At 44.3% G+C, this 72,089-nt stretch overlaps 1 protein-coding gene and 1 long non-coding RNA gene across 2 annotated transcripts; one reads left to right on the forward strand and one right to left on the reverse strand.

Moving 5' to 3' along the window:
* Positions 1 to 16,459: 16,459 nt before the first annotated feature.
* On the reverse strand, positions 16,460 to 41,945 carry LOC311242157 (uncharacterized protein; the record flags this gene model as incomplete). The annotated part of the gene is made up of 5 exons (XM_084331109.1): positions 16,460 to 16,767; positions 16,903 to 17,107; positions 17,215 to 17,362; positions 29,907 to 30,100; positions 41,856 to 41,945. 5 exons carry the CDS (start codon positions 41,943 to 41,945, stop codon positions 16,460 to 16,462), a joined length of 945 nt encoding a protein of 314 aa, XP_084187235.1.
* Positions 41,946 to 45,348: 3,403 nt separating this feature from the next.
* Positions 45,349 to 47,164, forward strand: LOC311241776. Its single transcript, XR_014620574.1, has 5 exons — positions 45,349 to 45,483; positions 45,981 to 46,203; positions 46,317 to 46,540; positions 46,806 to 46,932; positions 47,015 to 47,164. It is a non-coding gene; the product is annotated as an uncharacterized lncRNA (long non-coding RNA).
* Positions 47,165 to 72,089: the final 24,925 nt, after the last annotated feature.

A 72,089-nucleotide genomic window follows, 5' to 3' on the forward strand; every position in this document is an offset into this window, starting at 1 on the left:
ATTCCAGACTCATGAATCTCACTGTCATGCTATAGATGTGTGTTCCTATATGTAATCTGTTTGCACTATAGGCTAGTAAGGGCAATAATGCCCGGTGTGTGTGTGTGTGTGTGTGTGTGTGTGTGTGTGTGTGTGTGTGTGTGTGTGTGTGTGTGTGCTTGCTTGTTAGAAAAGACAACAACTTATGCCAACTTATGCCAATTCGCCAGTCAAGCCTATATGCTATTCCCCCCTTTCCCCTGTGTAAATCTTGAAACCTCTGAATGCTTTTGACTTCAATTCTATTAATATTTGATAGAATCAAATACATCAAGAATGTCTATTTCATCCAGTCTTTCTTGTTGAGATTTGTCTTTTAACCCACCCTTCCCTAATCACTGCAATGTAACCTGATCTTGAGAACTCCATGAGTTTTCAAGGCATAGACACTGTTAGGTTTAAAAACCACTGCTTCTGAGCCATTGCTCACACCATCAGAACATATAATAATACCTACCCAATTACTCTCTGTTTACACAAGTCATGCAGTTAAGATTATCAAGATTATCAACTAACCTTTTTAATCGACTAAGTTTACTTTGCAGACTAGGATTGTTGGCTGACGCAATTTAGAGACTAATACAGGACTAAGCGAGGCAGATCAATCGCTCGCTCGTAATCTGCTCGTAATTCCAACGCATTCCAGAACAGCAATCCTATTTTTTTGTCTACTAATAAACTCTGGCCAGGGTTCAAGTCCCTGTATTACAGCCAGGCCCTGAGGGTCTTTGGGTTACCGGTTTACACTGACTATGGTCTCCTCCTACCAGGGTTCTAGTCCCTGTATAGAGCCAGGCCTCCGTGAGGTCTTGGGTTACCGGGTTACACTATGGTCTTTTCCTATAGACCTCTGGAGAGATTTCTTAATTGTACTGCTGCAGGCCTTCGACAGGACTTAAAAATAGAAAATAAGAAAACCCGGGGTTGTAATATTGTCTATTCACTCCTTTGCTGATATGTCCATTTTGCTTAAGCCAATTATAGAAATCACCCCACGGACAGGGCCTCTGACCAACACTCGTAGATTATAATGTACAATAGTTAATCTATGCAGATTTTGAGTTTAAACAGGCTCTGGCTCACCGTTTTTATATGGATCCGTTCTACGAGTGTTTGCCAGTTGCCCTTCGTCCGTCCTTAACGTCAAGGTCAATCACGTCGGGGTCACCATCTGATAAGGCATATTCTTTTATTGACCTTGAAAGATGAGGAGAGGGTGTTAGCAATCAAATATTTATTACAGAGTGAATATTCAATATTACAGAGTATTTACACAAACAGCTGAGAGTGGAGAGTTCCAACTTAGCTTTGGTGAAGGCCGAGCAGAAGTCTCCCGATCCGAATCACATTGTCATTTTTATAGTCAGCTGGTTGGTGTTCTGAGCGAATGAGGTGGCTTTCTTCCAAAATAGCATGAAGAAAGGTTCTGGACTTTAAACAATGTCTATATAAGGTAAACAGTTGAAATGACAAGGGTCTAGAATTACATCTGTCTCCTGGTAGTTTCAGACAGCTGGGGTCATGGTGACACATAGGCCTGTTTTAATACCATATCAGAATAACACATTTTAATGGTACACACATTTGTAGATATCTTATGGTTATTATAATTGATAAATGGATTGATTCATAGGTATTATACATTATTCTAGATCCTGACAATGCTCCCTGTCAGTGGTCAGCCAAAACCGTCACCTCATCAGTTCTTGGGCCTCTGGGGCTGTGGGGCTTTTTACCAACAGCTGCAGTGACCCTTCCGGTAACAAATAGATTGTGACACCTCAGTCAGGCCACAGACATGCTCAAATAAATACAGGCTGAGACCTGATAATAGGAAGATATGAATAAATGTATTTAGGGACATAAATAAATTGATTTTACCCCACACAACCCAACACCCAACAGCTAAATCCAAGTAGAAAGTTCCCGATCGGTCAAATAGGACCGATTAGAAATATGAGACTACTGTCATCATATATAAATCCAATCCATTATTATTATTATTGTAAACAACGCCCGACCACCCGTACCTCTGCGGTGCGCTCTGTCCCCTCTTCCTCTGTTTGTGTGAGAGCGTAGTTGTAGAGCCGCCCACAAAGCTTCTCAGGGATTACGTCACACACACAACAGAGTACCGTAGTATTCTGTGCAATGCGCCAGTCAATTTAAGTATATGCAAACGGTCTGTGAAAGCCGGACATTTTCATGAATTTATAAACCCCCCCCCGGACGGCCCGGACAGGGCGTGAAAAGAGGACATGTCCGGGCAAAAGTGGACGTTTGGTCACCCTAGTTTAGCATGATTACCTCGTTTATGATGTGGCTTGGCTGTTGACGGTAGCTTTACAGCTGGAGTCCAGGGCAGGGGCGTTGTTTTGGTATGGCGAGTGCCATACCTTGGCAAATAAATATGTATGTGTATTTGCGATTATACATGTGCAGGATGTGTATTTGCCATGTCTCACCCCTTCATCAATGGAGGCAGACACAGTATTCCAATACCAGTGTTTCCCCTATATGCATTCAGCAGTGGCGCTGCACCGAATTAGGCCTGAATTAGGACCGCCGCTGCTATGAACTAGAGTAACTAGACTATTAAAAAAAAAGTATTAAAAAAAAACTAAAAAAAGTATAATATATATATATATTTTTTTTTATCATTTCATTTGGGCTGTGGGGGGTGCTTAACACATTGAGTGCCAGCAACGTCATATCTCGTTTTATCAGCCCCCCCCCCATTGAGTGCCGACGACGCGAAATGTCGTTTGTTTGCCGTATTTTTTTTATTGGCGATTTGAATTCATATTTCATCAATCGAGCCATGGGTTAGTGCTGCAGAGTCTCTCTGAGCTCAATTGGAAAGATACCGCCCCATATCGTCTCTCCCTGTGTAACTGCACCCCATCAGCTCAGACTGATACAGGGGGGGTGGCCAGTGTCCTCATTTAATTTTTCAAGTGATCGCCGGCCCTCAGAACAGCGACGATTATGTATTTACAGTACCAACACTGTAATCAATAGAATGGCGATCAGGAATTGGAATAATCTTTTTGGATAACATCTGATCTCAGGTAAGGAATCTATTTTACCAGTCTTAGGATAATCAGACCTGTTTTCACGGAGATATCAGCGTTTGCCCTATGTGTGATGTGGCTGTTTGGCTGTGATCGCTGATGAGGAAATAAGGGAATAGATTTTTCAGCTTGCGTCTATAGCGTGCATAAGTACACAAGTACTATCGATAATCTAGCGTTTATTTGAAAACGATTCATAAATAGGCAGACAAATGACAACGTGTCTAGTGTATTAGAGAATATTCCAATAAATGCAGTTTATGGGTGAATCTTTCAATTCAGAAATTTTTCGAGAGAACGATAGCTTTTCGAAATGCTATAAAAAGGATATGAACCGATTAAAAAACAATCCGTTTTGACAATGTTGACTGCAAACGAGTCATTGATAAGCGACGGGCAGATTAGACACATAATTTAACCTGTTAAGATCCCCAATTATCATATCATGGGGTATCATTGGAAAGCCACACTCATTGGCTACAACCCTGTGCAAAGATTTTCGAGATCGCCAAATGATTGACGGAGCTAGAGCCCCGGGAGGTAATGTGTACTTTTGCGTACTTTGGGGCACGCCTCACATATCGGCATGTAACTCGAGAACCGCTGAACGGATTTTGTCACCTGAAAGGGCAATCGACAGGCACCAAATAGGGCTTTAAAAAAGAAATGCACACCCGAGCCACTAGAGGTCGGCAAAGAATCGTCCACATGTGGGCCCTTGGATGTTAAGAGGTCAATGTTTTAAAAAAAATATTGTAGCCAAGAGTAAAGACCATAACCATATCAAAAACAGTAGTCAAAGTGTATATTTTCATTTTTACCGATGTTTTATACGATTTATCGGAAATACAAATTTATCGGAAAATGCTAATTATCGTAAAAACCGCAAGAAATGACTAAATCCAGATTCAACCCTGCCATTGGAAAGAGGAGCAGTTTCCCTATCCATAGATGTATGATTTGGCCATAAGGTCAAGTTCAAGGTCAAATATGAATTTATAATTAAAGTCGATTATCATTCATTACTGTATCTACAAATCCTTCTGTTTAATCATCTTCCCGCGGTTCATTTGCTTAGATTTTTTGTACACATGATCTCAATAAGGTTGTGAATGAGCTCAGTGAGCATTTTCTCCTACCCGTATACATTTTTGATCATCATCAAAATCATAAATCATAATTAATTCATTCATTACAATTGAATAATTACTAGTAACAGACACAATATTTCTGACACTGGAAATACATATCCCCAGGTCCCTAGATACCAAGAACATGCTAATTGACCTTGCAGAAGTGGAGCAATCTTCCATTTACTTAGGCATGTACCTTTAGGCAAAAACGGTCTACAGATTAACAGGTTAAAACATAGATTAGGCGTTTTTAACGCTAACATTGAAGTGGATGATGGCATTCAACGGGGTAAAAATGTAAACAAGGTCGGCACTGAAACTGTTAATGTAAAAGACTGACCTGAGGAAAAGGCTGCAGGGAGAAAGCACTGCAGTCTAGTCGATTTTGTGTTTTGAGCACAAAGTTCATCATAGATCTAGCCTCTTTATTTTGCTCTCAAAGTGCACCAGATTGATGCATTTAACTTTTTTCCTGTGCCTAGAGGCACAGGAATTTTTTTCAGGGGAAACACTGAATACATATCTCCCTGCGCATGTATAATCGCGGGAGGGGGCTGGGGGTCTGATCTTTAGTGTGTAACCTGGACTTGCAATGGATAGGTTTGTTGTCAGAAGCGGTGCCGGTTGGTCGCGATGAAATGGGCTGTGAGGTGGCTATCTCGAGGCAGAGTATTAAATGGCCTTTTTTAACTCGGAGAAGAAGCGCAGATTTTCCTTGCAGACAAAAACAACCCATTGTCAGAGAAATGTGCTGATAATGAGCTGGATTACGAAACTCTGTTAGTGACACTCCAGGTTAATCAGCTGAGATTTTGGGGTAATTCGTCTTTCGTGTGACGAGCTTATTGTGTGCTTTTATTTTGATATTCCTTATTTCCACGTTGAAATTATGCGATACATTAACACTTTAATCGCCGTTGACGCTGAAACACGTCTTTCCCCGCCATGCTTATTCTGCCGATGACGCTGGATAGCGTCTTTGATATCAATATTTCAAAAATCTGTGATCGAAATCATATTTCTCCCCCGGAGACATTATATGTACTGGTGAGCCCCTGTCAACTCTCTAACGGTTCAAGAGCGCCATCTGGTGGCCGATCGGCGGATCGCCCAGGGAAGAAACAGGGAAGTGGAAGCTGGTGCTCATTTCAATTTGGTCCGATCACTCGCTATAGGTCCCGGGACTCGAGCTCGACACAATGGATATCGATCCGTTGCCAATAACTTGATAAACAACATTATTTGGACGTATATACTATTATACAACCTGGAAATGGATTGGGTATTTCTCCATCCCATAATAGAAAAAATTCTGTTCCACGCTCATCTCCCAACGGCGAGAGGAAGCTACGGTGAGTTTCAGCGTTCTTTTTTAATGTCTTCTATACTAACTGCTCTAATGATCATATCACCCACACTAGATGAATGATATAACGTTGCCCACGGAATTATAAGCGACCCCCCGCCCATCCGGTCAACATCAGATCATACGTAGTAACTTCTAGAAGTACGTGCAGTTGACATTTTTTATCTCACACAGATTCCTACCAAACTGTATTTGATTATCAATATAATGCATTTAGGGCTATAAATCAAGTTCTGGAGAAAGCTGCAGAAAACGATAAAAACATACTTATTATTTAGACCGTATTTTAGTATGAATATGTGAATGAAAAAGTATAACGTTGCTACACCCTGAACAATAGATATAGGACTTTGAATGGGCCATGGTAATGTCAATTTAGCAATACAATTTAAAAAGTTATAGCCCTGCAAAGAAGGGGAACTTCTCCATGTTAAATAGGGCTGGCGAGGGATGGTAAATTATGAATTTAACCCCGGCGATCAAAGTGTTAATAACCTACTCAATGTCACCGAGCGGCACTGCAGCTTTACCCCACTCTTGGAATTCTGAAAAGTGCATTACCGGCCAGATCCTCGTTGGGGTGCTGTCTCGATAATGCAGTGTTCTCTGTGGCAGAACGGTGCTTTATTATTTTTTTTGACTTTGAGTGGAGTTTACTGTTAGCTGGAATCTATACGTGTAGCCTGTAGCTTGGAATACCTTTTGCGACGCCGAATTCACTATGCAGTAAAGGCATATATCATCAGCCAATGGACATATCGATCTACCAGATGGCGATCGATAACTGGGAAAACCGTTTGGGGATCCAACCAGCCCACGGTAAGATCTTTTTCACGTAAATGACATGCTGATCAGGCCTTGTTATCATAGCCAACGAGGCGATCAGCGAATGTGGCTACTGAGGCTAATGCCGTTATTGGTAATCAATAATCAGAAACGACGTCCCCCGCCCCCCCCTTTCATGCATTCATGGTGGACCATGAATACCGACAATGTGCATTTTGAGTTTTAGCTCTAGCTTCTGTAGTGCCGAAACGCTGTTCGATTTATTTTTATTCGCTTAGCGCCCTGTATCTCGCCTTCCAGGAAATATACTAGTCCAAATCTCATATAACGCTTATATTCAAGACGCTATAAAATGAGAACGTATTGATGAAAATTATTTCTTTAAGCCATTTTGAAGGGATGGTTTATGGTCTCAATTGACAATGAGAATGGACAGATAGCAATACTATAAAGTATAGATTTAGCTCTACAAACAGCCTCACGCACAATGCAAGTCTGTTTTGAAATGCTGGCCTTAGAGTGAGATTAGACGGCCCCCAATGGCCGGGAATGTGTTAATACATAATACAATATTTCACTAATAATACTTTAACCTATTGGTAAACAAACGTATTGCTGAAAATATACACTATGACTGCTGTTTTGACAGGGTTATGGTCTTTACTCTTGGCTACATGTTAGGGATCGTGTTGGTAGAGGACTCACTAGCAGAACAGAACAGGTGAGCACAGGCAGATAGGCAGATAGGCAGACGAGACGTGGAGCCAGGGGTGAAGTGTAACAAAAAATAGCTTTACTTCAAAAAGGAGGAGTAGCAACAAACAAAGGATTCTCCAAAGGACAAGAACAAACTCAGCAAGGCTGGCAAGAAAAGGATTGCAAAACCTAACTACAAAATAAACACTAACCAAAAAACCGAACTGTAAATGCAAAAACAATGGAAGTAACAAAACAAACACTAACACTGGGAACACTTACTATGAGGCAAAAACTGGATCACGGGAGACAGGGTGAGACAGAGAGCAAAGCAACATCAAACAGCAAACAGGAATCTCAAACAATGAACCCACAAAAAAGGTTAGGGAACACACACCAGATATAGGGCGAACAATTAACACTAGAGACACAGCAGGGCAATTAGCAAAACGAGACGCACATGAGAGGGAAAGCAGAACTAACACACAGGGTTACAGGAAAACACAAGGCCAAACACACTGGGGAAATAAACTAGACCAGAACACAATACAACACAGGGCTAGACAAGAACATATGAATATACTGGGAACACACAGAACAAAATACTGAACACTAGACAGAGTAAACATAACAATCAACAAGGTGATCCTTCTTCTTTCCGATGGGCCTCCAGGCTTCTAGCTGCCATCAACACCGCTAGCGGGAGCTTAGGCGCCGTTTAGTGCGTGTTGCCCGGTTACGCATGCGGGCGCCTTTCGGGCGGTGGTGGGCGGCCCGGCTGGTGTGACGGTGGTACATCTGACGGAACTTGGTGCGGTGACGGCACCATCCGAGACGCCTCGAGCCTGCCATAAACAGGCCCCTTGCAACACCTAGCCCATAATGGCCCGCAATCCGGAGGATGGCGACGGCTCTCCATGGATTATTAAGCCTGTACCACGGCTCATAGTGTCGGTCTAGGCGGACCACAGCCGCCCGAGCCTTTTCCACAGGAAGGAACACTGGCGGAGGCACCACAACACGCTCGACCGACATGTTGTAGATTCTCCTCCGGACTACATTGGCCACCTCCGGAAACCACACCGCAGAAATGATCTTGCGACTCAACAGACGCTGGATACCCACTTCATCCATCCGATACAGCCACAATTTTAAAAGTTATAGCCCTGCAAAGAAGGGGAACTTATCCATGTTAAATAGGGCTGGCGAGGGATGGTAAATTATGAATTTAACCCCGGCGATCAAAGTGTTAAGTGTGGGGTTGCCAAAAAAAATCCTAAATCAAATGGGGTCGTGGTATGAAAAAGTTTGAGAACCCCTGGCTTAGTGATTATAACAGTGCAGTTCAGCATTCAGTAATTTTTGATACTACATTCTGTTGAACACATGAAAAGACAGTTTTTTTTTTCTTTTTATTATTTTTTTTTTATCCACTTTTTCTCCCATTTTCTATATTTTCTCCCATCCCAATTTCGTATCATCCAATTCAACCCTCCACTGTCACAGACGCTGTTTCTTGCCTCCCACAAGCTGGCTGCAATGTGGACTAAGTCATACATAGCACAAGTCCCCTCCGGTACTTGAGGTAACAGCAGTCGGGTCCGTGTACGTTTTGATAGTTCGTTTTTCGTTTCAAAAGGAAAAACGAAAAAACGAAAAAAACGGAAATACGAGGTGTTTCCTATTTCCGTTTGAAACCAAACTCGAAAAAACGGGGAAAAACTGAAATACGGACCTGTTTTTCGTATTTTGGTATCAGAATCAAATGAAAAAAACGAGTCAATAATGGGCCGTGTACGTTTTGATAGTTCGTTTTTCGTTTTTGATGTGAAGAATGGAGAACGGAACCACGTGACAAGTACATTTTTCAATGTAAAAGCCATGCACAATCTAACGTGAACGAATATGTATAACGTTATGAATAAATACATGCATACAGATCTATACCAGGGTAACGTTATGATACATACATTTTTTGTTTTGTGCATTTCATTTAGACATTATATTTATTGTCCGTGTGATTGAAAACTTTATTAACAGATTGCAGAATGGGTACAACAGTACAGCTCAATACACACAATTGTTAAGGGGATGCAGACCACAATAAGCCGTGACATGGTCGACAAATCATATTGATTTGCAGTAGGCAGGCTTTTTATTTGATCAACAGAAAAATAATCGTAACTATACATTATAATCTAGGTATTTTGGCGCATTAGTATAGCCTCCGGTATTTCATCAGTGCAATACATATGCCTAATTTCTATGCGCAATTTGTACACATCCATCGTTACTTCTGTGTATTCTAACGTGCAGTAAAATATTACATGGACTTTGTTAACTGTGTAAATACACGTACACTACAGTAAAGTGTGGAAAAACATACAATCTAAAACTACTTACAGAAACTGACCAGCAGGTGTCGCACTGTCAATTATTATTATTATTATGCCACATAATTATGGCATCACTCACCCAAATGTGCTTTCTTTTTCCTCAGAAATTTCATAATGTAGGCTATTTGGTCTAAAGACTGAGTTTCATACAGATCTATACCAGGGTAACGTTATGATACATACATTTTTTGTGCATTTCATTTAGACATTATATTTATTGTCCGTGTGATTGAAAACTTTATTAACAGATTGCAGAATGGGTACAAACAATACAGTACAGCTCAATACACACAATTGTTAAGGGGATGCAGACCACAATAAGCCGTGACATGGTCGACAAATCATATTGATTTGCAGTAGGCAGGCTTTTTATTTGATCAACAGAAAAATAATCGTAACTATACATTATAATCTAGGTATTTTGGCGCATTAGTATAGCCTCCGGTATTTCATCAGTGCAATACATATGCCTAATTTCTATGCGCAATTTGTACACGTCCATCGTTACTTCTGTGTATTCTAACGTGCAGTAAAATATTACATGGACTTTGTTAACTGTGTAAATACACGTACACTACAGTAAAGTGTGGAAAAACATACAATCTAAAACTATACTTACAGAAACTGACCAGCAGGTGTTGCACTGTCAATTATTATGCCACATAATTATGGCATCACTCACCCAAATGTGCTTTATTTTTCCTCAGAAATTTCATAATGTAGGCTATTTGGTCTAAAGACTGAGTTTCCACTGTGCTGTATGCCTTTGGAAGATACTCTCCCAATTCTAGGGAGATCTCATGTATTTATTCTCCCTAGTAATGAACAATTTATTCAACATTGCACATACTTTCAATAGCAAAAACACCATAACAATAACATGAATTTACATAAATTAACCACCAACGTGTGAGCTTCTGCCGGGAAGCACTGGAGCTGGACTACAAAAATGCACATAGGCTATTGTATATTGTACATTAAAAACACCCCAAACGCACAAATGAGGTAAAATCAATGGAAGCCCACTGGCATATTTATTGACAAGTCAAAAGAACCATATTCTGAAATACATGAAACTACATGCTTGTGTGTTCTACAACAGCGTGGTGAAAAAAGGAACTAATAAATTAACAGTTTTCTTGCACGCACTCAAAAGAATAAAAAGAGGAGCAGGGACGACAGGATCATGACAGTTGTCTATCAACTTCCAGGGCGGCTAAGTGGCGCAGTGAGCAAGGCGCTCGCCACTAACGGGGTGGGAAAGCTGGTGGGTGGGGATCGGACGTTGCCTACAGGTCGGTTGGTGCGCCTGTACAGCAGAATCAGGAAGTAACGGGGGCAGCGTGAGCCTCCCACGCGTTACTCCTCGCCACTGAGAGATCGCGCTGTACAGGTGAAAAGATGCGACAGCTGCCTCCTCATGTACCGGAGGGGACACGTGATGCAAGGCTTGGTCCTCACTGCAGCCGACCAGTGGGAGGCATAGTCTAGCAACGTTCAAGACAGGGGAGGGGAGAATTGAAGGGAGAATTGGCGAGGCGAAATTGGGATGGGAGAAAAATAGAAAAATGAGAAAAAGTGGATAAAAAAAAAATCTATCAGCTTCCGGAGAAGGGTGGTCACATGAGGGTTAATAGAGCTTTGTTTCTTTCCCCTTGAGCCTTTCTCCGGGTTGATGCCCAAGAAGCACCTGTTAATAAGAAAAGATATGTTTCAGTTTTAAATACTCATGTATTGCAGGCAGCATTGATCAAGGTGTTGATCACCTGTATCTTTTCCCACACCACACCAGAATAGAAGAGAATATAAATACTTTAATCATCCAGAGGGAAATTTGGCACTACAAATCGCTCACAGTAAACATTTAGGTAGACAAAACAAATCACGAATAACAAAAAAATGCCTAAGAATAAAGTAAGCTTAAGAATAAAATAATAATAATAAAATACGGTCCAGGATTCACCTTTCCTATGTAATGTATGTACATTCTAATATAAATATACAGTAAAAAGGGGCTGCTTGGGAGTGCTGCAGTATTCACTACTGTACACCAGCAGCAGTGGCACAGGTCTAACAAAGTAACACAATAACATAGATTTAACATTATGAAAGGATGAAGATCGTTCATTGGTCAGAGGTAAATCAGAACATAATAAATGGTCTAATAATAATTACTTGCATTTATATAGTGCTTTTCAAGACACCCAAAGCACTTACAAATGGACGTCCACAGGATGGTTGACCTCTCTGATGACCTAGGAAAAGGAGACCAACAAAAGGAATTTTTCAGTTTGCATGCAGATTATGAACGTAGGCTATTGTACAATCATTCAATCGTATTGAAATGTTAACACTCGAACAGTCACTATCAATTTCTCTTGAGGATGGCACACATTCACAGGGAGACAGGGATATGGGACAAGCGTTACAGTTTGCGTGATTGTGATAGGCGGACATAGCAATAGATAGATGTGGTAAGCAAAAATCTGAATAGAATAGATTTGAAATCTTTATTCCGAACGTTTTACGATGTAAAATAAAAAATCATAACAAATCATTGATCTCTATGAAATGGATTTTTTTTATAATAAACTAAACATAACTCAATTTTTACATGTTCGAAAAGGAATAGGAAGAAGTACACTTATTTAATCCTACCCCTTTTCCACTACTCAAATGAGATATATGTAGTAAGCATATTATGTGAATAGAATAGAAGTACTTAACCCAGCAATGAACTCAATTAACTAAACGTCTAAACCACATTGACAGAAGACGGTATGAAGCTGATCCATGGCCTCGGTGGTGCACATAACCATGTTTGTAGTGGGCGGAGATGGAGCAATAAATACATGTAGTGGGCATATGCATACATGGCGACAGTAGAATCAAAGTATAAGAAAATTGTGAAATTAAGTAATAGATAGAACTACTGCAAGGGACATGTTGAGAGGGCTGTATGCTGGATAACAACCATACTTTCAAACATGTAACCTGACAATTCCACTTGCAGCAGCAACACTGCTCCTAAATTATATGTATACTGCCGGCCTCCATACAGCAAAAAAATAATCATTCTGGCAGGCGTTACAGCAGCCAAGAAATATTGATAGCCATGAGGTGGAAACACACAGGAGTGGAATGAGTTGCCTTTGACCACCAAACAAAGCTTGAACCTGATAGATTGAACATTTTATTAACAGATTGCAGAATGGGTACAATACAGTACAGCTCAATACACACAATTGTTAAGGGGATGCAGACCAGAGAAAGACTTTCGTCTTGTTTACATCAGGGTCCCCCATTTTCAATTAATCATAACATATATGACATAGATAGTAGGGATGGGCATTTTAAAGAAAAATCCAGATCGATTGATCGCATGCTATACTCGAGTGATCGTGTATTACTCGAAAAAACAAAAAAATATAAATTTAATCTTTTCTTTTTTACCTAATTTTGTTCATTCACGTATATGTTTAAGGAAACCAACAAACAGTTATAATCTTACACATACATGTGAAACAAATATATAAAAATATATTTTTTTAATATTTTCTTTTTCCATAAAAATTATTAATTTAAGATCGATTTTTCTCATAGCTACGAGTAATCGATTACTCAAGCCCATCCCTAACATAGACAGTACTGCTACATCTATACATTTATGACATACCAGATTTACAAATACAGTACCGTTTGTGATACAAAAAGAGTTTAAAAAAAGAAAAAAAAGAAGAGTATATACATTTGACGAAGAAACTACATTGGAGGAGGTGGGGTGGGTTGGGTAGGTGGGGTGGGGTAACTGTACATTGGAGGTGGTTGGGCGGGGGGGGGGGGGTAACTGTACATTGGAGGTGGTTGGGCGGGGGGAGGGGGGGTAACTGTACATTGGAGGTGGTTGGGCGGGGGGGGGGTAACTGTACATTGGAGGTGGTTGGGCGGGGGGGTAACTGTACATTGGAGGTGGTTGGGCGGGGGGGGGGGGGTAACTGTACATTGGAGGTGGTTGGGCGGGGGGGGGGGGGTAACTGTACATTGGAGGTGGTTGGGCGGGGGGGGGGGTAACTGTACATTGGAGGTGGTTGGGCGGGGGGGGGGGTAACTGTACATTGGAGGTGGTTGGGCGGGGGGGGGGGGTAACTGTACATTGGAGGTGGTTGGGCGGGGGGGGGGGGTAACTGTACATTGGATTATCGACAACCTTACTTGGTCCAAGAAGAGGGTCTTGTGTATTACTGGGTTAGGACATTTACTGTACATTGGAGGGGGTTGTGTTAGGATATTTACAGGGGCCAGTTTCTAATTCTATACTAACTTGTATAGTTTCACGGTGAACGTTAGGAAATGGCTCCTAGAAAATGTCCCAGAGTAACTAAGGAAGGTTCTAGTTTTAATGTAGTGTAGTTTTAGTGTGTCTGTACATATTTTATTAATAATGTTGTATTTTACTTTTAGCAATATACTGTAGGCTGATGATATTATGTGTAATACATGTTTATGTATGTGCTGCTGAGACCAAGGACCACAGTGGAAATAAGTCTGTGACTTTTTGTGCCATCCTTGAAATAGGCCAGGGGTGGCCAACCCGCGGCTCGCAGCTCTTCCATCCATAAAAAAATTGAAAATAATAATAATTTTTTTTTCACGTCATTCATAAGGACATTGTTCAATTATCTAGCAGTCACTGTCAATGTGTCAACTAGATCTCCCCATTGAAAGGGTGCAGGCGATCAACTGTTTATACCGGACCAAAGGAAACAATTCAGACTCTTGCTTGAACGTTATTTATTTAGGATATCCCATCCAAACGCTCCAATATTCCACTGTCATTGACTAATAGCCACCAGATGGTCAATTCAGGCAGCTCGTAGCTGGTAGCATTAGTCCTTAGTTAGCAGCATTTAGCGTTTAGCAGCTTGGTAGTAGTAGTGGCATTTAGCCAGTTAGTAGTAGCTGTCAGCATTTAGCATCGGTCAGTAGATTATTTACCTATACAAAACAGGAAACAAAACGGCATCCATTAGCCACATGCGCTACATACATAAATGATAGTTATGAACAGAGTCAGTGCATACAAGAGATGATACAATGCAACGTACCGTTAGCCAGTTAGATCGCCCACGGGGCTTTTCTCATTACAGGCATATGGCTACGTGTGTCGCTTAAATAGTGCGTCACAGAGACGCTGAATCGGCCTCACCTGTCCAAATCTCAGTCCCCAGGCATCCTACAGTTGCAGTAAACGCCCACTAGGTGGCACCAGATGATAAATAATACTTGTATAATAAGTGCCCCTATAATAATGATAATAATAATAATATCTCTGTAGGAAAGGCGCTGGATAATTCTCCAGACATAGAATAAACATTTACATTTTTTTTTTTAAATGGTCCATTGGCATGTTCTTGGGATCTGAATCTAGGGACATAATAGATCAGTGTCAGAAATAGTGTGTCTGTTACTAGGCTTGAGTAAATTGTAATGAACCAAAGGAGAATATCAATTCTATTTATTTTTTTTTATCTTTGACTGTGAATAACACCATGCTAAAATTTACCAGACCTGAAAAATCTAAGCAAATGAATAAAGGGAAGATTATTAAACAGAAGGTTTTGTAGATACAGTACTGAATTCTGCCATCTTTTTTATAATGTAAATTTCTCCACCATTTTCATCGTATTGCAACACCGTTTTTTGCAAGACGTTCACAAAAAGGTAGAGAAACTAACTGCGTTCTGTCTTATGGCAATAACGTTCAAGTTTGTGGGAGATAATCCCCAAAAATAAGAGAAATAAAAAAGTAAGCCAGATGATTGACAGGGGCTGGTGTGAGCTGGGTAGGGTAGTTTTTCTAAATTCGAAAGCCCTGAGTCTCTTCCTTCAAAAGACTACACTCACTTTTGGCTGTGCCACTTCTTCCTGTCAATATGCGCCGGTTTCCGACTCAATGCCCTGAGATTTCTATAATCTTATATTTCACTAATAACAGTTAAAATAATTGGTAAACAAACGTCATGCTGAAAATATACACTTTTACTGTATATCTCGGGCTTAAGAGGTTAACCCTGTGAGGCCCAAATTAAAAAGACATTAGCAACTTCAGAGGCCAGAGGGTGGGACATATGAAACACATTTACTATCAAATAGCATTGTGAGGCTGAACAACAGGACCAATTCACTATAGGCCTACATGTGCTTAACATTTTTTAAATAAACACTTTTTTTAAATTTTTATTTTTTTATTTCTCTCTCCAATTTTCTGTTTTTCTCCCCGTCCCAATTTAGTCATGCCAATTCCCCCCCCCCCCCTACCTGGCTGCTGTATGCATGTTCTCCTACGAGTCGGTACAAGGGCGTCCCGAAGCTGACCGCGCGCTTCCTCCGATACGTGTGGCGACTGCCAGTGACGTCTTTTCACTTGGCAGCGAGGACTCTCATTGGTGAAGTGTAACGCGTGGGAGGGCATGCTATCTCCACCAAGTCCTGCCCCGCTGAGCAAGCGCCGATACCTGACATGTAGGCGTCGCTGTCCACAACGCCAGATTCCCACCCACCAGCTTCCCACCCCCTAATACTGCTAATTGTATTAGTATGAACGACCAGCCAAGCTGGTAGCAACGCCGAGAGCTGGGCTCAAACCCAGCATCTCCTGCGTTGGTGACAAGCACAATCTCCGCTACGCCACCTGACCGCCCTATAAACATAATTTTTTTAAATGGCTAAAAGTGATTTTGTAATTTTGCAACCGTGGGTCTCACAGGGTACTTTTAACCCTGTGAGGCCCAAATAAAAAAGACATTAGCAACTTCAGAGGCCAGAGGGTGAGACCTATAAACATGATGAAGGGTGCCGTGACTGAAAAAAAAGGTTGAGAAACGCTGGTATGGTGTGGCTCTTTGTGGTACCACAGTAATTTTTGTGGCTCTTAGTCTCTGACTGGTTGGCCACCCCTGAAATAGGCTCTCAATGCTGAGAATGTCTCCTTGTAATGTCAATCAGGCTTTTGAGCCCAGATTTAAACGGTTCTGGCTGATTGTTTACAGCATTGTCCAACAGTATGGTCACATCAGGGTACTGCAGAGCAAATTCTCTCTGTGCAGCTTCCTGGTCCTGTGAACTCTGAAAAGGGTTGGTGCCGAAGTGAGAAACCTGTGTCAGCGATCCAACCTCTTGCTCATACCAGTCTGCAGCCACTGATGCATCTGGCAAAAGGTCTGTGGACACTCGTTTTGGGCATCCCTCTCCGGCCAAGTACCTGGGGATCCCCTTTCCTAAAATAAGTTGAGCAAAAAATTATCCATTGCTCTAACTATGAAGGTTAAACAACGGTTTTCTTGTTTAAATAAAATGTATCAGAAATCAGACTATATCACACCTTTGCTTGAGAGACAAACTATAACACAAACCTGGAATCCTGTGTGCATTCCATGCTTGAACCACACGATCAACTCCGAGCTTGGCCAACTGGCATGTCAGGTTTGACACGCAGAATTTTGTCAGGCTGGCCTCCATATCCAGCTCCTCCTGATCCACCAGATGGACCAAAGCCACTTTCAATGGGTAGTTAACCCTGTTGTTGATCTCTGGCCAGATCCGTTCAATGGTGTGATTCTGTTATTGTAAAATATAGAAGACATTTTCAGAATCTTTTTCCAGATTAACTATATTATATATATATTGTATTGTAGTATTAAGTCTTGTTCTAATTTCTTACGCACCTTTGTTGATGGTGTTTGCCTATATGGTGGCCTCTCTGTGTTGTGCCGGTGGCTGGCCAACTTCTCCTGCATGTAAAGAGTTAAATAAAACTCTTTCCCATGGTCCACTCTGACCTGGTCCCATATGCCATGCTCCATTACCGCACTTCTGCAAGAAAACAGAATAACATTGGCAAGTTGGAAACAAATTATAGTGGCTCTTGTGTTGTCAGGTAGTGAGGAGATCCGAGTTTTCACTTGCTGTGAAAGGGGACATATTGTAGGAAGGGAGATATCCTTTTTTTGGGTATTATTATAAAGCAGGTCTAGGTAGGTAGTAGGTGGTGCCATATAAATACTGTGAAAGTATCAAAACGCTCAGTCCACAGAGAAATGCACACAGCCAAATTCAGAAACTGTGCCTTTAAACGAGCCGTTTGGCCTTTGTGGATAATTTCCACAAGGTGGACAGAGTTATTCAGACAAGAGTATACTTTGGTGTTTTGGGTACAGGGAGTCAGGGACAAAGGTGTTTTAAACAGGGATGCGTTCTTCATGGGACGGGGTTGCACTCCGTGCACCCAAAGATTTGAGCAAAAGCGCATGCACGGATGTGCACGGCACGTGCATGCACACAGGAATGCGCTGCACTCGCCAACTCGCTATAAGTACCCACCTTGGCTACTTTGCATATCAATAGCGCCGGTCGTCAGGTGTGTTAAATACGTTCTCAGATACATTCACACTAGGGATGCTCGATGTTGGCTTTTTTACCGATACCGATATACCGATATTGTCCAACTCTTAATTTCCGATACCGATATCAACCGATACCGATATATGCAGAAGGTGGTCCTTGAGGGTACCCAACAGACTGAAACTCCTCCCACACTGGTCACACTGGTAGGGCTTCTCTCCTGTGTGGGTCAGAAGGTGTCTGTTGAAGTTACCCAACAGACTGAAACTCCTCCCACACTGCTCACACTGGTGGGGCTTCTCTCCAGTGTGGGTCAGAAGGTGGTCCTTGAGGTTACATGACTTACTGAAACTCCTCCCACACTGGTCACACTGGTGGGGCTTCTCTCCAGTGTGGGTCAGAAGGTGGTCCTTGAGGTTACATGACTTACTGAAACTCCTCCCACACTGGTCACACTGGTGGGGCTTCTCTCCTGTGTGGGTCAGAAGGTGGTCCTTGAGGTTACATGACTTACTGAAACTCCTCCCACACTGGTCACACTGGTGGGGCTTCTCTCCAGTGTGGGTCAGAAGGTGGTCCTTGAGGTTACATGACTTACTGAAACTCCTCCCACACTGGTCACACTGGTGGGGCTTCTCTCCTGTGTGGGTCAGAAGGTGGTCCTTGAGGTTACATGACTTACTGAAACTCCTCCCACACTGGTCACACTGGTGGGGCTTCTCTCCTGTGTGGGTCAGAAGGTGGTCCTTGAGGTTACATGACTTACTGAAACTCCTCCCACACTGCTCACACTGGTGGGGCTTCTCTCCTGTGTGGGTCAGAAGGTGGTCCTTGAGGTTACATGACTTACTGAAACTCCTCCCACACTGGTGGGGCTTCTCTCCTGTGTGGGTCAGAAGGTGGTCCTTGAGGGTACCCAACAGACTGAAACTCCTCCCACACTGCTCACACTGGTGGGGCTTCTCTCCTGTGTGGGTCAGAAGGTGGTCCTTGAGGTTACATGACTTACTGAAACTCCTCCCACACTGGTCACACTGGTGGGGCTTCTCTCCTGTGTGGGTCAGAAGGTGGTCCTTGAGGTTACATGACTTACTGAAACTCCTCCCACACTGCTCACACTGGTGGGGCTTCTCTCCAGTGTGGGTCAGAAGGTGGTCCTTGAGGTTACATGACTTACTGAAACTCCTCCCACACTGCTCACACTGGTGGGGCTTCTCTCCAGTGTGGGTCAGAAGGTGGTCCTTGAGGTTACATGACTTACTGAAACTCCTCCCACACTGGTCACACTGGTGGGGCTTCTCTCCTGTGTGGGTCAGAAGGTGGTCCTTGAGGTTACATGACTTACTGAAACTCCTCCCACACTGCTCACACTGGTGGGGCTTCTCTCCTGTGTGGGTCAGAAGGTGGTCCTTGAGGTTACATGACTTACTGAAACTCCTCCCACACTGGTCACACTGGTGGGGCTTCTCTCCTGTGTGGGTCAGAAGGTGGTCCTTGAAGTTACCCAACAGACTGAAACTCCTCCCACACTGGTCACACTGGTGGGGCTTCTCTCCTGTGTGGGTCAGAAGGTGGTCCTTGAGGTTACATGACTTACTGAAACTCCTCCCACACTGGTCACACTGGTGGGGCTTCTCTCCTGTGTGGGTCAGAAGGTGGTCCTTGAGGTTACATGACTTACTGAAACTCCTCCCACACTGGTCACACTGGTGGGGCTTCTCTCCAGTGTGGGTCAGAAGGTGGTCCTTGAGGTTACATGACTTACTGAAACTCCTCCCACACTGCTCACACTGGTGGGGCTTCTCTCCAGTGTGGGTCAGAAGGTAGTCCTTGAGGTTACATGACTTACTGAAACTCCTCCCACACTGGTGGGGCTTCTCTCCTGTGTGGGTCAGAAGGTGGTCCTTGAGGTTACATGACTTACTGAAACTCCTCCCACTGGTGGGGCTTCTCTCCTGTGTGGGTCAGAAGGTGGTCCTTGAGGTTACATGACTTACTGAAACTCCTCCCACACTGCTCACACTGGTGGGGCTTCTCTCCAGTGTGGGTCAGAAGGTGGTCCTTGAGGTTACATGACTTACTGAAACTCCTCCCACACTGGTCACACTGGTGGGGCTTCTCTCCTGTGTGGGTCAGAAGGTGGTCCTTGAGGTTACATGACTTACTGAAACTCCTCCCACACTGGTCACACTGGTGGGGCTTCTCTCCTGTGTGGGTCAGAAGGTGGTCCTTGAGGTTACATGACTTACTGAAACTCCTCCCACACTGGTCACACTGGTGGGGCTTCTCTCCTGTGTGGGTCAGAAGGTGGTCCTTGAGGTTACATGACTTACTGAAACTCCTCCCACACTGTTGGCAGTGGTAGGGCTTCTCTCCAGTGTGGGTCAGAAGGTGGTCCTTGAAGTTACCCAACAGACTGAAACTCCTCCCACACTGGTCACACTGGTGGGGCTTCTCTCCTGTGTGGGTCAGAAGGTGGTCCTTGAGGTTACATGACTTACTGAAACTCCTCCCACACTGGTCACACTGGTGGGGCTTCTCTCCTGTGTGGGTCAGAAGGTGGTCCTTGAAGTTACCCAACAGACTGAAACTCCTCCCACACTGGTCACACTGGTGGGGCTTCTCTCCTGTGTGGGTCAGAAGGTGGTCCTTGAGGTTACATGACTTACTGAAACTCCTCCCACACTGGTCACACTGGTGGGGCTTCTCTCCTGTGTGGGTCAGAAGGTGGTCCTTGAGGTTACATGACTTACTGAAACTCCTCCCACACTGCTCACACTGGTGGGGCTTCTCTCCTGTGTGGGTCAGAAGGTGGTCCTTGAGGTTACATGACTTACTGAAACTCCTCCCACACTGGTCACACTGGTGGGGCTTCTCTCCAGTGTGGGTCAGAAGGTGGTCCTTGAAGTTACCCAACAGACTGAAACTCCTCCCACACTGGTCACACTGGTGGGGCTTCTCTTCTGTGTGGGTCAGAAGGTGGTCCTTGAGGTTACATGACTTACTGAAACTCCTCCAAAACTGGTCACACTGGTGGGGCTTCTCTCCAGTGTGGGTCAGAAGGTGGTCCTTGAGGTTACATGACTTACTGAAACTCCTCCCACACTGGTCACACTGGTGGGGCTTCTCTCCAGTGTGGGTCAGAAGGTGTCTGTTGAAGTTACCCAACAGACTGAAACTCCTCCCACACTGCTCACACTGGTGGGGCTTCTCTCCAGTGTGGGTCAGAAGGTGGTCCTTGAGGTTACATGACTTACTGAAACTCCTCCCACACTGCTCACACTGGTGGGGCTTCTCTCCTGTGTGGGTCAGAAGGTGGTCCTTGAGGTTACATGACTTACTGAAACTCCTCCCACACTGCTCACACTGGTGGGGCTTCTCTCCTGTGTGGGTCAGAAGGTGGTCCTTGAGGTTACATGACTTACTGAAACTCCTCCCACACTGGTCACACTGGTGGGGCTTCTCTCCTGTGTGGGTCAGAAGGTGGTCCTTGAGGTTACATGACTTACTGAAACTCCTCCCACACTGGTCACACTGGTGGGGCTTCTCTCCAGTGTGGGTCAGAAGGTGGTCCTTGAGGTTACATGACTTACTGAAACTCCTCCCACACTGCTCACACTGGTGGGGCTTCTCTCCAGTGTGGGTCAGAAGGTAGTCCTTGAGGTTACATGACTTACTGAAACTCCTCCCACACTGGTCACACTGGTGGGGCTTCTCTCCTGTGTGGGTCAGAAGGTGGTCCTTGAGGTTACATGACTTACTGAAACTCCTCCCACTGGTGGGGCTTCTCTCCTGTGTGGGTCAGAAGGTGGTCCTTGAGGTTACATGACTTACTGAAACTCCTCCCACACTGCTCACACTGGTGGGGCTTCTCTCCAGTGTGGGTCAGAAGGTGGTCCTTGAGGTTACATGACTTACTGAAACTCCTCCCACACTGGTCACACTGGTGGGGCTTCTCTCCTGTGTGGGTCAGAAGGTGGTCCTTGAGGTTACATGACTTACTGAAACTCCTCCCACACTGGTCACACTGGTGGGGCTTCTCTCCTGTGTGGGTCAGAAGGTGGTCCTTGAGGTTACATGACTTACTGAAACTCCTCCCACACTGGTCACACTGGTGGGGCTTCTCTCCTGTGTGGGTCAGAAGGTGGTCCTTGAGGTTACATGACTTACTGAAACTCCTCCCACACTGTTGGCAGTGGTAGGGCTTCTCTCCAGTGTGGGTCAGAAGGTGGTCCTTGAAGTTACCCAACAGACTGAAACTCCTCCCACACTGCTCACACTGGTGGGGCTTCTCTCCAGTGTGGGTCAGAAGGTGGTCCTTGAAGTTACCCAACAGACTGAAACTCCTCCCACACTGGTCACACTGGTGGGGCTTCTCTCCTGTGTGGGTCAGAAGGTGGTCCTTGAGGTTACCCAACAGACTGAAACTCCTCCCACACTGGTCACACTGGTGGGGCTTCTCTCCAGTGTGGGTCAGAAGGTGGTCCTTGAGGTTACATGACTTACTGAAACTCCTCCCACACTGGTCACACTGGTGGGGCTTCTCTCCTGTGTGGGTCAGAAGGTGGTCCTTGAGGTTACATGACTTACTGAAACTCCTCCCACACTGGTCACACTGGTGGGGCTTCTCTCCAGTGTGGGTCAGAAGGTGGTCCTTGAAGTTACCCAACAGACTGAAACTCCTCCCACACTGGTCACACTGGTGGGGCTTCTCTCCTGTGTGGGTCACAAGGTGGTCCTTGAGGTTACATGACTTACTGAAACTCCTCCCACACTGGTGGGGCTTCTCTCCAGTGTGGGTCAGAAGGTGGTCCTTGAGGTTACATGACTTACTGAAACTCCTCCCACACTGGTCACACTGGTAGGGCTTCTCTCCAGTGTGGGTCAGAAGGTGTCTGTTGAAGTTACCCAACAGACTGAAACTCCTCCCACACTGGTCACACTGGTGGGGCTTCTCTCCAGTGTGGGTCAGAAGGTGTCTGTTGAAGTTACCCAACAGACTGAAACTCCTCCCACACTGGTCACACTGGTGGGGCTTCTCTCCTGTGTGGGTCAGAAGGTGGTCCTTGAGGTTACATGACTTACTGAAACTCCTCCCACACTGGTCACACTGGTGGGGCTTCTCTCCAGTGTGGGTCAGAAGGTGGTCCTTGAGGTTACATGACTTACTGAAACTCCTCCCACACTGGTCACACTGGTGGGGCTTCTCTCCAGTGTGGGTCAGAAGGTGTCTGTTGAAGTTACCCAACAGACTGAAACTCCTCCCACACTGCTCACACTGGTGGGGCTTCTCTCCAGTGTGGGTCAGAAGGTGGTCCTTGAGGTTACATGACTTACTGAAACTCCTCCCACACTGCTCACACTGGTGGGGCTTCTCTCCAGTGTGGGTCAGAAGGTGGTCCTTGAGGTTACATGACTTACTGAAACTCCTCCCACACTGCTCACACTGGTGGGGCTTCTCTCCTGTGTGGGTCAGAAGGTGGTCCTTGAGGTTACATGACTTACTGAAACTCCTCCCACACTGCTCACACTGGTGGGGCTTCTCTCCTGTGTGGGTCAGAAGGTGGTCCTTGAGGTTACATGACTTACTGAAACTCCTCCCACACTGGTCACACTGGTGGGGCTTCTCTCCTGTGTGGGTCAGAAGGTGGTCCTTGAGGTTACATGACTTACTGAAACTCCTCCCACACTGGTCACACTGGTGGGGCTTCTCTCCAGTGTGGGTCAGAAGGTGGTCCTTGAGGTTACATGACTTACTGAAACTCCTCCCACACTGTTGGCAGTGGTAGGGCTTCTCTCCAGTGTGGGTCAGAAGGTGGTCCTTGAGGTTACATGACTTACTGAAACTCCTCCCACACTGGTCACACTGGTGGGGCTTCTCTCCAGTGTGGGTCAGAAGGTGGTCCTTGAGGTTACATGACTTACTGAAACTCCTCCCACACTGCTCACACTGGTGGGGCTTCTCTCCAGTGTGGGTCAGAAGGTGGTCCTTGAGGTTACATGACTTACTGAAACTCCTCCCACACTGCTCACACTGGTGGGGCTTCTCTCCTGTGTGGGTCAGAAGGTGGTCCTTGAGGTTACATGACTTACTGAAACTCCTCCCACACTGCTCACACTGGTGGGGCTTCTCTCCAGTGTGGGTCAGAAGGTGGTCCTTGAGGTTACATGACTTACTGAAACTCCTCCCACACTGGTCACACTGGTGGGGCTTCTCTCCTGTGTGGGTCAGAAGGTGGTCCTTGAGGTTACATGACTTACTGAAACTCCTCCCACACTGGTCACACTGGTGGGGCTTCTCTCCTGTGTGGGTCAGAAGGTGGTCCTTGAGGTTACATGACTTACTGAAACTCCTCCCACACTGGTCACACTGGTGGGGCTTCTCTCCTGTGTGGGTCAGAAGGTGGTCCTTGAGGTTACATGACTTACTGAAACTCCTCCCACACTGTTGGCAGTGGTAGGGCTTCTCTCCAGTGTGGGTCAGAAGGTGGTCCTTGAAGTTACCCAACAGACTGAAACTCCTCCCACACTGGTCACACTGGTGGGGCTTCTCTCCTGTGTGGGTCAGAAGGTGGTCCTTGAGGTTACATGACTTACTGAAACTCCTCCCACACTGGTCACACTGGTGGGGCTTCTCTCCTGTGTGGGTCAGAAGGTGGTCCTTGAGGTTACATGACTTACTGAAACTCCTCCCACACTGCTCACACTGGTGGGGCTTCTCTCCTGTGTGGGTCAGAAGGTGGTCCTTGAGGTTACATGACTTACTGAAACTCCTCCCACACTGGTCACACTGGTGGGGCTTCTCTCCAGTGTGGGTCAGAAGGTGGTCCTTGAAGTTACCCAACAGACTGAAACTCCTCCCACACTGGTCACACTGGTGGGGCTTCTCTCCTGTGTGGGTCAGAAGGTGGTCCTTGAGGTTACATGACTTACTGAAACTCCTCCCACACTGGTCACACTGGTGGGGCTTCTCTCCTGTGTGGGTCAGAAGGTGGTCCTTGAGGTTACATGACTTACTGAAACTCCTCCCACACTGTTGGCAGTGGTAGGGCTTCTCTCCAGTGTGGGTCAGAAGGTGGTCCTTGAAGTTACCCAACAGACTGAAACTCCTCCCACACTGGTCACACTGGTGGGGCTTCTCTCCTGTGTGGGTCAGAAGGTGGTCCTTGAGGTTACATGACTTACTGAAACTCCTCCCACACTGCTCACACTGGTGGGGCTTCTCTCCTGTGTGGGTCAGAAGGTGGTCCTTGAGGTTACATGACTTACTGAAACTCCTCCCACACTGGTCACACTGGTGGGGCTTCTCTCCAGTGTGGGTCAGAAGGTGGTCCTTGAAGTTACCCAACAGACTGAAACTCCTCCCACACTGGTCACACTGGTGGGGCTTCTCTTCTGTGTGGGTCAGAAGGTGGTCCTTGAGGTTACATGACTTACTGAAACTCCTCCAAAACTGGTCACACTGGTGGGGCTTCTCTCCAGTGTGGGTCAGAAGGTGGTCCTTGAGGTTACATGACTTACTGAAACTCCTCCCACACTGGTCACACTGGTGGGGCTTCTCTCCAGTGTGGGTCAGAAGGTGTCTGTTGAAGTTACCCAACAGACTGAAACTCCTCCCACACTGCTCACACTGGTGGGGCTTCTCTCCAGTGTGGGTCAGAAGGTGGTCCTTGAGGTTACATGACTTACTGAAACTCCTCCCACACTGCTCACACTGGTGGGGCTTCTCTCCTGTGTGGGTCAGAAGGTGGTCCTTGAGGTTACATGACTTACTGAAACTCCTCCCACACTGCTCACACTGGTGGGGCTTCTCTCCTGTGTGGGTCAGAAGGTGGTCCTTGAGGTTACATGACTTACTGAAACTCCTCCCACACTGGTCACACTGGTGGGGCTTCTCTCCTGTGTGGGTCAGAAGGTGGTCCTTGAGGTTACATGACTTACTGAAACTCCTCCCACACTGGTCACACTGGTGGGGCTTCTCTCCAGTGTGGGTCAGAAGGTGGTCCTTGAGGTTACATGACTTACTGAAACTCCTCCCACACTGCTCACACTGGTGGGGCTTCTCTCCAGTGTGGGTCAGAAGGTAGTCCTTGAGGTTACATGACTTACTGAAACTCCTCCCACACTGGTCACACTGGTGGGGCTTCTCTCCTGTGTGGGTCAGAAGGTGGTCCTTGAGGTTACATGACTTACTGAAACTCCTCCCACTGGTGGGGCTTCTCTCCTGTGTGGGTCAGAAGGTGGTCCTTGAGGTTACATGACTTACTGAAACTCCTCCCACACTGCTCACACTGGTGGGGCTTCTCTCCAGTGTGGGTCAGAAGGTGGTCCTTGAGGTTACATGACTTACTGAAACTCCTCCCACACTGGTCACACTGGTGGGGCTTCTCTCCTGTGTGGGTCAGAAGGTGGTCCTTGAGGTTACATGACTTACTGAAACTCCTCCCACACTGGTCACACTGGTGGGGCTTCTCTCCTGTGTGGGTCAGAAGGTGGTCCTTGAGGTTACATGACTTACTGAAACTCCTCCCACACTGTTGGCAGTGGTAGGGCTTCTCTCCAGTGTGGGTCAGAAGGTGGTCCTTGAAGTTACCCAACAGACTGAAACTCCTCCCACACTGCTCACACTGGTGGGGCTTCTCTCCTGTGTGGGTCAGAAGGTGGTCCTTGAGGTTACATGACTTACTGAAACTCCTCCCACTGGTGGGGCTTCTCTCCTGTGTGGGTCAGAAGGTGGTCCTTGAGGTTACATGACTTACTGAAACTCCTCCCACACTGCTCACACTGGTGGGGCTTCTCTCCAGTGTGGGTCAGAAGGTGGTCCTTGAGGTTACATGACTTACTGAAACTCCTCCCACACTGGTCACACTGGTGGGGCTTCTCTCCTGTGTGGGTCAGAAGGTGGTCCTTGAGGTTACATGACTTACTGAAACTCCTCCCACACTGGTCACACTGGTGGGGCTTCTCTCCTGTGTGGGTCAGAAGGTGGTCCTTGAGGTTACATGACTTACTGAAACTCCTCCCACACTGGTCACACTGGTGGGGCTTCTCTCCTGTGTGGGTCAGAAGGTGGTCCTTGAGGTTACATGACTTACTGAAACTCCTCCCACACTGTTGGCAGTGGTAGGGCTTCTCTCCAGTGTGGGTCAGAAGGTGGTCCTTGAAGTTACCCAACAGACTGAAACTCCTCCCACACTGGTCACACTGGTGGGGCTTCTCTCCTGTGTGGGTCAGAAGGTGGTCCTTGAGGTTACATGACTTACTGAAACTCCTCCCACACTGGTCACACTGGTGGGGCTTCTCTCCTGTGTGGGTCAGAAGGTGGTCCTTGAAGTTACCCAACAGACTGAAACTCCTCCCACACTGGTCACACTGGTGGGGCTTCTCTCCTGTGTGGGTCAGAAGGTGGTCCTTGAGGTTACATGACTTACTGAAACTCCTCCCACACTGGTCACACTGGTGGGGCTTCTCTCCTGTGTGGGTCAGAAGGTGGTCCTTGAGGTTACATGACTTACTGAAACTCCTCCCACACTGCTCACACTGGTGGGGCTTCTCTCCAGTGTGGGTCAGAAGGTGGTCCTTGAAGTTACCCAACAGACTGAAACTCCTCCCACACTGGTCACACTGGTGGGGCTTCTCTCCTGTGTGGGTCAGAAGGTGGTCCTTGAGGTTACATGACTTACTGAAACTCCTCCCACACTGCTCACACTGGTGGGGCTTCTCTCCAGTGTGGGTCAGAAGGTGGTCCTTGAGGTTACATGACTTACTGAAACTCCTCCCACACTGCTCACACTGGTGGGGCTTCTCTCCTGTGTGGGTCAGAAGGTGGTCCTTGAGGTTACATGACTTACTGAAACTCCTCCCACACTGGTCACACTGGTGGGGCTTCTCTCCTGTGTGGGTCAGAAGGTGGTCCTTGAGGTTACATGACTTACTGAAACTCCTCCCACACTGGTCACACTGGTGGGGCTTCTCTCCTGTGTGGGTCAGAAGGTGGTCCTTGAAGTTACCCAACAGACTGAAACTCCTCCCACACTGGTCACACTGGTGGGGCTTCTCTCCTGTGTGGGTCAGAAGGTGGTCCTTGAGGTTACATGACTTACTGAAACTCCTCCCACACTGGTCACACTGGTGGGGCTTCTCTCCTGTGTGGGTCAGAAGGTGGTCCTTGAGGTTACATGACTTACTGAAACTCCTCCCACACTGCTCACACTGGTGGGGCTTCTCTCCTGTGTGGGTCAGAAGGTGGTCCTTGAGGTTACATGACTTACTGAAACTCCTCCCACACTGTTGGCAGTGGTAGGGCTTCTCTCCAGTGTGGGTCAGAAGGTGTCTGTTGAAGTTACCCAACAGACTGAAACTCCTCCCACACTGCTCACACTGGTGGGGCTTCTCTCCAGTGTGGGTCAGAAGGTGGTCCTTGAGGTTACATGACTTACTGAAACTCCTCCCACACTGGTCACACTGGTGGGGCTTCTCTCCAGTGTGGGTCAGAAGGTGGTCCTTGAGGTTACATGACTTACTGAAACTCCTCCCACACTGCTCACACTGGTGGGGCTTCTCTCCAGTGTGGGTCAGAAGGTGGTCCTTGAGGTTACATGACTTACTGAAACTCCTCCCACACTGCTCACACTGGTGGGGCTTCTCTCCTGTGTGGGTCAGAAGGTGGTCCTTGAGGTTACATGACTTACTGTATTGTATTGTATTGTAGTATTAAGTCTTGTTCTAATTTCTTACGCACCTTTGTTGATGGTGTTTGCCTATATGGTGGCCTCTCTGTGTTGTGCCGGTGGCTGGCCAACTTCTCCTGCATGTAAAGAGTTAAATAAAACTCTTTCCCATGGTCCACTCTGACCTGGTCCCATATGCCATGCTCCATTACCGCACTTCTGCAAGAAAACAGAATAACATTGGCAAGTTGGAAACAAATTATAGTGGCTCTTGTGTTGTCAGGTAGTGAGGAGATCCGAGTTTCCACTTGCTGTGAAAGGGGACATATTGTAGGAAGGGAGATATCCTTTTTTTGGGTATTATTATAAAGCAGGTCTAGGTAGGTAGTAGGTGGTGCCATATAAATACTGTGAAAGTATCAAAACGCTCAGTCCACAGAGAAATGCACACAGCCAAATTCAGAAACTGTGCCTTTAAACGAGCCGTTTGGCCTTTGTGGATAATTTCCACAAGGTGGACAGAGTTATTCAGACAAGAGTATACTTTGGTGTTTTGGGTACAGGGAGTCAGGGACAAAGGTGTTTTAAACAGGGATGCGTTCTTCATGGGACGGGGTTGCACTCCGTGCACCCAAAGATTTGAGCAAAAGCGCATGCACGGATTTGCACGGCACGTGCATGCACACAGGAATGCGCTGCACTCGCCAATCGCTATAAGTACCCACCTTGGCTACTTTGCATATCAATAGCGCCGGTCGTCAGGTGTGTTAAATACGTTCTCAGATACATTCACACTAGGGATGCTCGATGTTGGCTTTTTTACCGATACCGATATTGTCCAACTCTTAATTTCCGATACCGATATCAACCGATACCGATATATGCAGGGTTTCCCCCCCCCCCAAAAAATGGAATAATTTCAGGTAATTAACATTACATATCTCTTGTTGTGGAATTAACACAACATTATGCATACTTTTGACAATAAATAAAATCAGAATTTGTTCTTACTTGCTTGCCTGGGTAAATAAAGCTTATAGAAATGTAAAAAAAAAATAATATATATATATATATATATATATTTTTGAAAACAGATACCGATATCACATTTTAATGCCGATATCGGCCGATAATATCGGACATCCCTAATTCACACCTAACTTGTGAATGAAATGTGTTACATTCCATTCGTAGAGGCAATTAGGCACCATCTTTAGTCTGTGCTTAAGCGAGGGAACATTTATGCGCATGCTCGGGAACGTGCGTGCACGTGGCGTCATTAGCGTGCGTGCAATCAGAGTTGATATGAGGAACGCACCTCTGGTTTTAAATGACCTGTTCATTACCTGTAAACGTCAGTGTATATGGTAAGGTTGTCTTTAACAGGCATAGTGGATCGTCCAACAATTTTGCTGGAGAAGCCATCAATCGCCAGCACATGGGTCACGCCAAATATCACCAGTTTCTCATTTTGGTCCATGTGGATCTTGTGACCCACATAGGCTGCAGTATATGGAACCGGATTGAGGTTCCTGGCTCCCTTAAAGACAGACAAAAAAGAACAGCATACTCAAACCATACTCAAAGTTCAAAGTTGAGAAAACAGCTAAAGCATGAAGTGGGGCTGCTTGTCTAGGTGTAACCACCTGTAGCAACTATATAGAAAAAACCCTATAGAAACCACCTGTCAGCCTAGCAACCACATAATAACATCCTAGCAAAAAAGAATTCCTTTTTAAAAGTTCCTCCAACTAGCTCTCAAATGTGGGAAAAATATAATAATTAGGCTATACATTTGATAAAAAAAAAACCTACCCTGCATCGTTCCCGATGATATGGTGGATGAATGTTGCGCAACGCATGTCCCACACGACCCTCTGATGCACAGGCTCCCGCGGCTGCAAGATAGCCAGTCATCATCTTCCTGCCATAGGTAGGACCAGTCTTAAGGTAAAGATAAAATGGAATTAAATTGATTGAAAACTTTATTAACAGATTGCAGAATGAATGGGTACAATACGGCTCAATACAAAACTGCTAAGAGGATGCAGACCAGAAAAAGACTTTTGAGAGTTTTTATTCTTACTTGCAGTGTGGACAAATATAAGCATACTGTAACCTCTGTGTTTAAACTGGAACTTAAACACAGGATAAGTGCTACAAAATAAAACCCAAAAAGTGACTCAATATAACTGAAAACAAAACAAACGCGCACGGTTAAAAGACAGTGTGGCTTCCGGGCGGCTACGTGGCGTAGTGGGCAAGGCGCTCGCCACGAATGACGGAGACGCTGGGCTTGCCTGTTCGAGCCCAGCGCTCCACATTGCTTTCAGTTTAGCTGGTCGATGGGTGGGGATCGGGCGTTGTGGACAGCGACTCCTACAGGTCGGTTGGTGCGCCTGCGCAGTAGAATCAGGAAGTGTCGGGGGCGCGTGTTGCTTAATAACAGCGGAACAGTGCAAAAATGCTTCAGCTTTCGTCACCGCACGCCACTACGGTAAAGCGCCTTTCTTTTCACGCCGCTTAGACAAATGCTATGGCATTTCCGCGTACATTGCAACGAATCACTTGGAACCAGTGGCGTCGTTAGCCCTGGGCTTCCGGGGCTTTAGCCCCGGATGTTTTTCTCCTAGCCCCGGATCTAAAAAAAAAAAGAAAAAAATTTTTTTTTTTTTTTTTATGTCAGCATCCCCATTGTCTTTGCTGAATGTTTGTTAGTGTTTGGTATTTTTTGTTGGTTTTTAGTACTTTTAAACATTTTTAGTAAGTAGTTTTCATTTGATCCTATAATTTTTCATTCACCGATTTGTGGACTTTTTTTTTAGTGTCCTGAAAGGCGCCTTATAAATCAAATGCATTATTATTATTATTATTATTATTATTATTATTATTATTATTATTATTATTATTATTATTATTATTATTATTATCATCATCATCCAGGAGGGAAAATACACTTTGGATAGTAGGGACTGCATCTCTGCCTGTCCTGACCAGGAACCACTTTGCAACTGTGATCTCCTCTGGCAATAGTTGGATATTGTAATGTGTGGCGAGGGGTTGCAGCAATTCCACTGAGAGAAACTGGTCTGAGGCTGGATAACATGCCTGTATGCCTCTCATAAGTTGTTATCCAACTCATGAGAACCTGCTCTCAAGCTCTGGATAGAACAGTCTCTGTCTCAGCTGATCTCCTGAGCTGAGGTCTGAGCTTGTGCCACAAGATGCCATTACATATGGCCTTTGTCCTGTCATACATGTCCACTCCCATCTCTGAGGTGCGATAACCTTTGAGTGTGTCCTGCACTGTGCTTTTAAATAGTACAGATAGGTATTGAAGATGTGCACTTTAACGCAGCAGCACCTGGAGCCTCCATACCCATGTCCAGTGTCCACTGACAAAGACATGCTCATGATACTGTGATAAACTATAATAAGCTTTAATCGAACCCTGGTTCATTTCCTCGGATAGTCCGGTTGGTTTGGGGTGGTGTGAAAGCTCATTCACTCTTGCAAGTGAACCCTGCATTTGAGATGTGAATGCAAAGCGGACCAAAGGCAGGAAAATACCCAAAAATCTAATATCTTTTTTATGAGACTTTTTTTTTCGATTGCTTAAGCATGATTTTTAAAACGGGGCCCGGTGTTTCAAAACACACAATTAGCACAACCACACACACAATTATCAGAACACCTCAGATCCTTTGCTAAATTAAACACTTGTCAAAACCATACACTAATTTAAAAAAACTACATTTTGTTACTATATGAAACACACGTTTTATATGACTTAATTCTGTTTGAACCAGTTACTCACACTGCTGTGCTTAACCTAAAACACATTTAGCTATTCTACTTCTCAGTGATTAGAGTACTGTAAGTGAAGTACGCAGAGAATGTGCAAATATACAATAAATTCACCAAACACTACACAAGACCAATGCTGTAGACTGATGAAAATATTATTTATTTATCTACATATACCCAAATCAATGATGCAGACTGCTGGAAAAAAAACATTTTCTCTCCATATACCCAAATCAATGATGCAGACTGATGAAAATATAAATTTTCTCGCCATATAACCAAATAAGTCAACATTTCAACATGGAGAATCACAACAAAACATGTCCCAGTTTTCATGCTACTATGTGCATAACACTGTAAGCTCAGCAAATATCAGACAAACATAAAATACTGTATCCAGTAAGCCTACAGGTTAAAATTACAGTAAAACAAAAACAATTTTGAAAAAATTTAAATAGAGTACAGAAAATACTAGACATTATCTCTTTGCCTAGCTGGATCTGGCAAGATACTTTTTTGCTCTGTGTATTGTTTTGCAAAAAGTGTGAGGCTGACATTGTGCTTATAGAGGTGCAAATCTGGGCCTATGTTTTGCTCCTTGAGTGTAATGTTTTGATAATTGTGTAATACTTTTGATTTGAGTGTTTATGCAATTGAAGAAAACTGTAAAGACTAGAGATTAACTGTTTATTTCTTTTGTACATAGGCTGTGCATATGTTTGTTTGTTTGTTTATTTGCTTATGTGTATGATTCTTAACTGTTTTTATTTTGTTATTGGTGTATATGTGTGTATGTATGTACAGTATATGTATATATATATATGTGTATATATGTATATTTGTACTCCTGTTGGGGCCTCTTGGACCAGATCAATGTTTTATCTGGCTAAATAAAGGTTAAATAAATAAATAAATAAGAAACTGATGATTTGGTCCTGTTAACTTTGAATTTTCTATGGGGACTGCCCAGATCCCTCTCATGGACATGGACCTCACTTTGAGAACCTCTAATGATTCTAGTTCTTCAGTATTCATCTCTAATTACTCTAAAATTGCGTATTACTGTGTTTAAAAAAAGAAAAAAAAATGGGGGGGGGGGAAAACCCCCTCCACCCCCCTGGGCTGAAGCCCCCAATGTTTTCTAACCCTAAAAACGCCCCTGCCTCGGCTGTCTTTAACTATGAGTGAACACAACTGTCTTTAACTATGAGTGAACACAACGCAACATTGTAACGTTAACGTGTAATTTACTATGGAATATCAGAAGAAACTACTCAACCTCGGCTGTCTTTAACTAAACAGTGTTGTGAACACAACACATTGTAACGTTAACGTGTACTTTACTATGGAATATCAGAAGAAACTACTCAACCTCGGCTGTCTTTAACTATGAATGAACACAACACACTAACTCACCATGTTTAGATAATAAAGTACTCAACCTCTACTTATCTACTGTCTGACTGAACACAACACTCTAACTAACTTACCATGTTTAGATAATGAAGTACTCAACCTCTACAGTCTTTAACTATGAGTAAACACAACACTCTAACTTACCATCTTTAGATAATGAAGTATGCAACCTCTACTGTATTTAACTATGAAGGAATTACAACCTTTATTTAATGGTTAATATTTTGATAAAAGGGAATTTACTATATTTGTATGGCATTTACACTTAAAGTAGAAAAACAAAAGTAATCTGTAAAATAAGTGAATTTCCTGTGAAAAAACATTTTTTACAGTGTACGTTACACACACAAATGCTACAGTCATTATGACACATTTTACAAAGAATGTCTTGTATGAACTACCAGTAATATAAATAATATTAACAACAAAAATGTGTTCCATCTTCATGTCAGATGATTTTCAAAAAGGAAAATGTACTACGCCTCTGTCGTCTACTCTAAGCCATCTAAGCGCAGGTGAAAAGATGCGACTGCTGTTACCTCAAGTACCGGAGGGTACTTGTGCTATGTATGACTTAGTCCACATTGCAGCCGGCTTGTGGGAGGCAAGAAACAGCGTTCGTGACAGGGGACTGAGGGGAGGGTTGAATTGGATGATACGAAATTGGGATGGGAGAAAAATATAGAAAAATGGGAGAAAAAGTGGATAAAAAAAAGACAGTGTGGCTTCCCTGTGATAATTACCCAATTCCCTCCCGCTGCACACCTGTGAACACATACAGGCTCTGCCTGAGCACATCTGAGCCCCGCCTCCTGTGCCCACTGCCAGATAATTGGTCAACACCTTCATGGTAACAGTGCCTTCATTCAATAAAGTAACTGCAGAAAATCATTAAATTGGCTACAACATAGCCTATAAACAAGTAAGCGATAGTTTACACACTGTAACTAGCCCCTTTCGTGACCTTGTTGGCGTGCATCAAGTTAAGTAACGTTCTCCCGTAGCTCGAGCATAGCAGCTGCCATCTGACAGAAACATGTTTCAGGTTGTGTCATCAAGCTAGTTCTGTACATTTTCATAACCCCTCCCCAGATACGAATAGGTTATTTAATTTCGGTGTCCTATTTTGATATGTTTGGCGGTTCAGTTTATTTACGTTGTTAATTTATAGTAGCTTAACTTTCGAATGAGTGAGAAACATGTCTGTTCACCCAGGTTGAAATTGCGACTGAGAAAGCGCTTATAGAAAATGTCTAATATGTTCCACATAAACCTGGAAATAATCTGAACGTTTCAGGATTCGGAAACATTTAAAAACACAAGAAGTTATGACAAGTAAATAGAAGAATAAATAGATGGGCTTTCTCTGTGTCTGTCGTTTCTCGAATTTCAATATACAATGTAACAATATAACCAGCGTAGACCCATGTTCACGTAAAACTTAACTGTATCTCTTGTATTGCAGTGAAGACGGCGGCTTCTACTTGATGGTCCTTCATTCGCTGTCGTTGTATGCCATGTTCTGTACAAAAACGGCGAATATTTGCGATGGAAGCTCCTCTTTGCAACCCACATTCAAATACCAAGTGGTTCCGTATATTTTCATCGCTATAGCCACTTTTAACCATGTTCTCTATAACCGCTAAGTATGGTAACAGGCTGGAGTCCATAATGATCAGTTCAAACCAGTGACCGTTAGAGAGATTATTTAAAAGTGGGAGAGATCTTTTTATAGGGCTTTGGTTCAAACTGTGGCGCCAATGGGTTGGCACGCAAAGAAAACCGAACATATTACGGAAGCCGAAATGAGTCTTTGATTGATTGATTGATTGATTGAAAACTTCTTGAAAACTGATCTATTTATTCTTTATTTGAAATCTTTATTTCGAACATGTAAATAAATACAAACAATATAAAATCTAAACAAATCATTGATCTCAAGAAATTAAATGAAAAAATAAATAAATAAACAAAAGCAAAACATAACTCAATTTACATGTTCGAAAAGGAACACATACACTTATTTATTTACCTCATTTAGTTTTAGCATTTTGTATATTGTATATTTTTGTATAGTGTTTGGTCCTTATTCTTTAACTCTTTACTGTATGAAGCACAATTTCAGGAGGGTCATAGAGAACCAAGCATTTCACTATAATTTACCTTATATGTGACAAATAAATAAAACTTGAAAACGGATTATACCACCGTGGAGACAGGCGATACGATTTTTTCTTCTTCTCGCCTGTCTCCATGGTGAACGTATACCAGAAAACGGTAGAAATACTTGATGAATTTAATGGAGATTTGATTTAATAACAGCTAAATTATATCAAAACATCCATTTACAAACTCTCATCCATTTACAAACTCTTACAAACTCTCTTACATGCTTGCACCTCATGGTACCAAAGCACCTCAAAGGCGCTAAAAACTAAATTACAAACATGCACAAAACAAACTGGTCAGACAGCTTGACCTTACTCCTAGAACCCACCTCACCCCTGCCCACTTTGACAACCTAGGATGGCTTAGAGTAGATGACAGAGTACAGCAACTTGCAATGGGCCTGGTCTACAAGATACACTACACGACCAAGGTACCCATGTACATGTCAAAATACTTCCCAAAGGTCAGTGAATACCACGATCACAACACCAGAGGGAGCTCCACAAATCATGTTAAACCCAGATTCGGCTCAAACAAGGGACTAAACACGTTTCGCAATTATGCCACATCAATGTGGAACGCCCTACCTAAAGCTGTAAAGGAATGTGAATCACTACCCACTTTCAAAACCACTCTCAAGGAACACCTACGGGAGACTGCAATTCGAAACTGGCCCCTGTAAATGTCCTAACCCAACCCCCTCCAATGTACAGTCATTTACCTAGTATGGTGTTGTCAATATTCCAATGTACAGTTTTGCTTGTTTGTACAGTGTTTCCCCCCTTCTGTGGTAGACACTACAGAAGGTTAACCATTTCACTACCACATCAAAAAAAGAAGGTTAACCATCTGTAGTGTGGTAGTGAAAGGGTTAACTTTTTTTTTTTATCTACTTTTTCTCCTCCTTTTTCTGTGATTTTTCTCCCGATCACAATTTACCTCTCGTGCCAATTCTCCCTCCCCTGTCCTGATTGTTGCTCGCATATGCCCCCCACTGGCCGGTTGTAGGGAGGATAGAAGCCTTGCATCACATGTCCCCTCCGATACATGTGGAGGCAGCCTGTCACATCTTTTCACCTGCCAGCGCGGACTCTCATTGGCGAGGAGTAACGTGTAGGAGGCTCACACTGCCCCCGCCATTTTCCTGACTTTGCTGTGCAGGCACCCCAACCGACCTGTAGGAGTCGCTGTTCACAACGACCAGACTACCACCCATCGACTTCCCACCCGCTAACTCTGCCAATTGAGTTAGTATGACGGACGGCCCAAGCCGGAGGCAACGCCGACAGCCGGATGCGAACCCGGTGTCTCTTGCGTTGGTGACGAGCGCAATGTCCGCTGCGCCACCAAGCCGCCTAAAGGGTTAACCTTCTGTATTCTCGCGGTGAAAGGGTTAACCATTTGGTAGTGTGGCAGTGAAAGGCTTAAAAGGCACCATGGCCTGCCATGAACACTGATACCCATGCCTTCGTGTCCGCCTGCACCATGTGTGCCCGTGGGAAGTCGTCTCATCTACCACCCACTGGTCTGCTCAGATTGTCCTCTGGCTGTCCCTAGTCACACATTGCCCCTTGCCCTCGATGCTATACTGGAAAATCCCACCCCACCCCCTCTATGAGGAGCTAGCCAGGATGAGCATTATCCCCCCATGACACACCACAAACCGCCTTGGCCAGTATTTCGTGCCATGGTAGCCATCAGGCTCCACAACCGTGGGCACGGACTGCTGCCAATTGCTGGAGAGCTAACGGCTGCATGGTGACCTCGAGAACTGTTAGGACTATCTGACGCTTAGTAATAAACACTGCACGGACTCTGGTGTAGTGTGTTACTCCGGTTTGGACCATGTAGGCCATCATCACTATCACTACTGTCTGATTGAATCCTGCCACTCACTACTGTTATTACTATTATCATTACTACTTGCACTTTGTTCTATGTTCTATTATTATTATTACTACCTAACCCACCTGTAACCCCCCCCCCCATCTTTTTTTTTTTTTGATCCACTTTTTCTCCCATTTTCTATATTTTCTCCCATCCCAATTTCGTATCATCCAATTCAACCCTCCCCTGTCACGAACGCTGTTTCTTGCCTCCCACAAGCCGGCTGCAGTGAGGACTAAGTCATACATAGCACAAGTCCCCTCCGGTACTTGAGGTAACAGCAGTCGCATCTTTTCACCTGCGCAGCTCGACCTCTCAGTGTCGAGGAGTAACGCGTGGGAGGCTCACGCTGCCCCCGACACTTCCTGATTCTACTGCGCAGGCGCACCAACCGACTTGTAGGAGTCGCTTGTTCACAACGTTCGATCCCCACCCTTCAGTTTTTCCCTCCCCGTAATACGGCCAATGTGTATTACTGCGGACGACCAGCCAAACTGAAAAACAATGTGGAGAGCTGGATTCGAACACGCGAATCCTAGCGTCTCCACACTGGTGGCGAGTGCCTTAGACCACTACACCACCTAGCCGCCCCACCCCCCCCCCCATCTTTGCGTGGATGCGTGTCTGTAATTTGCACATCTTGAGAACCATTCATCTGATTGAATTCATGCTTGGTGGGTGTATTGCCCAGGGAAGTGCAAGGTTGAATTTGGTGCCATTTGGCCAGATGGTGGCACTACAGTGTGTCTGTCCTTCGCATATCTCGAGAACCATCCATCCATATATATATATGTGTTTTTTTAGTTTTTGGATGTGTGTGAGATTATGTCCAAAATAAATCAGCATTGTTTTTTGGTGAAGTGCCCCTTTAAAGGATTTGTGTGCTTGCCTACTTGAGTACTTATTCCATTCATTTGAGAATCTCAGTCTTCCTTTTACATTATAGTGTTATATTTATAATTATACATTATATTTGACTAAAACAGAATCCTGGTAAAAACACACGTATGAACTCTGTGATTGTAGCATTCAATGTATGTGCAAACCATGACATAGGCCACTGTTATATTACCTTATTATTACATGGCGTTTTAACATTAGCCAAAATGCTTGATTGCGCTCTGGCCGTATCAGCGGTCATTATTGCGCGTTGCCCATGGCAGCGGTCAGTTATCAAGAAATAATTGACCGCTGTCAGGGGCAACCAAGCGCTATTGACCAATCACAATCAAGCATTTTGGCGAATGTTAAAACGCCATGTAATAAATGTTCTTATTGTCTACTCTAGTTCATTGACTCAGTTCTTAAGGGCGAACACCAGGCAACAGTTTTTAATTGTAATTGCTGTACTTTGTGGCTCTAAATTTTTTATTTAGGTTGGTAATGTTTATAAACACTCACTGTAGTAAGACAGCTAATTTCCATCTGATAGAATGTCTGTGAATAAACGCCACATTTTTAAGATAAAAAGGATCACGGATTGGAACTTTATTGTGATATGCTTGTGCCTTGGGTATGAAGAAAATCAAAGAAGTGTGGTTTATTGTTGATACTGCGTGCAACCCCAGTCTGATTTCAATAACGCACGCATAATTAAACATCATAAATATTTGAAACATTTGAAACCTTCAAAAACGTGAACCAGTGATTTCCGATACATTTTATTTAAACGAGAAAACCGTTGTTTAACCTTAGTTTAAACAACGGTTTTCTCGTTTAAATAAAATGTATCGGAAATCACTGGTTCATGTTTTTGAAGGTTTCAAATGTTTCAAATATTTATGATGTTTAATTAATAAAATTATAATAAATGGCTTTCTCGTTACTGTAGGTTAAAGGTTAAAAGTCAACCTATCAAAATACAACGACCGCAAAAGGTTAACTATAAAAATAGGTTGCGCCCACAAATATGCCTTTGCTCACAGAACTTGTCTTCAATACATGCAACATGGCCCACATCCAAGTGACCCTTTTCCGTGAACTTCGCACAGTACGAATTCGGGAGATGGATGTCACCATAGACAATTTGGAGAGGATATTTAAGGTTAGTACACATTACAACCGACTAGAGGGTATGTATTATACAGCTACAGGAAATAATATGCCTATACTATTTCTTGTCAGGGCCTGGGGTGATTGTGAGCCATGCAGTAGGCTTTTTTTATCGAATTAATTCGAGACTTTATAGTTAATTAATCGAAAGTAATAACATTTTAAGCGCATATCAATATTTGATGCGAAAAGCAACATTTTTCAATTCAAATAAATTTTGGTATATGATGAGTGAATCAATGAATATACAAAACCTATTCTCCCTGGCCTTACCGTGTTCTACCTGTTTTTATTACATTAATTGTTTTACTGTGTTGTATTATTTTGTTTTTTATCGACATGCCTTTGAAGCATGCTGCCTGGAAATGTGCTATATAAATAAAATTGACTTGACTATTTATGCAGCAAAATCCTCGTAGCTACTACACAGACCAACAGATCAATGCAATTTTTAACAAAGTGCAGCAATTATAATATAGCGCAAAGGACCTTTTGTAAACTCGAGCAAACGCAGTACTTTCAAGTACATTCCAGAACAGTTGACCAATGGGGGGAAATCACTCTCAATTTCTCTTTTTATTTTTATAAACCAGAGTGTAAGAAACTGCACACTGAAAAAGTGAGATGCAGGTGAAATATCCTCTCCCCTCCCCCCTCCTCTCCTCTGGCCTTTGATGTTCACCCTAGAGACAGAAAGTCTGGCTGACTGCTGCAATGCCCTCGCTTTGACCCTGACCTGTACGCGTCGAAAGCTCTGAAGATTTTGGACAGAAAATATAGTCGGCATCACCACTGTAATATTCTCCACAAATACAAATTACTAAGCATTGATAATTTAATTATCTTCTCATACATTCGTCTGGTTCATAAAATAATTAATAATCCATTGAAACATTTTGTCCTATCGTGTTCTGAGCTGAGAACAAGGGCTTCGATCTGCATCAAGACTGCATTGGTGCAGATTTACAAATCACAACCTTTATTTAATGATAATGGTTCATATTTTGATCAAAGGTCTGTATTGTACTGGTATTTACACTTAAAGTAGAAAAACAATCTGTAAAATAATAGTGAATTTCCTGTGAAAAAACTATTCTGCCCAGAGATGCATGAATCCCCTCCCCCCTCCTCTCCTGTCTGGCCTTTGATCACATAGTATCTGCCACATGCAGCTACCACTCAGGAAGGGCTATCATATCAAAATATCATCTACAGACATAACGTCACAGTGACCAATTGCAGCCACTCTTATTGTCTGGGACCAAATACGGCCACGCCCCACTCCCAGCAAAAAGTGGGAATCTCTAGAATGGGTTTGGGGCGGCGCTGTATACGGAAGTAGCTCTCAAGGTGACGATTAGACAACACTTTTTTGTTGTCAGTAGATGGCAGCATTGGTTTAAAATTAAAGGCTGAAAATGTTGAGAACTACAACACTGCATTTCCCAAGAGCGTTAGCACAGGTCGCAGGTCACTGGGATGGGTCTATATTCTCCGACGTGATCTGAACAGCGTTAAACTATTACTGCAACCTCGGTATAGCGACCGCGAATGGCCAACTAATTATCTTAACAAAAGTGCGCTGGTAGCATTACATATGTTGTCTAAAGGGGGACATATGGTACAATTTAAGATTCTAATGATAATCGGCATATAAAGGACAAGATAAAGCATCGTTAATTTGTAAGAAACCTCAATGAAAACGACGCAGGGTGCTATTGTTATGAAAATGTGATAGAATCCTATAAAAATGTGGACGCACTTGGCCTACGTTCCGTTAGATCTTTAAAATAATTATATGTAAGTTTCGTCACTTTGAGTGCATGGTACCCCCATTCGGTGCCTCATAGTCCTCCACCTGTCTGCCCTGTATACTTATAACCATAACCCTGTATGTACTCATTCATGATAATTTAAAGGTCTTGTCATCATTATATTTGCAGCTGACGCCATCCAGCATCTACCTCATATCTGATGATGGCGTTGTGTTGCTGCCCGGCGAAATGGGCTTCATTATGGGGGGCTATGGAGAGGAGAGGAGATATGAGGTCCATGGGGACGAAGCCCCTACCCCATCCTTGCCACCACCTGCACATGTAGCAGTGCCACCGCCACCACAACTACCTTTTCAATTTAGTGCAAGGCCTGTGGCTTCCGCTGGCCGTCCAGGACCTGCACCCCAAGCGAGGGTTCTTTCAAGGTTTGTTCCAACCTAAACCAAATGTTTGGGGGGGGGGGGTTGAGCCAAACATACATTATTACAATGCATGCACTGAGGGCAACCTTATAGAATTATTCTTGAAAACATAGAAACATTGTAAAAGGCTGAATGACATAAACAATCTCGTATCTCTCTATCTTTCTCTCCATCTCTGTTTGTCTCTCTCAAAAGGAGCATCTCAGTAGGGAGGGTAGAGGGTGGACTCCTTGTTTGTGGAGACACCCTCTATGTTCAATTTGATGAGCGAGAGGCAAATGTGGCCACTATGGCCCTAAAGGTCCAGCAGGACCTGGGGGCAGAGGAGGAGGTGGTCCTCTGTGATGGACAGGGCAACCGCCTGGTGGAAGGGCCCGGGACAACTGGTATGTTGTAAAAACTGAATTGCTATACTATAGGGTATGGTAAACACTTAAAGGGTATGGCAACACTTTTTTTTGTTTTAAAGGTTATTATGTAGGGATCATTTAATATAGCCTGGCTGGCAGGAAGGGGTCCCTCTCTCTGTGGTCTTTCCCAAGATTTCTTCCCTTTATAAATGTTTTCTTCATTATGTGAATAAAGGGTGTTAGATCTGTGTTGTGCCTTTTATCAGAACCACATTAACCTTAAAAAATAATCTGTTAAAATTGACAAAAAGTACTGCACTTTAATTTTCTATTTTAACTCTATTATCTTCTCTTTAGGCGTAGCTTTTTGGAGGCAAAACGCCCGCAAAATAGTTGCCCTCCATCACAGCTCCCACAAGGAGCTGTTACAGAGCAGGAAGAGGAAGAGCACAAGGTAAAGCATGGTGTTTATCTAAGCTTCAACCTGTTTTTGAATGCAAGACTCAGTTCTTTCACCACAATAGGCTCTGAAGAGTGACATTTAAATACACAAAAATAGTCTCATGTGTAATTTCAAGTCACTGAGCCCTTTTGAACACCACCTTACTAAGCGATGACGCAAGCAGCCCCCCCCCCCCCCCCCCGCTAACACTGCCAATTGTGTTAGTAGGGATGACTGACAGCTGAATTCGATCCCAGAGTCTCTGCGGTGGTAGGAGAGTGCTTAGTCCACTGAGCTACCCAGCCGCCCAGACTTGCTTGAATTTTGGCAAGTGAAGCCAAGACTACATTGTCTCGCCTCACTTTTTGTATTTTTGTATACCCCCCCCAGTCGCATAGATGACGGAGCCCTGTAGAAGGTCCAGGAGCTGGTGCTGGCCAGCGATCAGGGACGCCCTGCGGGACCTGGGCCAGTACGCCCGGGCCAACAAGGTCAGCACACTGGCCCTGACAGACGATCAGGTGTCCAGTGTGCAGCTCACCTTCCAATGTATTATTTGCAGAGGCTAGTAACTTACCTTGATTCTCTACTAACAAACCATATTCAGACGTTTTAAATTGAAGTAATAATTGCATTACCCTCTTCAAACTGGCCAGTCCCATTAGTGGGTTCATCATTACAAATGCACACTGCTCTGACAAGCTTTGTTTAAAGCCATGCATGTTTGGTGTAAAGCTGCAGCCATAAAACAATGGCATTTTGGCTTTGAATATTTTACTGTGATGTGGCTTAAATGAAACTGCAACCAGCACTATATGCATGCAACACTATATGCATGTGACATTGTCCTACAATATGGAACAAGTGGTTTATAAAACTGGAGATACATAGGGATACAATGGAAATGCATGGGGAAATTGAGTTTAAGGGGTTATCCTCATATTCAAATGGAAATACCTACTGACTTTAGTCATAGAATTGTTATTATTACCATTATCATTACATAGCCTACTAATATAATAATTATATGATCTAAAATTGTTCTAATAATTTTTTTTTATCTTGCAGATGTGATGGTGAACCCCGTGGTGGCACCATGCTGCCGAAGCCTCGTCGGGTGCCGGGTCTGTATGGCCCAATGGACGGCGAACACGCCGTATTGCCCTAAATGTAGGGATGGAACCTTCCCTGACAGAATGTTTGAGCTGACGGGGATGGAGGACGTCGTCAATGTGTTCAAGGACACAATACGGCATTAAATCAGCCAGGAAGGTTCCATCCCTGCATTTTTGTTTTAATTTTTTATTGATATTTTTCCCCCCTCCTTTTTCCTCAGTTTTTTTCCCATCCCAATGTTAGTCGTTATGCCAATTCCCAATCCCCTTCCTGCGCACCTACCCCCCACAGTGGGTCTGGGAGAGTGGAGGCTATCACGTGATTCCTCCGACAAACGTGTAGCCAATGAACCGCTTCTTTTCACCTGGCAGCGCGGACTCTCACTGAGAGGGTGTAACGTGTGGAAGGATCACACTACCCCCCTTAGATCCTATCCTCGCTGAGCAGGCACCCCGACCAAACTGTAGGAGTCGCTGTTTTAGGTTTTTCTAATTTTTTTATATTCACCCTCTTATTTATTTTTTAGTACAGAGGGGTGTACAGGTATATTCCAAGTTAAGAGGTTTGATAGTTGCTGGGTCACCTCTTTCCAGAATATCTTAACTGGTGGGCAGTCCCAGTACATGTGCATAAATGTCCCCTCGTCCCCATTTGTACATAAGGAGCATTTAGAGTCTTGTATAAGACCCATTTTTTTCAGTCTTATAGGAGTCAAGTATGTCCTGTGAATATAGTTAAGATTGATTTGTTGATGGTCCGGGTTCCTTGATGTGAATCGAATATTTGCCCAGGCTGCTTGCCAATCAAAGTCGCTTTCCAGGTCTGGTATATCCCTCCTCCAGACAGAGTCTAGTTGGAGGGTTTCATACGAGGACGTTAGTAATTGATGATGAAAATCTGAAACAAAACCACTCGATGTCTCTCTTTCATAGAAGAATTTGTGGTATCTGTGGTGTTCAATTGGTATGTCTAATGGAACACCGTGAGACTTCAAACATAGCCGTAACTGTATGTAAAAAAGCCATGTGGACTTGGTGAGATTAAATTTTTTGCATATTTCTCCATAACTACACAAACCCTGTTTGTTAAAAATATCCCCTAATGAGTGTATGCCTTGCTCTTCCCATATAGGGAATCTGTTTTGTGTGTTATGGGGTTTAATGGATTGTACAGTAGGTGGCGGTATGCGCCTTTTGTGGTCGCGATCTGCCATTAATTTATTGAAGAAGAAGAGAAGAAGGTTGTATCAAACCAGACGGCTGTGATCGAAACCACTGTCAAGAGTTCAGTTTTATGTTATTATTTAAATAATATCTGATTGTGAAACGCTGTGCGTGGGGTACCTGTAATTCGGAGTATATTTCATTCCTTTCCCGAAGCCCATACGAAAACTAGAGAAGTGCAAGCGGTGGATTGTGTTGTGTCGTCGCCCACATAAACAACTGAATGTGAAGACCATTACCAAGGACACTTATGTTTGCTCAAAGGTAAGGTACATTCATAAAGACATAATATTTGACGGCATGTATTAGAAACATAGACCAAACTATTAGTTTGCTAACGTTTGACTTTGACTGCGAACTAACGTTAGCTATCGTATATCCAGCCCAGTTAGTCAACGTTAGCATCTAGCTAACGTTAGCTGCCAACGTGTTTGCTGTTTGATTGATTGATTGATACGTTTATTAACAGATTGCAGAATGGGTACAGTACAGTACAGCTCAATACATACAATTGTTAAGAGGATGCAGACCTGAGAAAGACTTTCGTCTTGTTTACATCAGGCTCCCCTCCCCCATTTTGTGGCTTTCATTGCTAGCCACAGACTAGCTAGCAGCTAACGTTACTAATGAATAGACAATATACTAGCCTAGGTTTACCCTGCGTTCTGTTAAATGGCTGCTGTGAAAAGGATCTATAAATAATACTGTTTGCTAATATAAAGGACAATCAAATCTAATCAATGGACTCTTTTGCTCAACAGGTGCCATAGCTGTGGAGTGTGATGACGACGTTACAAGCATAGCTCAGCCTTTTTCATTGTTGTGCGACGAATCGAACAACAGAAACAACGACAAATAATTTGTCATTCTTGCAAGAATCTACGATGAGTCCAATCTGGAGGTGATGACGAAGTTCCTAGACATGCCCATATGCAATGTGGGTAATGCTGAGAACTTATATGCGAAGATATCCCAAGTATTGAGGTAAGATAATTTCACTGTCTACCTAGTTTGCATTTAATTGTAACAGCTAATATTAGAGCATAGCAGCTTTTGTCAGGTTGTTTTATGGGCATATCTTTATTTTTTTCCAATAGCAAAAGAGGAATTCCATGGGAGAACCTTGTTGCCTTCAACTCCGACAACGCCAGTGTCATGAAAGGCCGGTACAATTCTGTTATTAGCAGAGTAAGGGGAAGCCAGCCTAATGTCCAGGACCTGGGCTGCATTTGCCACCTTGCCCAGCTTGCCACTGGTTGTGGAATCAAAGCAGCCAAGTGGCGAGCATTTTGGCCGGGATACACAACCACTTTGACCAAAGGTAAAAACTACAATTTCTCTCCTCTTGCCTGTACCCCCATCTCTCCCTTATGCCCCCCCCCCCCACACACACACACTCATAACTAATCCCATATATTATTATTAGTAGCCTACACCATGAGCAGACCTACAAAATATAAACTAGAACAAGGAGGGCTGCAGCGTTCTTGTAGTGTGCCTCCAGTGTTTAGATGAAGAGTGTATATATATGAAGAGTGCCTGGAACTTCTTTGTTTTTTACCTACAAAATATGTTCTTGTTTTCAGTGCAAAGAGGGGTGAGCTCTTCAAGGAGTTTCAGGAGTTTACAGAGTCAGATAACTACTGCACTATCAGATGGCTCAGTCTGCACACATGCATACTGAGAGTACTCAACCAGTGGGAGGCTTTGAAGGTAAGATTGTAATACTAAACTCCACTCCGCCGATATCTCCATGTATTATGGTATGTTTCCATTGATTATTTTCTCCATATAGGCATACTTCAACAGCAATGAGGACGTGGTATGTGTCGGCTGATCAGGCAGTTTTTGGCCTTCCTCATACCACCCAGGTCCATCATGGGTGTGCCTCTCAAGGAGGTGCAATATGGAGAGGGACATCAGCTGGCAGATGAAGCGCTCTTCATTGGAGAACAGACATGTGCATTCATCGAACAGGCAGACATCCCTGTCTCAGCCAGGAAGAAAATCTTTCAGTGAGTATATTATTATTATTGTAGTTATGATCTCAACTTGAGAAGTCTGTTGTGTGCCCTGAAATGACACTAATGAATATGATTTGTTTTACTGTTTTAGAACTGTAAGAAGAGCCTTCTATGAAGCACTTATACGACTCCCAACTCCTGAAGGACCTGACAGTGCTAGACCCTGCATCGCGGCTTGACATAACTCCAATGACAGGTATAGAAACAGTTTAAGATAACTTCTGTGGCTCCTCACAACAGCACAACATGCACTGAGCTGTGCATAGCCTGGTAGATGGTGCCATCTAGTGGCGATCAAAATGCTTGATTGTGATTGGTCAATAGCGCTCTGTTACCCGTATCAGCGGTCATTATTGCGCGTTGCCCATGCCAGCGGTCAGTTATCGAGAAATAATTGACCGCTGCTATGGGCAACCGAGCGCTATTGACCAATCAGGGGTGCAGTTGTGCACACGCGCGGTTACACGCCGTGTTATTAGATCACTGAGGCAGAACTAAGTATGCGCGATCGCGCACGGATGTGTACTCGCGTGTACGCGCACACAAAAATGCGCTGTATCCATTCGTTGTGACTAGTACCCGGCCGGCGGCCACCGTTTTACATAACAAAAAGCGCAGGTAGACTAGGTGTTGGCTATCTGAATGCATCTCCCCCTTCATTCTGTGTGATGGCAGTGGAGGTGAATACTAATGTGGCTCGGAATTCGTGATGGGGGTCTACCTGCTTATGATTGAATCAAGCGTCTGCCGTGCTGCGCGCCAGCTTTCCAATTGCTCTCGCGCGCGCACATTCACACAAATAGAGAGCAAGAAGAGCGTGTATGATAGAAAGATTGCACTTGCGTATATGCGCTTGTGTGTGCGTGTGTGTGTGTATAACTGCGCGCGCGAGTGGGTGTGAGCGCACCACAAGGTTCATCACCAAACCTCCCTGGCTGTGCACTAGGAGTCATGCACATTGCACACACAAACTTCAAGTAAACACAAGTTGTCTGATTATTTTAAGTTTGCTTTTGTGTTTGTGTGTAAAACAATTTCTTTAATTGAATTAACTTAAACTAAAAGTAAATACAAACTAAATTAACAATGTAAGTTACATTGTTAATTTAGTTTGTATTTACTTCTAGTTTAAGTTAATTCAATTAAACTAAATTAACAATGTAACTTACATTGTTAATTTAGTTTGTATTTACTTTTCTAGTTTAAGTTGATTCAATTAAAGAAATTGTAACTACCGGTATTGCATTTAAAACATTGTTTGTTTTTCAACCATATCTGTTGACAATATAATTTCTTTATATATTGAAGGCTACATCCTGCTACCTTTTTCAGCTTCTCTATTTAAAAAAAAAAAGAAATCTGTTCTGTGCGCATGCACGTACCCCCGCGCGCGTGCGCATGCACGTACCCGCGTGCACGTGGCGCGTTACCAGTTCCCATATTACGACTGCACCACTGATCACAATCAAGCATTTTGGCGAATGTGAAAACGCCATGTAATAACCCTTTTTTAAAGACGGGTAGATATTAGCAACAGTTTCCAGTTAGAATAGAATTATAATTTCCAGTTGAAGACAGCAAGATACTTTGACTGTATTGTATAATGTATTGTATGGTATTGTTTTACAGTGAGAAGGCTGTAAGGAACAATTGTTCCTTTTCTGGCACTTGTTTCTCAGCGGATCAAATCGGGTTTGGTCACGTCGGGTCACATATTCGTTCACGTTAGATTGTGCATGGCTTTTACATTGAAAAATGTACTTGTCACGTGGTTCCGTTCTCCATTCTTCACATCAAAAACGAAAAACGAACTATCAAAACGTACACGGCCCTACACGGCCCATTATTGACTCGTTTTTTTTCATTTGATTCTGATACCAAAATACGAAAAACAGGTCCGTATTTCAGTTTTTCCCCGTTTTTTCGAGTTTGGTTTCAAACGGAAATAGGAAACACCTCGTATTTCCGTTTTTTTTCGTTTTTTCTTTTGAAACGAAAAACGAACTATCAAAACGTACACGGACCCAGTCGCATCTTTTCACCTGCGCAGCTCGATCTCTCAGTGGCGAGGAGTAACGCGTGGGAGGCTCACGCTGCCCCCGACACTTCCTGATTCTACTGCGCAGGCGCACCAACCGACCTGTAGGAGTCGCTGTCCACAACGCCCGATCCCCACCCATCAGTTTCCCACCCCCTAATACGGCCAATGTGTATTAGTACAGACGACCAGCTAAACTGAAAGCAAATGTGGAGCGCTGGGCTCGAACTGACAAGCATTTCGTGGTGAGCGCCTTGCCCACTACGCCACGTAGCCGCCCCACACATGACAGTTATGATATTACATTCTGCTCAGCATAATTTGTATGCAAAATAATGTGGTTCCCTGCTTTAGTCTGTTGAAACATTTATATACTAAATGCTTTTGTAGTCCTGTGTCATACCTAAATGTCATATAAGTGAATTGTATAGAAACAACTCACCAAAAGTGTAAGGTTTGGCTCTTTCCCCACCACGGGCTTCTTGAAGTACTGTGATGATTGGTCCGCTGCTCTCCCACTCGCTCTGTCCCTTTAAGTTTTCTGTTAATCATTTCATTCCCCTATTCACACGCTTCTTCCCAGAGACGTCGTTGATTGGTTCTCTCCTGTCCACACGCTTTTCAATCACATCCCCCAGCTGTCACTGCTTGTCAATCAAGCATCCCCGTATTATTTATACCCCGTTTCTCCACTCTAGTTTTGTTGGATCGTTTTGATATTTTCTCTGTTTGCATTCTCCGTTCCTGCTGCTGCTGCTGTTTGCTCTCTGTGCTTTACCTCCAGGATATTCCAAGAAGCCTTCCTCTTGGACACCTTTTCCCCGTGGCGACGCGCTCGCTCCGCTGCTGTTCCAGCACTCATTACGCACTACGTCTGGGTGAGTTTTTTACTGACTGTCTTGATCAAATTCCGTTTTCGTGTGTTTCTATAACACTGAAGATTACCACCTTTTTTATCAGACAGTCACTCACCCAGCGATCGCCTTTTTGTTGTTCTCACTGGGATAATATTTTTGGGACTTTACATCTCCCACTGTGTGTTGTTCACACCGAAGATATTATTCACATTGGATTGTTTTTTGGACTTCACTCTCAGTGTCTATTTTTGCACCGAAGATATTCACTTGGGATTGTGTTTTGGAACAGTGCTCACTGTGTGTATTTACACGAAGAGATTCACTTGGGATTGTGTTTTGGAACTTTGCTCACTGTGTGTATTTACACGAAGATTAGTTCACTTGGATAACTTTTGTATTTGGGTACAAGTCACCTCTCCTGTTCTCCTGCTCGTTCCACCTGCACCCTTGTTGACTCGCTCCCTCTCTCTCTCTCTCGGTCCCGCAACACTTCGGAGATTCTGCCGAGAGAAGTCTGCAGAGCGGCTCAGACGTCAGCATCTGCTACCCCCTACTACCACCACGGGAGAAGCTGCAGAGCAGCAGAACATTTTCCCCCTAGCTTGTGTACCTGTCTTGTTTGACTTGCCTATTCTGTGCTCATTAATTAGTCTCAATAAACAAGCCCTTGTTTTTGGCAACTCTGAATTCCTACTCTCTTGTGTCGTGCGTTTGGGGTCGGTGTCAAACCATAACATTACGATCCAACCAAAATGACGACCCCAGCCGACACAGAGAGGGTCAGAACCGCACTTGCTAATCAAGTCGAGTTGACCAGGGATCACAGTCACCAATTAGAGCGGGCTGCGGCTGCGGTGCAGAATCTCAGGGATCAGGTCCTGCCTATGCAAGGGTCAATGGCCGCTATGGCGGGACAACAGTCCGACATTCTCGCTCAGCTTCACTCGCTGGGCGACACCGTTAATGCTTTTCATCTCTCACAACCTTCAGGAGCATTCCCCGCAGCCCCAGCAGATCCCGCACCTCGGGAACCCCGTCTCTCCGTCCCACGGCTGTTCGACGGCAATCCCGAGGAGTGTGCCACATTCATCATGCAATGTGAGTTGGTTTTCCGTCATCAACCAAGCCGGTTTTCTGCTCGTGGGTCCCAAGTGGCTTATATGACGAACTTGCTTTCAGGCCATGCTGCCCAGTGGGTCACTTCCTCCTGGGCAATGGAGGCAGATTTTGTGTTTTCCTATCCAGACTTCGTGGCGGAGCTCCGCAGAGTGTTCCACCATCCAGCCCGAGGTCTGGACCCTGGAGCCCGGTTGGGGACTTTCCGACAGGGGAGCGGCAGGGTGACGGACTATGTCTTGGAGTTTCGACTGGCGGCGGTGGAGAGTGGATGGAACGAACCTGCTCTTCGCCTAACCTTCTTGAGGGGGCTCAGTGACGCAGTCAGGGACCAGCTCGCGACCCGGGAGGAACCTGATTCCCTCGAGGACCTGTTCAGCCTCGCCATCCGCATCGACGGACGCCTCCAGGAGAGAAGGCGTGAGAGAACCCGACGGGGACCCCCAGACGCACCCCCCGAGGACCACGACCTCGAGGAGGATTTCAGTACCCCAGACGTACCCCCCAAGGACCACGACCTCGAGGAGGTTTTCTGTACCCCAGACGTACCCCCCGAGGACCACGACCTCGAGGAGGTTTTCTGTACCCCAGACGTACCCCCCCGAGTACCACAACCTCGAGGAGGTTTTCAGTGAGTCCAGGGCTCAGGTCTTTCCGCCTCGCCGGCCTTACGACTGTGCCATCGACCGCCGCTCAGGGGCTCCCTTTCCCGGCGGCCGCCTCTACAGTGCTGACCGCCCTGCCCCCTCCGTGACTGGTGGGTTTGTTCCCTCCCGAGCCGTGACCGAGGAGGAACCCATGCAGCTGGGACGCAACCGCCTTAGCCCGGCCGAACGGGAGTCCAGGCTCTTCTCCGGCCGTTGCCTCTACTGTGGCCGGGGTGGACACCGTGTCTCCAATTGCTGTGCCCGGCCAAGAGGACCAGGCTCGCCAAGACCCCGGGAGATCCTGGTGAGCCGTCTTTCCTGTTCCCCCACCCGTGCACCACCCAACCGTCTGGCGGACGTCACCCTAGCCTGGGCGGACCAGCGGGCGACGGTGGGTGCACTCATGGACTCTGGTGCTGAGGGGAGTTTCATGGACGTTGGGTTTGCCACCCGGGCCAACATTCCACTTGAGGACCTCGAGAGGCCCTTGGAGGTCTTCGCAATGGATCATCGCCGCCTGGCTGACGTCACTCAACGCACCTGTCCAGTCCTTCTCACCGTTGCTGGTGACCACGTTGAGAGGCTCCAGTTTTTCGTCACCAGCTCTCCTCTTGTCCCTGTGGTCCTGGGCAGGCCCTGGCTCGCGCTGCACGAGCCCCACATCGCCTGGTCCTCCGGTGCCATCAAGGGGTGGAGCTCCTCCTGTCGTGCCCGGTGTCTTCAGGTGCCGTCCAGCCCCCTCACCGGGTCCCAGTCCCCGTCTCCGGCCTCCCTCGCCGGTCCTCTGTCCCCGTGCCCGGCCTCCGCTGTCGGGCCCCAGTCCCCGTCTCCGGCCCTCCTCGCCGGTTCTCTGTCCCTGTGCCCGGCCTCCGCTGTCGGGTCCCAGTCCCCGTCTCCGGCCTCCCTCGCCGGTCCTCTGTCCACGTCTCCGGTCCCCCTCTCCGGGCCTCTGTCTTTGTCCCCCTCTCCAGTGCCCCTGATCGCCGGCTTCCTTGGGTCCCGTCCGGGCAGGCCGGGGCCGTGTGGGTCGCCGGGTGGCTCCCGTGGAGGGGGGGGGGTACTGTAAGGTTTGGCTCTTTCCCCACCACAGGCTTCTTGAAGTACTGTGATGATTGGTCCGCTGCTCTCCCACTCGCTCTGTCCCTTTAAGTTTTCTGTTAATCATTTCATTCCCCTATTCACACGCTTCTTCCCAGAGACGTCGTTGATTGGTTCTCTCCTGTCCACACGCTTTTCAATCACATCCCCCAGCTGTCACTGCTTGTCAATCAAGCATCCCCGTATTATTTATACCCCGTTTCTCCACTCTAGTTTTGTTGGATCGTTTTGATATTTTCTCTGTTTGCATTCTCCGTTCCTGCTGCTGCTGCTGTTTGCTCTCTGTGCTTTACCTCCAGGATATTCCAAGAAGCCTTCCTCTTGGACACCTTTTCCCCGTGGCGACGCGCTCGCTCCGCTGCTGTTCCAGCACTCATTACGCACTACGTCTGGGTGAGTTTTTTTACTGACTGTCTTGATCAAATTCCATTTTCGTGTGTTTCTATAACACTGAAGATTACCACCTTTTTTATCAGACAGTCACTCACCCAGCGATCGCCTTTTTGTTGTTCTCACTGGGATAATATTTTTGGGACTTTACATCTCCCACTGTGTGTTGTTCACACCGAAGATATTATTCACATTGGATTGTTTTTTGGACTTCACTCTCAGTGTCTATTTTTGCACCGAAGATATTCACTTGGGATTGTGTTTTGGAACAGTGCTCACTGTGTGTATTTACACGAAGAGATTCACTTGGGATTGTGTTTTGGAACTTTGCTCACTGTGTGTATTTACACGAAGATTAGTTCACTTGGATAACTTTTGTATTTGGGTACAAGTCACCTCTCCTGTTCTCCTGCTCGTTCCACCTGCACCCTTGTTGACTCGCTCCCTCTCTCTCTCTCTCTCGGTCCCGCAACACTTCGGAGATTCTGCCGAGAGAAGTCTGCAGAGCGGCTCAGACGTCAGCATCTGCTACCCCCTACTACCACCACGGGAGAAGCTGCAGAGCAGCAGAACATTTTCCCCCTAGCTTGTGTACCTGTCTTGTTTGACTTGCCTATTCTGTGCTCATTAATTAGTCTCAATAAACAAGCCCTTGTTTTTGGCAACTCTGAATTCCTACTCTCTTGTGTCGTGCGTTTGGGGTCGGTGTCAAACCATAACAAAAAGTGACTATTGCACAACTGATTTGACAAAGAAAATCTACCAAGGGGGGGTAAGCCCCCCTTCACCCCCCCTCATTGCCATACCTTGGCTTTTACTGAAACGACGCCGCTGGTCCAGGGTATAGTTAGTTCTTCCTCCATATGAAATATCCTTGTTTGAAGTACTGCTATTTTCTGTAGGTATCCATGTCAGTCTTTGCAGGGAGACATTTGTATCCGTGGCGATAGTGCTAACGTCAGGTGGTTAGGCTCAAATAAAATAATAGAAGACAGGACTGAAAATAGGGTAAAATAGGGTAACACAGAGGATAAGATAACACACAAAAAAAAAAAAAACTGATGATAAAATAAAGTAAAATGTAAAACTGAGATCAAATCTTAGACACAAATTCAGCTTGTTCAGCCGACAGCAATTTGGTAGTAGGAAGTGACGTCAAAGGAGGGGTAATCCAGCCGAATGACTTTAACCTGAATACAGATCTTGTGTTCTTCCTAACATCCTAGATGGTCAAAAAAGTTTTTTAAGTTAAAATATTTTAACTTTTATTTGACCTTAGTGGGAATGTGCACAACAGATGAGAACCAGTCGTGTTTTTTTTCTCGTTTACATAATGTGGTTCGAAGTGGTCTGCCATGCGCACAATCTGCCCATTTCAAGTAAAACTGACTGTTAACAGATTGTGAAAATAATGATGAAGACACTCGCTTCCAAAACAAACGCCATGTGCAGTGCACCGATAAGGTTGCCAAGTAAACACTATATGCCCACAACAATGGGACTTATAATTGACCAAACTCATTTTACCACACAGCAGAAGCGCCCACTTGCTGTTGGGCTTATAGTGATGCTCGTCGTCAAGGATCCTTATTGATCATCAACACCACTCAAAGAATGGCAATAAAAAGCATGCATACCATTCTGTTCATTTGTTCGAAATAGCCCACAAAACAGCCATGGAGCCATCTGCCTCTTTTTTATGATTATTATTTTCTTTTTTATAAGCTCCCAGCTCGTCTTCCTGGGGTCCACACAACATAATACATAAAACAATTAATGCATAGATCGATACAAAATATAAAAACAAGGATTCAGCATACCACAAGTAAGCTACTTTCACAGATGCTATAAATAGAAATGAAAAACAAAGCAATTAACTAAAACATACAATAAATACCAATTTTAAAGATACAAAATGAGAAAACTTGTATGCTAATAGGCAAAAACCCATACACAAATGTACATTTGAGTTTCTTTAAAAAAATCGATTTACTAAAAGTGTAGAGATAACTAGGTAGGTTGTTCCAGAGTGTTATGCACCTATAAATAAAAGACTGCTTTAAAGCATTGGTTCTAGGACGAGGGAGTACAAACTGACCATTTCTGGCCCCTCTCGTATTATGGTCCTGTATGCTTCTGTAAACAAGTTGCTCAAGCACAAAATATGGAGTCTTACTGTTAACACTTTGAATGCCCAAAACGACATAACACGTGTTAACAGTCCGCCCCCTGAATGCCCACCACGACAATTAGCGTGATTTTTTTTTATTAGCGATCTGAATTCATATTTCATCAGCCGAGTCTACCGTTGGGAAACCAGTCCCACCAGGCGCTCAGATGTGAAAAAAGCGCCCCCTATCGTCTCCCAGATGGTAATGCACCCTTTTGGAATGGACTCAATGAAAATGGATGAGAAATAAAAACTCCGGAATCCACATTTTACTTCTCACGCATGTACCCCGAGACGCTCAGGAGTCATTGTGGACCATCAGAACAGTGTGTAATATGTCTTTACAGTACGTAGCATTGGATCAATAAAAGGATCGATTTTTGTAATGGCGATCAGGAATTGGAATAATCTTTTTGGATACCATCTGATCTCAGGTAAGGAATCTATTTTACCAGTCTTAGGATAATCAGACCTGTTTTCACGGAGATATAAGCTTTTCCCCTATGTGTGATATGGCTGTTTGGCTGTGCGAGCGATCAGGAACTAAGGTCGCTTTCACACAGGGGCTGTTTGGTCCGGACTTTCGGACCAGAATTCGATAGTCCGGTTTTTCGGGTCTGTGTGAATGCGCGTCGAACTCGGTTCACGGACCAAACAGGCGAACTCTGGTCCGCCTGAAAACGTCGGTCTCGGTTCGGCTTCATCGAACCAAAAGTAGGAAGTCACCTGATAAACTATGCATCTTGGGTAGAAGAAGGAAGACAAAAACACCGCAGCACGCGGGAACTATAAAACGGCAGGGGGTGCTGGGGGGTCGCCAGATGAAAAAAAAAAAAAAAAATTTTTGCGGTCAGGCCACTGAACTTAGAAGCAGGCCAGGCCAGTGTTTCTATTTGCACCAGCGCAACAGTTAGATAACCTAGGTGGGGAACAACCAGGAGATCACTGCAACTCACACAAGTTGGAGAACTATCTCTCTCTCTCTCTTGCTCTCACACACACACAAAGGGAGCCGCATGTGATTGGTGGAGGCGGGATCCTTACGAAAAACTGCTAATCATTGACACATGCTAGCCTGTAATAATCCCCCCCAGAAAAATGTACTTTGCATTTGATATATTGCAAATATATGCCATCACACACACTGGCATTTAAAGGGTTAGAATTATAAAATGAATATGTGGTGTTATGATCAGGGCTGAAGTTGAATAAAATATTGTATTTATCAATTACAAAAAACTGAAAATCCATAAAAATCTGTGTTGTTGCTAATCATACATATGCTAGCCTGTTTTTTAACAATACGTTGTGATGCCATCACAAACACTGGCATTTAAAGGGTACAAATAAAAAAAATGCCTGCACCAGAATGCAGGAAATTAAGTCTTTGTAACAAAAAAATTCCTGGTGGGGGACCCCCTGCTTAAAAAGTGGCCTGACTGGGGCTATATTTCCTGGCCTGAATGATTTCCCCAGTCCGGCCCTGGTTAAAAGCCTCCAATGCTTATTAGTGTGTGTGCGTTTGAACGTTTGCATGTTTCAACCATACATTTCCATTTAAAAGATTTTTTTTTACCTCCTATAATAGTGGGGGTCGCGGCTCTCTGACACCGTTTTTTTTGGGTCGCGGCCTGAAAAGTTTGGGAACCCCTGGTCTAGCCTGTACCCCCCAGACATGTTGCTGGCCCCGTCAAAACAGTATCCTATCAGCCTCTCCATGGGCAGGTCGAGGCGTAAAAGTATTTTATACACAAAAACAGCGTCTCGGCTGTTGTGTCTGAGCCGGGCATTGTAAAAACCCCAAAAGAAGTTCTGAGCTTCTAAGTTGTCATCGGCTAACTGTATATTACACGAGAATTGTTCTTTTCCAGTGAGTGACATCAGTGGTTCCGTCAGCGCTCAAGCCAAAGATTGGGCTTTTGGATGCTTTGCCTCTAATTTGTCGCTGAATATCATGGGCAAGCAGCTGTAAGATTTCGTTTTGGATGTTGTTGGACATCCAGTTGTCTCTCTTTTGGAGCCAATTCTTCAACTCGGGATCAGACTCGGTGCGCACTCTTTCCATCATGAGCTGCCATAACACCCCATCCCTATTTGCATCACCCCTCAGTGGAAGCCCCTGGCGCCCGAGGGGGGGTATAGGGGAACAGACTCAGTTAACTCTTCAATACCTGATGCTGAGGCTGAACCTGTCGTCTCTGTCTCTCTCTGACGTTTATCAGATTTAGTGGGACTGTCACTGGGACCGGCGGGACGTTTCGAAAATAAATCTGATATTTTTCTTTTCTGCGAGTGAGACATTCTGTGCTAGCAAAGTCTGACTACTAGCTCAAATCGACTGACTGCGCAAGCACTGTATCACAGTAGCTCAGTGGTTCGTGGCGCGTGGGAAGGGCGGGAGACGGGAGGTGAATACAATTAGTTGTTTCACCTGTCATTCAATCAGTCTGTGACAGTCTGTCATCACTCGAAAATCTACTCGGTTTTACACGTATGATTGTGTACATACAGTAGTGTAATGAATGAATGAAAACTTTATTTAACAGATTGGAGAATGGCTACAATACAGTACGGCTCAATACACACAATATTAAAATGGTGATGTGCTTTGAGCAGGATAAACTTATAATATACAGTGTTACAGTTACAGTATATAAAATATATAAATACTGTCATAAAAAAATAAATAAAAAAATTTGCAATAATTGAGAGGGGGTGCTGCAGCACCCCCCGCACCCCCCCTTCCCGCGTCCCTGCGCAGCGCGCGCATTTCACTGCAGAACAAGCTTACAGTCCTTTGTGTGAAAGCGACCTATATTAAAAAACTGTTAAACCCAAGTAAGTACTGTTCATTTTATAAACATGTCTCGTGGACAGACTTGGTCGAATGATGAGGTGAAAGCCCTCATCAGCATATGGTCAGAAGACCAAATCAAACAACTACTTGTGGGCACCCACAAAAACAACGAGGTTTACAAGTTGTTTACAGAGAGGATGGCGGTAATGGGGTTTACCAGAACAATAGATCAGTGCCACGTTAAAATAAAAAAAACTGCGCCAGCAATATATTAAAGTCCGTGACTTCCTGAGAAAAAGTGGGAGTTCGGGGGACGAGAAGGACAAGTTCCCTTGGTACGATGACCTGGACGCTATACTCGACACAAGACCAACATCCAGCCCCATATAGTCGAGTCCTTCGAAGATGAGACCCAGACGGCATCATCACCGGCAGCACCGACTGAAAATTCCGCTGATCTGGAGTTAGACAGAAGTGGTAAGAGTTTTTTTTTGTGATCTGTATTTCTGTGTGTCTAGTACAGGGTTTCTCTCTTCACTTCACACCAGAGCTCTTTAGCCCTGCACCTAATGTAAACAATAACCCAGGCAAACTTCTAGTCCAGTGGGCTTGCAGTCACACACACACACACGCCAAAAGCTTCAAACACTTTAGATGATCTAGCCTTTGACAGTATGTAAGGATATGAATTTATAAATTATATGCCAGGCCTATGACATGTTCTAAACCATTCTTGGTTAAATTGTTATTCACATAGGTTAATTAAACACTGTAATTTATTTTATTAACAGGGGATCAAAGCTCAGTGGATTTAATCGAAGATGACGACGACAGCACAGCCAGCAGCACACCCAGCACGAGCAGGCATGATGCCAATAGAAATAGTGCCCCACGGTGGGCTATTCCTGGTGCCCAAGGCAGGAAGAGGAAGGCCAAGGCTGGTGGCAGTGGGGCTGGTGGTAGTGGCACAGGCACTGACACGTTGGAAGCCTTCATGCATCAGAGGAGGAAGATGGATGAGGCTGACCAAAAGCGTCAAGACCAGGAGAGTGCTTCATTCGATAATTACATGAGGATGCAGCAAGAAGCAGAAGAGCACCGTTTTAGGTCCATGCAGGAGCAGCAGCAGCCACCATGCAGGAGCAGCAGCAGGCCACCAGCCAACTCTTCCTGCAGATGATGGGGACTTTTGCTAGAGCTGTATTGCCTCAATCTCAGACCTCGCCGGCACCACAGTGGATGCCCACAGCTCAAATGATGCCCCCACGTGCCTGGCCCATGTCTGACCCCCACAACCCACAGGCACCCATCAACTACCCCCACAACCCACAGGCACCCATGGCTCCCCTCCACAACCCACAGGCCCTCATCAACTACCCCCACAACCCACAGGCACCCATGGCTCCCCTCCACAACCCACAGGCACCCATCAACTACCCCCACAACCCACCAGCACCCATGGCTCCGCAACGCACAACTTCTTCGGTCCTCCATGAAATAAATGAATTAGATTAGGTACAGTAATTGTAATTGCACACATGTACACTACCTATAGTGATGTGTACAAAACGTACCTGTTGCTACCTCTTCTGTAAAACTGTTTACAGACCTTACAGTATTTTTATTTTTTTTATATATAATTTGACCTAGTGTGGTTCCATTTTGCTTGGTAATTTGGCTAGCATTTGGAATTTGACTGGCATTTGTATTGGAGTTTCTGTTGGGATCATTTGTTTGGGCTCTGTCTGAGTATAGAAGGGCTAATTTGGAAAAATGCTTAGGTTAATTTGTTGTACTAGTGTCTGTGACCTGAGGGTTTAGAGCTAGTGTTTGTAGCCTGTTGGCTAACATTTGTTTGTAACCTAATTATTTTGATGCCAGTGTTGCAGTTTTTTACTGAATATGTAATTGCACACATATACACCTCAGGTTAATTGCACACATGTACACACTACGTATAGTGAAGTGTACAAAACGTACCTGTTCAAGCTACCTCTTCCGTCTTGTTCATAATTAAAAAATTGTTTACAGACCTCATACAGTATATATTTTTTTTTATATATAATTTTGCACTATGTTTACATTGTTTACTCAATAGGTAATAGCACACATATACACTACCTCGGGTGAAGTGTTTTTTTTTCTTCTCAAATACAAACCTACAGCAAATGTATATTTTACTAATCACAATTTATAAAATTGTTGCACTGTTTCTCGATACCAGCATTTACAACCGTTTTTTCTTATTACTTGTAAATCATTTTACATCTATTGCTGACTGTTGTTACAATAAAGATGCAAATAATTGTTATCTCTTGTTAAATCAGAATCAGTTTTTTATTACAAAACATTGAGATATCAAACAGAAAAACCGGAAGTGGTACATAGTAACTAAACAACCCACAACAGCGTAAATAGCAGAACATACATGAGAATGAATGGCTTCAGTTTCCCTCATGAATATTTGTCATGGAACTGATCAGTTCAACTGACAGTATGGTATGGGGGGGGGGGGGGGGGGGGCAATACTTTCCCACACCTTTCTAAAAGCTCTGTGGATCTGTTATTATTATTATAGTTTTTTTTTAATGATTAGTCTAGATAAAGAATTGTATCTATAGCACCTTTAAATAGAGACTATTGATCTGACTTCTTGACGTGAGGGTTGACCTCTCCCACCTATTAACATGTACTGGAGAGAAGGAGAGCTCTATCAATAGCAAATAAACATTTTCTTTAATACAGAATACTTTTATATGAAATGCTTTTTTCCGTTATGTTCCTGAGAGTGTGCTAGATAAAAATAGATAAGTATATAAAATAGAAAGTCAAAAGTATGTAAAACAAGTGTAAACAAAAGTGTTCAATATACATATACAATATACAATACTGAAAAAAAAGAGTAACCGAGTTACAATACACAGTACAATGCAGAAATGGGATGAACTTAGGGTAAGTACTACGTAATAATATAATGTACATGTACATAATGTACATAACTGTGTACATCTTCTTATGACAGCTGTGACGCGGAGCCTGCCTAAATTAAATTAGAAACTCTTCACGGATCAACTCAGGCCTCACAGCGTGTGTGCTACAGCATGCTACTCATTGTGCGAAATGGGCACACAGTGCATCTCTGATGTGGCGAGCATGGTTGGCCTGATGGAGGTTCTCTGGCTCGCCAGCCTGTCCATCATCTACATGATCTTCGTCTACCCATTCTTCATTGTGAATTTCACAAAAGTTGTGTAGAACACAACATGCTGTGATGATGTGGCTGACCAGGAGACATCTCCATCTACCCTTTAGACGTCCGAATGCCCTCTCAACAGTCATTCGTGCCTGACTGAGTCGATAGTTGAAGTGAGTTTCAGCTGGTGTTACACCTCTGCCCTCTTGAAATGGCTTCAGCAGCCAAGGCAGAAGTGGGTAGGCAGCATCACCGAGAATGACCAGGGGCACATCCACACCTTCAAATCGCTCAGTCCAGCCCTGAAACAGCGTGCCATTCTGGCCTCGATGATATAACGAGGAGTTGGCCAAAACTCTGGCATCATGGACTTTACCTGGCCAGCCAACATTGATGTCCCAGAATTTTAATTTGTGGTCCACTACACCCTGCAGCAGGACCGAGTAGAAACCTTTCCTGTTATAGTAATCTGCAGGGTCATCAGCTGGTGCCAGGATGCCAATGTGGGATCCGTCTATTGCCCCTGCAACCTGGGGGAACCCCCATTTATGTCTGTAGCCCTGGGCGATCACCCTTAGCTCCGCCTCAGATGGTGTCTTGATGTATTGCCGTCGCATTACCTGGTTAATGGCTGTCACAACCTCTTGGGTAATGAGACAGGCAGTGGACATGCCTACACCAAACAGGTGAGAGATGGAGCTATACTCCAGATTGGTTGCCAACCGCCACAGACATATAGCCACCCGTAGCTCAACAGGGACAGGGCGTCGGTAGTTGGTATTCTCGCGTGTCAAACTGGGTCGCAGGATGTCACACAGGTGCAGGAAGGACACTCTTTTCATTCTGAAGTTGAGTTGCCAGTCTCTGTTGCTCCAGTTGTCACTCACATGTTGCCACCAACTACAGGGACGTGGAATGGTCCACATGCTCCTGTAAAGATAAAGTACATAGTATCATTGAACTGTTTGTTTATTAATTGATTATTCAATGTGTAAATGTTTATAGTGGACATATTTTAATTAAACGTATATTATATACTCTATATTTTCTAAATTGCACTGAATATTTGTGTAGTTCTCTTTCTTCCAGCATGACTGTTACAGCTCAATACACACAATTGTTAAGGGGATGCAGACCAGAGAAAGACTTTCGTCTTGTTTACATCAGGGTCCCCCCATTTTCAATTCATAATAGTTGCTATATGACAAATATATCAACAAAATAATAATAATGTTGTGTTTTATTACTGGATCTTGTAAACAAGTCACAGTATAATTGTAATGTCATGCTTTTCTACTGTTTTACCTAGACTACTCTATCACTCACTGCACAGAAATTAGTAATTTCTTTTGAAAGTGGTTATTCTGCAATCTGTTAAATAAAGTTCTTTCATTCATTCATTCATTCATTATTTCCATCATTTTAAACGTTAGCGTTACCTCGTTTGTCGTCTGTGTAATAACAAAGCCAACACGTCGTAGTCTCTTATCACCAGGGCTCGCCTTCTCCTTCGGCATTGTTTCACTCTTCTCATTTGAAGAATGAAATTGTCTCTGCTTCGTTGTCTCATCTGCTGCTCATATTGTGCGCCTTCTTGAAAAAATTGTAGTTGCTGTAAAAACCAAAGCAAGAGCAGAACGCCCACGACGGCACACATTTGTTGTTCATCCATGTTTGTTTCTACTTTCTACCTTGCCGCTGTTGTGTTTTCGCGGATCTCACTTCCTGAAGGGGGAGGGGATCTTCACTCTCCATTGTGTCCAATAGACGAGCGCCCTTTTCGACCGCGTGACATTGTTCAGAAGGTCTCGGTCCGCCTCACAGATACCTGTGTGAACGCAGGCGAACCAAATGAAGAATGCAACAATGTTGCAACTTCACCACCAGAACCGCACCGAGTCCTCCAAAACTATATGTGAAAGCGACCTAAGAGAATCGATTTTCAGCTCGCGGCACCAGCGTTACAACGTTCTAGAATATTCCAGTACAGGGCGTTTATCACAGATTCTTTTTATTTTCCGTGAAAACGAGGGCTTTTAAAAATGCTATAAAACGGAAATGAACCGATAAAAAAACAATCCGCTTCGACAATGTTGACTGGAAAATGAGTCATTGATAAGCGACGGGCAGATTAGACACATAGCCATAATTTACAACATAGATTAGGCGATATTAGCGCTAACATTGAAGTGGTTGATGGGCATTCAAGGGGGTAAAAAGGAAAACACTGCCGGCTCTGAAAGTGTTAATAACTGATTTACACAATACAAGCGAGTTAGACGAAAACCTTTTTTCAACTGTGAGTCAGGAGAGACCAGCATGCATACGGTTCCCATTGGACCTTAGTGAGCAACCCAAAGCCAACCGTGCTGCCCTGTTCTGGACTACCTGTAGTCTCCTGATCGCACCTTTGGTGGCAGATGACCAGATCACTGAACAATAATCAAGATGACACAGGACTAGACTCTGAATAATCTGACGTAGAAGAGGACGATCAACAAAGGAAGCACATAACAATGCCTACAACTCTTCCCATATTTGAAACAATGTTAGCAGGGCTTGACATGAACTGTTTGGCTCACTAGCCAATGTGGCTAGTGGTTTTCCAAAGTCACTAGCCACTCAGCCAAAAATCCCCGCACTCGCGCCCCCACCCAAAAAGTAATAAATATAGGTAATTGGACAATGTAACTGCAAGCATTTGAATATTAACATCTAAAATAACATCTAATCCAAAATGTCAGTAGTGTGGTGTGTGATAAAATAACATCTAATCCAATAGCATCTAATAACTGACTGTATCCCAGCAAAGCACACTTCCACCTTCCCTGCTCTTGCACATCTCACATACACCAGCTCCTCCTGCATCACAGCACTGTCTGTAGAGCCATCACTCATGACTGAGAGGAACTTTGTGCTGGCAATAGTTTGTTTAAGTTTATTCCTTTCAGCCTCAGCAATGTAGAACATAAATTCCTTGGCTCTGTTTATGTTTCGGTATGTATTGCCAACATGCAAGCCTTTCTGCTCATCTACCCTGAAGAAAAAACAGTATGACTTAGCTATGTATTTTTCATATAACGTTAACACTGAGTGCGTTTACATGCACACTATACGCCGATCATAACCCAACAATGGTAATAATGTGATTATTAAAATGGTCATGTGAAAATGGGCTCCAGACAAATTTTTTTCACCACTGTGATGAATGAGAGAGAGAGAGAGAGAGAGAGGTATCTGTAAAGCATTCCCGGTAACTGGAGAAAGGTATTCCCGTAACCTATAGGTAACCGAGAATACCTTGAGGTACCAGGAATACCATGCCTAGGTATTCTTGGTTACCTAAATAAGTATTCCCGTAACCTGATAGGTATTCACGGTAACTTTAGATATTGATATGTATTCCGGTGACTTGTGAAAAGGAGAGGTTACCAGGAATACCATTACCATATAGGTATTCACAGTAACTTATATGTATTCCGGTAATTAATTAATTAAATGTAGGCAATCATATTATCAGGGGTAGGCTAGCATATAGAATAGAATAGAATGTATTTTGTCATTGCACGTCATTTTGAGTGACTATTTCTCATTGAAAGAAGTTTTGATTTTACCTATTTCAAGCCATCTCTACCAAGCATGCTATGCAAAAAACAGCCACTGGGTGTCCCCTACAAGGAATTTGCAAAACAGAGAGAACAAGAAAATTCAGCTATGATTTAGCTAGAACTATTTTCATCTGAGTTTCCCAAGGTAAGATATAATCTTCGACATATTATATCATCTAAGACTTTACTTAACAGATTAATGCAACCAAAAAACGTTTTATAATGGTGAAATAATTTTTCTAAAACATGCTGAGTTGTCAATCTATGGTACAGCAAGCTAGCTAGCTACCTAGCTACCTATTTTACCTACAGTAGGCTACATACAGTAGCTAGCTAGACGTTTTGCTCATCTCATTATGTTCATAAACATTGTTCTTTTTATGTTACATTTGTGTTATTACACTGAAATGGGTATGATTTTTTGTATCTGATGTGGGAATATAGGGAGCATGTCTATGTTCCCCGCGTTCTATGTTCCCCGCGTTCTATGTTCCCCGCTTTGATTGATTGATAGATTGAAAATTTTAGACCACCAGCCCTGATTCCAAACTCTAACCTTAACCAGTTCGAACGAGGGCCTAAGCTTAACCGTTCGAAACAAGGCGGACATTAATAATTAATAAAATAATAAACATTTATAAAATGTTCAATCTATTAATCAATCAAAGCGGGGAACATATAACCCGGGGAACATAGGACCCGGGGAACATAGGACCCGGGGAACATAGGGATGATCCCTTAATATAGTATAATGAGAGTTATTATTATTTTTTTTTGATCCACTTTTTCTCCCATTTCTTTCTATATTTTCTCCCATCCCAATTTTCGTATCATCCAATTCAACCCTCCCCTGTCACGAACGCTGTTTCTTGCCTCCCACAAGCCGGCTGCAATGTGGACTAAGTCATACATAGCACAAGTCCCCTCCGGTACTTGAGGTAACAGCAGTCGCATCTTTTCACCTGCGCAGCTCGATCTCTCAGTGTCGAGGAGTAACGCGTGGGAGGCTCACGCTGCCCCCGACACTTCCTGATTCTACTGCGCAGGCGCACCAACCGACTTGTAGGAGTCGCTTGTTCACAACGTTCGATCCCCACCCTTCAGTTTTCCCTCCCCGTAATACGGCCAATGTGTATTACTGCGGACGACCAGCCAAACTGAAAAACAATGTGGAGAGCTGGATTCGAACGCGCGAATCCTAGCGTCTCCACACTGGTGGCGAGTGCCTTGCCCACTACACCACCTAGCCGCCATGAGAGTTATTATTATTATTATTATTATTATTAGTTGAACACATAATGCTCATCTTTACCAACAAACTAGTCCAAGCTAGCCCTATGGCTGGCGCGTGTTACCTATCCAAGTGTGCCATCCCGCCGTGGACATTTATTATAACAAATTACCCCCAAACATGTTAAGAAATCAATTCAGGCAGAGCTATATTCACTGTTTTACACCAACACAGGTATGTAAATGGCCACGCAGCCCTGAGACTCCTACCTCAATGTGCTTACATCAGCGCTTACCTAGACCTGTGCGCTCCCATAACCTTTGAAAGACATGTCTTACAGGGGGAAATATTAATATAGGCCCGTGCTTTAATCTATCCTAGTTTACATACACATGATCTGTCTACACCAGGGACAAGAGTGTAGTACCATTGAGTTATGACTCAAACCATAGTAGAATTTTATTAAAATAATTACAGATATATGACACAGCATCCTGCATATTTAGTTATGTTCTATGATAGCCAGCAATGGAAGTCAAATATATTATTTGCACTATGATAACCTTGATAAAAAGGTTGGAAGGACCTGGTTGAAGGACCTGGAAATAAGTGTTTATGCAAATTGCCTGTTGTAATACATTTATTATGAATTAAAATTAATCAATGTGCTTTGCTCTCCACAGAAATCATGGAGGATCATTCCAGCTCAGAACTAGAAAGCATGGCATGGAGTGACGACTTGTTTGACCCCAAGTCGTGCAGTTGGGATTCAAGCGACTCTGAGGTGGACCTGGTGGAAGAAGAGGAGAGAGAGGAGAGAGAAGAGGAGGAAGAGGAGAGAGAGGATGGAGAAGAGGAAAGAGAGAGAGGAGAGAGAGAAGAGGGAGACAAGGAGGAAGAAGAGGAAGAGGAGGAGGAGCAGGAGAAAATTCAAGCTAAATGCCAGCAAATAAAAAGGACATTTTCAGCTGCACAGGTAGCAGAAGAATTAGGGAACCAAAAAAAAGTGAAGACTAAAAGAGAAAGACCAAAAAAGAAATGCCCAGTAGAAGGCTGCTATGCGGAGATAGTTCATGTGCCACGCCATCTGCGCCAAGCTCATAAATGGTCAAAAGAGGCAGCTGCCAAATCCACAGACCAATTTGGGCGGAGGTCTGTCAAGGCCAGGGTGACCAAGCCTAAATAATGTACAGACTTCCATAAGGTACGTCCCTGCCCGGTTAAAGGCTGTAAGAAGGAAGTTAAACAACTGCCACAACATTTGATGAAGGCCCATAAGATCAAGAGAGGTTCACGACAGTACCTACAGCTACTCAAGATAGCCCGTATGCAGCAGTACCATAGTAAGATCAACCTGGGGCAGTTCGAGGACTGGTTGGCCTCGCCAGACGGGGGGCTGAAGGATAAAAAAAGCGCCAAACAGATCAAAAGGCAGTTTCAACAAGTGGTGGAGGTAGTTGATCCGGTGTATGGACGACCTGAAACTGTGCTGGACATAGGTCTGCTGCAGGAGAAGTTCATCGGGACTTACGTGAAGGAGAAGAAATTCCAGCCAGCCACGATCAAGTCCTACCTGTGTAGTATCCGGCACTGGCTGCAATACCACTTATATAGCAATGCCCCCGATGCAGAAAATACCAGGAAATGCTTTGAAGCGGTAGGCAGGTGGATATCGGCCTACAGGAAGGAGTCGAACAAAAGAGTCCTGGAGAAAATGAGCGACGACATTGAGAAGCTCATCACACCCGATATGGTCGAGAGGTTCCTGACGAGCGAGGCTTCAAAGGAGGCTGAAAGACTATTGGAACAACTACCGGCAACACATCTCCTTCAACACGCGTTTGTGCTGATGCGCGACTTTCTGATGACCCGTCTGGTGATCGGCAATGCCAGCAGGGCTGGTGTAATGGCAACAATGTTGGTGGAGGAGGTGAACAAGGCCAGGCTACTGGAAGGATCCTTCATCATATCAGTGAAGAAGCACAAAACAGCGTGGCATAGTGGCCCAGCAAAGGTGATAGCCAGTCCAAAATTGTACAGCCAACTGTCGAGCTATATTGCTCACTGCCGGCCAACAAACGATGGCAATGTGTTCCTTTCCTGGAGCAGCAAGGCGCTGGAGTCCAGCCAGGTTGGCCATGCTATCCAGGCTGCCTGGAGTAAGGCTGGGATCTCCACAACCATCACCACGACGCTGATGAGGAAGAGTGCTGTAACACAAGTCCATGAAAAAGTGCCCATGATGAAGGGTCAGCTAGCTGACTTAATGGCGCACCGCGTGGAGACGGCATCAAAAACATACTGGTAATGCACGTTATTGGAAGTTATTACAGGTTATAGTTTTCTGGCTTTATCTGTTTTTTTTTATATTTAAAGGATAAGTTCAGCAAATAACACTTGAAGCCCCATTTGTAGAGTCCCACACATGTTTCTATGATGTACAGGTCAGATGTTTTGGCGGACCACCACTCCAGACTTCTGGCTGATTTTAGAATGTTGCGCAACAGCTGATTTTAGCTAATTGCTTCAACATCCGTATGCCAATTAGCCCACCGTTGACAGGAGAGCATCCTGGGCTTGGTAAGATCACATCATGCCATTCCTGAGTCTGAAATGCATGTTTATCCTATTTTAATTAATTAGTGGTCGTCCCAAATACATTTTGACCTGTACATCATAGAAACGTGCGTGGGACTCTACAAATGGGGCTTCAAGTGTTATTCGCTGAACTTATCCTTTAATAAGTGGTGGCGGCTATGGCTCAGAGGTAGAGCGGGTCGTCCAATGATCGAAGGGTTGGTGGTTCGAATCCCGCTCAAGCCCATGTCCCTCCAATTGCCATTGTGTCCCTGGGCAAGACACTTAACCCACACTGCCTCGTATGAATGTGTATGCATGTGAATGAATGTTGGTGGTGGTCGGAGGGGCCTCAGGGCAGCTCTGGCTACAATTGTAGCTTACCACCACCGGTATGACTGTGTATGAATGAATAATGGACTCTGTGAAGCGCTCTGGGTGTCATGAAGAGCGCTATATAAATCCAAGCCATTATTATTATTATTATTAATGGTCCTCTGTGATGATTTTCCAAACAGATTGGCGGATCGGGACGTAAATTCAGTGTCTGCTCATGGGGTGCTGGCCGGCATCATGGAGTCAGAGATGGAGGATCGGGACGTAAATTCAGTGTCTGCTCATGGGGTGCTGGCCGGCATCATGGAGTCAGAGATGGAGGACCCATATCTACAAACACCTTCTACAAGTGGGTACACCAGTACCAGGGGGGGGGGAGATTTATTCCCCTGAGGAAATTAAAGTAAGTTTCTAAGGATGTTAACCATGTTATGCATGACTGAGCTAGGCTGAATGCTGACAACAGTACAATATATATAATATAATATAATAATATAAAGGTGGAAAGTGACAAATTTTTGGATTCACTACTAGACACCTAGTCTAAGATGCGATACCCATATACCCAGTGAAAAAGTACTCACAAATCTGCAAATGTTTTTCTATCAAAGGTCCTGACTTCATTGTGCCGCGGAATCATACTAAGTGGACCACTTGGGGAAGATGTGGTCAAGAAGACGCTTTCCCAGACGGCTGCAGGGAGAGCACTGATGGACAAATTTGAATTGGCAAAAAATACAGGGCTGTACAGTGCGACATGTCGCACGTGCGACACTGACGTCAGTCTGTGCGATGAATGAATTGACTTTAGTAGCACTGGTGCGATGGCCCGTGGCGCAAGCAAAAAAAAAAGAAAGTGTGACGGTAAATTGAATGGACCACAGCGCCACGCTATCCACTTGGTACTTGTAGTCTCGTGCGATTAAAAACAATGTCCCGTCTCGCGTAGAGTCCATAATCAAACACCAAATCCCATAATCCCTAGCGAACAATATCCCCGCGACTAAGTTGCGAGCTCAATGTACAGTGACTGGGTGACTTCGACAAGATGAAGCGCTTTTTTAAGATATTAAATCCAACAAAAGAAGTACAAGGTCAAAACCCCAAACGAGCCCGAGAGGGACCACCGTTAATAGAAACGAGACAAAAGGAGAAGATTAACAAGATGTACAGATATAACGCAGAGTGGGAAAATGATTTTCCGTGGATATTTTTTAATGAGGAAGCGCAGCTATTATTATTCTGTCACTGGTGCCGGGAGACTCCGGAAAAGATCCGATCAGAGAATCCCTATGTCGCGGGTAACAATATCCTAAAAAGGGATAACATTAATAAACACAATACGTCCCATCGACACATTCTTGCCCGGGATGCCTTCAACGCTAAACAAACCCCTGAGCGGGCCGGCACCCTCTTGCACTCGCTGAGTAAACAGACGACCAGAGCGGATGATGCTGATCTCCGCGTGGTAAAGCTTAAGATGAATGTGGCATATTGCATCGCCAAGGAAGAAATGCTGTTCACTAAATTTAAGCCGCTAATTTTACTGTAAAAAGAACTCCATCGTATGGCTACTTAAATTCCCCTCCGGGATCAATAAAGTATTAATTATCTATCTATCAATCAATCTATCTATCTATCTATCTAATAACGAGACAATGTGCAAATAAGGTAATAATAATAATACATTTTATTTATAAAGCCCTTTTCATTCATGCAGAGTTCCTTGTACTTCTGATTAATGCAATAGTGTGTGTGTGTGTGTGTGTGTGTGTGTGTGGATCTGAAAAAGTGGCCAGCAGACATGATGCTGGAACTGTGACACGTGTGCAGTGCACACACACACACACGAATAATTATAATAATAATAATAATAATAATAATAATAATAATACATTTATTTATTTGGTTCCACAAATATGTACAGGTGTTTGTATGCATTATATCTATTTGTTATGTTGGTTTCTAGGTGTTTCTAGGTTGGTTTCTAGCTTTCCCTGTAATCTGAGTCCACACCAGCGCTGCCTGGTCTCGGACTGCTTCATATCGGTTATATGGTTATGTCCTTGTTCTTTTTGTTTTACATTATGGGCAAATAAAGAAAGAATTTGTCTGAAAGCATTTCTTGTTAAAGTTTGGATTTTGTGTGCCCTGTATGCAAGATTCATGTCCCTTGCCAGTCACATACCTATTTAAGTAATGAACTGCACTACTTGTGGTTGTTTTTAGAGATTTTAGAGACGTTTTATACTCGTGCTACAAGATTTTGGCCTGTGCTACAAAACTCAACCTCTGTAGCACCAGTGCTATGTGCAAAAAAAGTTAACGTACAGCCCTGAAATACATTCAAGAATTAAATATGAACGAAAATTGGAGGGGGGTGAGAGAGAGGGAGGGAGGGAGGAAGGGAGTGATGAAGGGAGGGTTGTAAGGAAGGAGGGAGAGAGAGGGAGGAAGGAGGGAGGGAGAGAGGAAGGGAGGGAGATTCAAGTTTCAAGATTGTTTATCGTCATATGCATTGTTTATCGTCATATGCATTGTTTATCGTCATATGCATTGTTTATTGTCATATGCATATGCATATGTCATATGAAGTTGTTTCTTTATTCAACCCAGAACACTGTTGAGCCCTGTTGGAAAAGCCAAGAAAAAAAGTTGTATTTTTGACAATGCTCTCATATGACTTTGTTTCTGATACAAACCACTTTTGTTGACATATATGATAATTGTTTCATGACTACTGACTCAGGCATTCGCAGGATTAACCATGTATGCTTAGATAGGTATT

The sequence above is a fragment of the Notolepis coatsorum genome (genome assembly GCF_963971535.1).
Source record: "Notolepis coatsorum genome assembly, chromosome: 15".
Taxonomy (NCBI): domain Eukaryota; kingdom Metazoa; phylum Chordata; class Actinopteri; order Aulopiformes; family Paralepididae; genus Notolepis; species Notolepis coatsorum.